The 72,089-nt window shown below is 41.6% G+C and overlaps 1 long non-coding RNA gene across 1 annotated transcript; it reads right to left on the bottom strand.

The window, feature by feature from the left end:
• Nucleotides 1-19,630: 19,630 nt before the first annotated feature.
• LOC133550585 (uncharacterized) lies at nucleotides 19,631-59,122 on the bottom strand. The gene is made up of 3 exons (XR_009806325.1): nucleotides 59,001-59,122; nucleotides 51,856-52,012; nucleotides 19,631-19,963 (listed from the first exon to the last, which is right to left on the bottom strand). It is a non-coding gene; the product is annotated as an uncharacterized LOC133550585 (long non-coding RNA).
• Between the last annotated feature and the right edge of the window lie 12,967 nt (nucleotides 59,123-72,089).

Raw genomic sequence — 72,089 nt, 5'->3', positions numbered from 1 at the left:
GAGTTGGGAAGCTTTAGCCTTTAGCCACACAAACACACGGTGATTCCTTGTTTGCAATTCCCAGAGGTGAAGCTTTACTATGGATCAGAGCGGTCAAGCGAACATGGTTCCCGACCACTTGTCAATCGGCAGGTTTCGGTGAGAAAATTGTGGTAAAAACTCGCCTCTTACCGGAGATCAGCTGAACTTGCGCCGTCCATAGCTGCCGTCGACATCCCACAGAGACTGGCCTCAAGACACCCATGGACACACCCCTCCGACTATCAGGTACTATTTAATCTCACTAAAACGTTTTCAAGATTTTCTCTCTTAATCACCCACCTCCAGCAGAAGACTCTAGCACCATAACCATGATCAATTACTACACGAACATGATATTGAACATCAGATCTAACTATTCACAGTTAACTAAATTTCATGCCACGCCCCTCCAGGACTCAAGCCCCGCCCACATCACACAAAAAAAAAAATCTTCACCCTCTCAAATTAAGACCGAAGAAAAAAGACGTTTTGGACAAGTTAAAGGGGAGGATTCTGCCCCTCTCCTCACCACCCTCCGCCCACCCCAAGAGACTGTTCCGGAGAGCGGTGAGCGCTTCTGGTATCTTCCCCTTGAGGGGGGTGCTAGGGCTAGGGCTGGGGGCTGTTCAGATGGTGCTGCCCAGTCGCCAGGTCGCCCGCCACCACCTGTTTTTCGGCCTGCCAAGCCACAGCCGCCAGCTCGCCCGCCACCACCAGTTCTTCAGCCTGCCAAGCCACAGCCTGCAACTAAGCCACCTTCACCTGCTCCACGGCTAGCACCAAGTCCAAGGCTAGCACCAAGTCCAAGTCCAAGGCTAGCACTAAGTCAAAGTCCAAGGCTGGCCCCAAGTCCAAGGCTGGCACCAAGTCTAAGTCCATGGCTAGCACCAAGACCAAGTCCAAGGCTAGCACCAAGTCCACACCAAGCACCAGTGCCTGCACCACGCCGGGTCCCAGTGCCTGCACCACAACAGGTACCAGTGCCTGCACCACGCCGGGTCCAAGTGCCTGCACCACGCCGGGCCCCAGCGCCTGCACCAAAAGAGGTACCAGTTCCTGCACCACAACAGGTACCAGTGCCTGCACCACGCCAAGAACTCCAGTGCCTGCACCACGCCCCACGCCTGCACCACAAGAGGTACCAGTGCCTGCACCACGTCGGGCCCCAGTGCCTGCACCACAAGAGGTACCAGTGCCTGCACCACAACAGGTACCAGTGCCTGCATCACACCAAGCTCCAGTGCCTGCACCACGCCGGGTCCCAGTGCCTGCACCACGCCAAGCACCAGTGCCTGCACCACGCCAAGCTCTAGTGCCTGCACCACGCCGGGCCCCAGCGCCTGCACCACAAGAGGTACCAGTGCCTACACCACGCCGGGCCCCAGCGCCTGCACCACAAGAGGTACCAGTCCCTACACCACGCCGGGCCCCAGCGCCTGCACCACAAGAGGTACCAGTGCCTGCACCACAACAGGTACCAGTGCCTGCATCACACCAAGCTCCAGTGCCTGCACCACGTCGGGCCCCAGTGCCTGCACCACATCGTGCCCCAGTGGCTGCACCACGTCGGGCCCCAGTGCCTGCACCACGTCGGGCTCCAGTGCCTGCATCACAACAGGTACCAGTGCATGCTCCACGCCAAGCATCAGTGCCGGCACCATGCCAAGCTCCAGCGCCGCCAGTAGCAGCACCACGCCAAGCTTCGCCGCCTGCTGCGATGACGACGCGTCTGCCCCCTTGTCGGCCACGGATGTGGCTACTACGTGGTCGTCCGCCACGCCAAGGGCGCCGACCTCCTCGTCAGCCACGGATGTGGCTACTACGTGGTCGTTCGCCACGCCAAGGGTGTCGACCTTCTCGTCGGCCACGGATATGGCCCTTCCCGGGTTGCCCACTTCGTCAGGTACAGCGATCCTCTACGCGTCGCCGCCACCTGACGCTGCCCTGGTGGATACCGGGACACGTGGTCTGGCGACCCACCGCCATCTCCCCCTCTCGCCCTCCCATGACTCTTGATCATTGTTTTTTTTATGGACATCTGGAATCTGTCCTTAATGGGAGGGCTCTGTCACGCCTATGGATTACGTTTTGTTTTTGTCATATTTGGTCATGTTATGTTTTTTTTTTGGACACTTCTGTTTTTGCGCTTCCTGGTTTGTTTTCGTGTCCATGCCAACTCATTTATTTTCACCTTGCCCTCAACTCACGCCCCGGTCGTCAGTTCTCACACCTGCTAATCATTATCACAGTCATTATTAAAGCCAGTCTGTTTCTGTCTTCGTCCTGGCAACTTTACCTACCTACCTTACCTACATTTCCATGTACTTACCTTCATGCCTTGCTGTTTGTTTTTGTTTCACGTTTTCAGTTTACAGCCTTTGTTGTAGTCGTTTGTTTTTTCAGCCAAGTATTTGTCCTCCGCCACTGTGCGCGCCCTTTGTTTGCCTTTTTGTGTAGTTTTGTTGGAATATCAATAAATATGTACTCACGTTCACGCCTGGCTCGTCCCAAATTCCCTCTGCGTCGAGGAAACAATCCGAGTCCAAGTCCATGTTTGACATGTCTTCCTTTTTTACTCTTTTTATCCCCTCCTGCTCCGGTCCGGCTGCGCCAAACATTAATATACATCCATTAAAGTCTGATACAAATAAGGCAACAAGAGAAGTAACTCACGCTTCTCTGTTGTAAAGTAAATCTGTTAAGCAAATATGGGCATCTACTTTAACAGAATGATTTGCCTGAGTAGCTAGCAGAGGTGGGTAGTAACGCGCTACATTTACTCCCTTACATCTACTTGAGTAACTTTTGGGATGAATTGTACTTCTAAGAGTAGTTTTCATGCAACATACTTTTCTTTTACTTGAGTATTTTTATAGAGAAGAAACGCTACTTTTACTCCACTCCATTTATCTACATTCAGCTCGTTACTCGCTACTTTTTTTTTTTATCGATCTGTTAATGTTTGTTTTGGTTTGTCAGACAGACCTTCAATGTAGGATACGCATGCCTGCGTTTCACCAATCACATGCAGTCACTGGTGACGTTGGATATATCAAACAGAGCCAGGCGGTCACATGACCATCACACGTAAAACCCGACTTAAACAAGTTGAAAAACTTATTGGGGTGTTACCATTTAGTGGTCAATTGTACGGAATATGTACTGTACTGTGCAATCTACTAATAAAAGTTTCAATCAATCAATCAAAAGTGTAAAGGAAAAAAGACACTTTTTATTTCAACCGTACTTCCCGTCAAAAGCCTAAGGATTGATCGCACAGTTCCTGTCTTCACATTAAAAGTGCTGCTCCATCGCGCCTGCGCTAACAAAATAAGAGTCTCCGAAAGCCAGCGCAAACAAGCTAGCAAGCTACGGAGTTTGCCGCCAATGTATTTATTGTAAAGTGTATACAAACGAATATGGAAGCAGGACAAATAAGATGCCAAAAACCAACGACTTTCATGTGGTATTAGACAGAAAAGAGGAACTTTTTTTATCCTCCATTTGAAAACGTGGACGTTATCAGCAATACTGTCTGATTCCAATCAATGCAAGTCATCAGAATCAGGTAATACACCAACTTATATTCTTGTCTTCATGAAAGATAGGAATCTATGTGTTAAACATGCATGTATATTCATTAAAACACCTTTAACATGTCAACAAAATCGGCAAAATGAATAAATATAAATTATATACTGTGTTTATATATATATGTATATATATATATATATATATATATATATATATATATATATATATATATATATATGTGTGTGTATTTATATGTATATATATATACATATATATATATATATATATACATACACTGTGTATGTATATATATATATATATATGAGGTAGATCACCTCGACTTGGTCATTAATTAAGTAATTGATTAACGTTGAAAAACTTATTGGGGTGTTACCATTTAGTGGTCAATTGTACGGAATATGTACTGTACTGTGCAATCTACTAATACAAGTTTCAATCAATCAATCAATCAATCAATCAATGTCTACTGAGCCTATGGTGCTATTAAGTTATTGTGGCTCAATGTGCCGTAATTTTTTTTATTTTAATGAATTATTATTTAATATATATTATTGTTTTAGTTGCTTAAGAGATATTCCTGGCTCTGAATTTGCTCATTGCTATTTTTATGTTTTTGTGCATTATTTGTTGCTGTAATCATTAAACAAGCAGGTTACTCATCAGTTACTCAGTACTTGAGTAGTTTTTTCACAACATACTTTTTACTTTTACTCAAGTAAATATTTGGGTGAGTACTCCTTACTTTTACTTGAGTAATAAATCTCTAAAGTAACAGTACTCTTACTTGAGTACAATTTCTGGCTACTCTACCCACTTCTGGTAGCTAGACAGGAAAAAAAAAAATAATAATAATTAAAAAAGTGGAACTGAACTTTTACATTTGCCTCCCCATGGCTGGCTGCACTCGGAGCACTTTGCAGACTTAGGCAGCACAGAAAGTTAACCTTTACTTCTTTTTATGGCTGCCTTTAATATTGCTTCTATTGCAACACAATATTAATCTATTCTTTTATACAGTTTGAATGACAAACTCAGGTAATTTACCCACACAGAAGATTGCAACGTTGACATCTCTTCTGGCTGAATGCGCTTTTATTTTGTCATGTGACGCGTCAAACCGTAACCTGTACGGTCGGTAAACTGCATTTGATCACATTGCAGTATAAAAAACAGCACTCAACACAACAGCCTCAAAAGTTGGGGTGTCAAAAGTTCTCTTCGAAAAAGGTCCATTTTGTCCCCCTATTCCTCCACAAAAAATCAACACACGCCAGAAATAAGAACGTTTTTACAGGCAGCGTGAAAGGTTTCCTTCCCTTGAAGCTGGAAGTGGCGATAATAGCGATCCGTAGAAGGACCAGCGCTACTTTGTGACCTATTACCACGAAACCTCTGAGGCTCCCAATTCAAAGGAAACACTGACTTCACAGGTAGAAAGAGGCTTGCATGTGTCGAATGCGACCTCTGGATAAGCAGACGGTCCCTTGCAAGCCTCCAGGAAGGCCCCACAAAGTACAAACAAGCTCCCGTAAAGCCAAACGATGCGGGCGACATCCAGCGGATGCTGATCATTCCTCATCATAGACAACGACCGGTAATAAAAGGGAGGGGACAGACACGCTGTTACACCACATCAGCTGAAAAGCGAGCTGTTATTTACCACGGGCGGCTGGTCGCTGACAGAACTGCATGCTTGTGTGTTTGTGAGGTAAGTCCGCCACCGTGTTGTGCACAGGCGCAAAAAATTGAGTACGTATTTCTAACTCACTTTTTTGAGAGGTTGCGGCAAAAACAAGCACGACTGCAGGGCGGCAGATCATCTCGCATAACACAGAAAAAAAGACTTAATGACGGCATCAAAAACACAAGAGTGTCCTCACAACTCATCGCTAGTGCAGCAATGTTTTTTAATTTGTCTTTCAATGTAAAATGCTTAGCTACTGTAAACAACACAAAGCTAAATCAAAGTCATATTATATCTTTCCACTTATAATGTATATTTTCTGCTGGATCTATTCTTTATTTGATGCTGCCTATTATTTCTTTTGCTGTGGCTGTTACATATATCATACAAGTAATTGGGATTTGTTATATACTGTATATTAGGGGGGTGGGAAAAAGTCGATTCGAATACGAATCAAATCGTTTACGTTGTGCGATTCAGTATCGATTCTTATTTTTTAAAAATCGATTTTTTTTTCTTTCTTATTTTTATTTTTTATTTTTATTTATTATTTTTTGATTTTTTTATCAATCCAACAAACCACTACACAGCAATACCATAACAATGCAATCCAATTCCAAAACCAAACCTGACCCAGCCACACTCAGAACTGCAATAAACAAAGCAATTGAGAGGAGACAAACACGACACAGAACAAACCAAAAGTAATGAAACAAAAATTAATTTTATCAACAAGAGTATCAATATTAATTATAATTTCAGCATAACAGTGATTAAAAATCCCTCACTGACATTATCATTAGACATTGACAAAAATGAAAGAACAATAGTGTCACAGTGGCTTACACTTGCATTGCATCTCATAAGCTTGACAACACACTGTGGCCAATGTTTTCACAAAGATAAAATAAGTAATATTTTTGGTTCGTTTAATAGTTAAAACAAATTTACATGGTTGCAATCAGTTGATAAAACATTGTCCTTTACAATTATAAAAGCTTTTTTTGAAAAAAAATCTACTACTCTGCTAGCATGTCAGCAGACTGGGGTAGATCCTGCTGAAATCCTATGTATTAAAAGAATACAGAATCGTTTTGAATCGGAAAAATATCGTTTTTGAATCAAGAATCGAATCGAATCGAATCGAAAAAAATCGATGTATTATCGAATCGTGACCCCAAGAATCGATATTGAATCGAATCGTGGGACACCCAAAGATTCACACCCCTACAGTGGGGCAAAAAAGTATTTAGTCAGCCACCGATTGTGCAAGTTCTCCCACTTTAAATGATGACAGAGGTCTGTAATTTTCATCATAGGTACACTTCAACTTTGAGAGACAACTCAGTATTCTTCTTCCTCCAAACACGACGAGTTGAGTTTATACCAAAAAGTTCTATTTTGGTTTCATCTGACCACATGACATTCTCCCAATCCTCTGCTGTATCATCCATGTATCCATTTTGGTATAAACTCAACTCGTCGTGTTTGGAGGAAGAAGAATACTGAGTTGCGTCCCAAGAACACCATACCTACTGTGAAGCAGGGAGGTGGAAACATCATGCTTTGGGGCTGTTTTTCTGCTAAGGGGACAGGACGATTGATCCGTGTTAAGGAAAGAATGAATGGGGCCATGTATCGTGAGATTTTGAGCCAAAACCTCCTTCCATCAGTGAGAGCTTTGAATGGTTGACCTAATACTTATTTTCCATCATAATTTACAAATAAATTCTTCAAAATTCCTACAGTGTGAATTCCTGGATTTTTTTTTCACATTCTGTCTATCACAGTTGAAGTGTACCTATGATGAAAATTACAGACCTTTGTCATCATTTTAAGTGGGAGAACTTGCACAATCGGTGGCTGACTAAAAACTTTTTGCCCCACTGTATATCATATAATAATACAATATAATAATCAGTAAGGGAATAAGCGGTAGAAAATGCATGGAGTAAGGGCAGCACGGTGGAAGCGGGGTTAGTGCATCTCCCTCACAATACCAAGAACCTGAGCAGTCCTGGGTTCAATCCCAGGCTGGGGTTCTTTCTGTGTGGAGTTTGCATGTCCTCCCTGTGACTGCGTGGGTTCCCTCCGGGTACTCCTGTTTCCTCCCACCTCCAAAGACATGCACCTGGGGATAGGTTGATTGGCAACACTAAATTGGCCCTAGTGTGTGAATGTGAGTGTGAATGTTGTCTGTCTATCTGTGTTGGCCCTATGATGAGATGGGGACTTGTCCAGGGTGTATACCGCCTTCCGCCCAAATGCAGCTGAGATAGGCTTCAGCGAACCCCCGTAACCCCAAAAGGGACAAGTGGTAGAAAATGGATGGATGGAATATATCAGTATATCTTATATACTGTATGTATATTATGTAAATATTACATACATGTGATATTTTATATTGCTACTATGGTACATTTCTAGTCTACTTTATACGTTTTGTGTTCGCCCTCTTGTGTGCACGATCCTTTCCATCCTTATCCTTTCCATCTTTGTAGCTGAGCAACTGTGTGTAACAATTTCCCTTGTGGATCAATAAAGTTTGTCTAAGTCAGCAAAGGGATGATTATTTAAAGTCACTAAAGATTATCCTGACTGATTATAGTGTGGGTTCGGGTGTTTGTTTTTTGTTTTTTTCCACATCGGCTTAAAAGATGGTTGTCCATAATAGTAATCGACATGGTGAACACGTTCAATACAAAGCTGCCGCAAATTAGTCGATATGTAAAAGAGTAACAATTGACTACTTCATTCAGACAGACTTTATTTAGGCTTAGACAAACTTTAATGATCCACAAGGGAAATTGTTCTACACAGTAGCTCAGTTACAATGACGGAAAGTGTAAGGATGGAAAGGACAATGCAGGTATAAATACACTAAATATAGCAATGTAAAATATAACATATGTACGTAATATTTACATAATATATCTACAGTATATTATATATACAGATATATAATAATATATTATGTTTATATCATATATACTTTATATAACAATTATCATGTACAATATTATAGTATATGTGACAGTTGTATAGACCGGTGTCAGGTAATAGACAGATATTATCTATTGCTGTATGGCGAGTGATTACACATTATTATTATTTGTTCATACTTTCACTGTTCTGCTCATTAGGTTTGTATACATTAACAACATACAGTACAGGCCAAAAGTTTAGACACATCTCCTCATTCAATGCGTTTTCTTAATTTTCATGATTATTTACATAGTAGATTGTCACTGAAGGCATCAAAACTATGAATGAACACATGTGGACTTGTGTACTTAACAAAAAAAGGTGAAATAACGAAAAACGTGTTTTACTTTTCGACTTTCTTCAAAATAGCCACCCTTTGCTTTGATTACTGCTTTGCAGACTCTTGGCATTCTCTCGATGAGCTTCAAGCACACCTGTGAAGTGAAAACCATTTCAGGTGACTACCTCTGTTGTACTGAGAAAAACAACTGTTGAGATGCAAACAAGCAATCCTTTTGTCAATGCTAACGGCAGTCGTTGGAAGTGTAATTCCCCTTGTTAGCTCAGAGGTACTTTCTGGCAGAACATGGATCGACCTATGACTGCTCAAAATGGTCGGAATCTCCAATAAGCATTTCCTTCAGTTGTAAACAAAAAACCTAAATGAGCATCTGTGACCACAATGTTTAAAACTCCTGTTATTTGTTGCAGGCTAATTTGCAGAGTCTTTTGGGAATGGTTGAAATGACAGTGTTGTATGTGGAGGATAGGTGAAGTTTAAGTGAAGTGAATTATATTTATATAGTGCTTTTCTCAAATGACTCAAACCGCTTTTACATACTGAAACCCAATATCTATCCATCTTCTTCCGCTTATCCGAGGTCGGGTCGCGGGGGCAGCAGCCTAAGCAGGGAAGCCCAGACTTCCCTCTCCCTAGCCACTTCATCCAGCTCTTCCCGGGGGATCACGATGTGTTCCCTAGCCAGCCGGGAGACATAGTCTTCCCAACGTGTCCTGGGTCTTCCCCGTGGCCTCCTACTAGTTGGACGTGCCCTAAACACCTCCCTAGGGAGGCGTTCGGGTGGCATCCTGACCAGATGCCTGAACCACCTCATCTGGCTCCTCTCGATGTAGAGAAGCAGGGGCTTTACTTTGAGTTCCTCCCGGATGACAGAGCTTCTCACCCTATCTCTAAGGGAGAGCCTCGCCACCCGGCGGAGGAAACTCATTTCGGCCGCTTGTACCCGTGATCTTATCCTTTCGGTCATGACTCAAAGCTCATGACCATAGGTGAGGATGGGAACATAGATCGACCGGTAAATTGAGAGCTTTGCCTTCCGGCTCAGCTCCTTCTTCACCACAACAGATCGATACAACGTCCGCATTACTGAAGACGCCGCACCAATCCACCTGTCGATCTCACCATCCACTCTTCCCCCACGTGTGAAAAAAGACTCCTTCGTACTTGAACTCCTCCACTCTGGGCATGGTCTCCTCCCCAACCCGGAGGTGGCACTCCACCCTTTTCTGGGCGAGAACCTTGGACTCGGACTTGGAGGTGCTGATTTTCATTCCAGTCGCTTCACACTCGGCTGCAAACCGATCCAGTGAGAGCTGAAGATCCCGGCCAGATGAAGCCATCAGGACCACATCATCAGCAAAAAGCAGAGACCTGATCCCGCGGCCACCAAACCGGAACCCCTCAATGCCTTGACTGCACCTAGAAATTCTGTCCATAAAAATTATGTCGGAGAGGCTAAACAAAGTTTTGGAATTGATGCACAAATCGAGGAAACACTTTGCCTCGTTTTGCAATCCCCCCCACCCATCCCTGTCCTATGTTGGCTTCTCAAGGGACGTCTTGGATCCGTCCCTTGAGGGGGGGCTATCAGTAGCTGTGCAGATGGGGAGGCACAGATACTTCACATCCCAGTTGGTCTGCAACAAATGGCGCCATCATCTCTGGTGGGCCGGCAGACGCCACCATCACCTCCGGTGGGTCTGCAACCTACGGCGCCACCATGCACTCCGGTGGGCCAGCAGGGGCACCCACCATCCTCTTTGGTGGGCCAGCAACAGGGGGCGCCACCATCCTCTCCGGTGGGCCAGCAGCAGTGTGCGCCACCACCATCCTGTCCGGTGGGCCAGCAGCAGAGGGCGCCACCATCCTCTCCGGTGGGCCAGCAGCAAGGGGGACCACCACCATCCTGTCCGGTGGGCCAGCTGAGGGCGCCACCATACTCTTGTCGGCCACTGAGGTGGTTGTTTCACGGGCGACCGCCTCGCAAATTGCAGCGGCGTTCTATTCGCCGTCGCCACTTGACTCTTCCCCGCTGGGTGCGGGGTCACTTGGCCTGGCCGCCCACCGCCTTGTCCTCCCTCCATTCTCCCTTGACTTTGGATTGTTTTTTTTTTCTGGGGGGTGGGGGGGGGTTCGTAAAACGTCTGGTATCCGTTATGGGAGGGGGGGGCTACTGTCAGGCTTGCCACTGACAGTTTGTTTGTGTTTTAGTTTTTCTTCTGTGTGTGTTTAGTATTTCCTGTTTACTTTTTGTCAGCGCTCTTATTTTGTCTGTTTCTTGTTTTTTTCCCCCGTGTGCGCTGTTTTCCCTCAGCTGCGGCTGATTGGCACCTGGCCGCACTTGGTGTCAATCAGCCCGCCTCTATTTGATCCAATTTTGTCTTACAGTCCAGTGCTGGATTATTGTCATGTCGATGTCTCTCTTGTCGTTGCTACCTGTCGTGTCGTGTTTTGTCAATGCAGCGTTGCGGTAAGCTTTAATTATTTGCGGTTTTTAGCTTAATGCTTCCAAGATTGTTTTCATATTTCATGTACGACTTCTGTTTCCTGCTCGAGACCTGCTAGCTTCCATACTACATCTTTTTGTTTTTGCTCGCTTCCATGCTAAGCTCTGTTTATTTTCTACTTCCCATGCTGGCTCTTTTTGTTTGTTATCGCCCACATGCGCACATTTTGTTGTACCCTTTGTTTGTTTTTGTCTTAGTGTTTTAAATTAAATCATGTTTTCCTGCAAAATGCCCCGTTCCTTCTCTGCATCTTGGGGTTCGTCAACAATTAACTCTGACAATTCCATAATCATAGTGAATGTTTGTATTACATACATACAGCCTATTGTTTGTGCACTACTGACAAGTGATTTGAAAATGTGGTCATATTAAATAAAAACTGAAACCAGATGTCATGACTTAGTATCAATTTCCGCTGGCTACTACGTCTTTACCCGCGTACACGAGTGACATAGCTTGCCCAAAACTGACAAAAAAAAAAAAATCACATTAAGGTTGCTTTGCGTTTAGACTGAGGTCACCTTTGGAAAAATCAGATCCTAATCGTATCCAGGACTACCTCCTTATGTGGACTGAATCTGATGCCAAAAGATAAGATTTGAAACACTTTGGAGCATTAAGGCTGGCAAAAAAAATCTGATCAGTGTCACTTGAGGACAAAAAAAATCTGATTTGGTGGCCTTGAATACAGTATGAAATTATATTGTTACACAAGTTGTACAAAGCCATAGTATGCATTATCTGACAATTATAATACTGCAAGTTTACATTGAAATATGCCAATAAGAGGATTCAAAGCAATCATTTTGGCACGGAAATTCATTGTTTTGTGTCAGAAAGACCTAGATATAATTACATTTCAATAACCTATTGTTCTTGGCAGCATATAAATCCTACAAACAAATGTTTTGCTCCCTTGCCTCTATATTGCATGGTCCCTTGACAGTCAGCTGTATAAAACTCCCTCGGCTGCAAAGAGCAGAAGGAAGGGCAAGCAATCATTTCCTGCAAAGTGAGAGGTGCAATAAACTAAACACATATTGGATGACAATTCTACAATACCTCAGCGCGCATGGCTGAATTAGTCCCCGTTTGAGGGCAGAATGAAAATGAGGAGGATCACGTTGCCCCTGTGGGCTGAAGGTAGGACTGAACCTCTGAAGTCCCGTAACTGTGGCTCTATAAATCTTCTCATGCAAAACATTTTGGGAAAGGAAGACATCATATTGTCTGTTGTCCTTTGGGGTTTTGTTTGTTTTCTCAGATGACGAGTAAAATTAACAGCACCGAGTCACAACTGTGTTTCCATTATCGTGAGAATGAGATACTATACCAGAGTGAAGATAAACACAGGCGATCACACGGGAGTAACATTTGCAGTAAACCCATATCTGGCGTACATATTTTTGATTTGTTATCACAAATTGGACGAGGGTGAGCTTCATACACTCACTTCCCACTTCCAATTTGTGACTTTATCAGGGCTATTCCATCCATTATTTGAGCCCCACTCCAATCTTGACATTGAGTGATGTCAGCCACACTTCCACTTTGGCAGCGTTCCCTGGTTTCTCATATATTTTACAAACCAACAAATTTCAAGATGAAAACAGTATCACTTGTTTTTCTTCCTGAGAGCGCATACATTATATGACTGTTGTGACTGAATGTCCTCTATGCCGCAACGACTTTTTATGCAAATCGGCGTGAACAAGACTTCATCAAATTGTATCCTTCGCCGTCGGTATTTAATTGCATGACCTTTGAAACTAAGTGTTTCATTCATGTGATTAATAATACATGTTGTGCCTCCTTGCATTTGGTGATTTGCCTCACTGTGACACTGGAGTCTGTTAGTACTGGAATCGTCTTTAAAGCAAGATTATAGCATTTTATCTACGTTTGTACATTAACTGGAGCCCCAGAGTTATTATTTGCTAAATTCATGAACACATTAATAGGAAATAATGGACATACACATAATCTGTTACAGTAGTGTTTCTTGGATGGGGGCTATTGTTGAGACATGAGCACCCCCCAAAAATTCCTCAGCTGTTGTATGTATGGGCCACAGCGGAACTCAGTTGTAATACACTTTTTCGCCACTTGTGGCAAAAAAGACAATTTTGAACAAACAGGAGAAGTATGGCTTTGAAGTCATAGAGAAGAAGCGCAAAAATTATGACGAATTTGGTAGAACTATTTCCATTCGCACTTAAATTTTATTTTAGTTTATTCAAGAAACATATATATTATCATTATTTATTCCATCCATTTTCTACCGCTTCACCCTGTATTATAAAGTTAAAATGTCTTGTTTTGGAACTGCCTAATTGTATGTACATTTATTATTCATCAGTTTTTATTACGGCTGTCAACATAAATGCGTTAATGCATGTGATTAATACAAACAAATTGATATTGCTATAATCTGACCGCTTCTATGTTAGCTACCTCTCTTTGTTTATAATGTATATTTTCTGCTGGATCTACTCTCTATTTCATTTTTATTTTGGCTGCAGCTGTTACATATACTGCAGTATTGTACGTGGTAATTGGGATTTGTTATATACTGTATATGATGAGGTGGCGACTTGTCCAGGGTGTACCCCGCCTTCCGCCCGATTGTAGCTGAGATAGGCGCCAGCGCCCCCCGTGACCCCGAAAGGGAATAAGCGGTAGAAAATGGATGGATGGATGGATGTATATAATATATAATAATACAATATAATATATCACTGTATATTATAAACTGTATAAATAATATGTAAATATTACATATTTTATATTTTATATTGCTACTATGGTACATATTTAGTCTACTTTAAACCTTTTGTTTTCGCCCTCTTTTTGTGCCCTTGTGTCCATTATCCTTTCAATCCTTATTCTTTCCATCCTTTGTAACTTGATTAACCTCGTGGATCATTAAAGTTTGTCCAAGTCTATGTCTAAGTCTAAATAAATGAAGATTGATCACCGTATTTGTTTTGAGCACCGGAAGGTGGCGCACAGTGCACAAAACAAACTACTACTGAACCTTAGATAAAACTGAGGTAATTAGTTGGAATTGCAATGGCAAACTTTCTTATCATTGGCGCAAATCAAGTTTAAAATAGAATCCTAAAACAAAACATGAACGTGAGGATAGCACCGACAGCAAACATAGGACTTACAATATTATTACATTATTCATAATAAACCAGTGGGTCGGGAACCTCTAGGGGGGGGTTGCTGTGAAGTGTCAAGAGGGTCGTGAATGGCAGGAGATATTTGTATTATTTGAGTATATTCTAGAATCCATGTTAGAACAATACACAACCCTGCAGCTGAGGGGAGTCAATCAATCAATCAATGTTTATTTATATAGCCCCAAATCACAAATGTCTCAAAGGACTGCACAAATCATTACGACTACGACATCCTCGGAAGAACCCACAAAAGGGCAAGGAAAACTCACACCCAGTGGGCAGGGAGAATTCACATCCAGTGGGACGCCAGTGACAATGCTGACTATGAGAAACCTTGGAGAGGACCTCAGATGTGTGCAACCCCCCACCTCTAGGGGACCGAAAGCAATGGATGTCGAGCGGGTCTAACATGATACTGTGAAAGTTCAATCCATAGTGGCTCCAACACAGCCGCGAGAGTTCAGTTCAAAGCGGATCCAAGACAGCAGCGACAGTCCCGTCCACAGGAAACTATCCCAAGCAGAGGCGGATCAGCAACGTAGAGATGTCCCCAACCGATACACAGGCGAGCGGTCCATCCTGGGTCCCGACGAGTGGTCCATCCTGGGTCTCGACTCTAGACAGCCAGTACTTCATCCATGGTCATCGGACCGGACCCCCTCCACAAGGGAGGGGGGGACATAGAGGAAAAAGAAAAGAAGCGGCAGATCAACTGGTCTAAAACGGATGTCTATTTAAAGGCTAGAGTATACAGATGAGTTTTAAGGTGAGACTTAAATGCTTCTACTGAGGTAGCATCTCGAACTGTTACCGGGAGGGCATTCCAGAGTACTGGAGCCCAAACGGAAAACGCTCTATAGCCCGCAGACTTTTTTGGGGCTCTAGGAATCACTAATAAGCCGGAGTCTTTTGAACGCAGATTTCTTGCCGGGACATATGGTACAATACAATCGGCAAGATAGGATGGAGCTAGACCAGGGGTGGGCAAACTTTTTGACTCGCGGGCCACAATGGGTTTTAAAATTTGACAGAGGGGCCGGGCCAGGTGCATTTGGAGGGAGTGTTTGGGCCGGATATACTAAAGCATTAAATGTAGTGTGTGCAAACCTCATAGCACAGTAAGAACACTACAACCCAATTTATTAACTGTCTTTCAAATGTGAAAAATAGCCCTTATCAGTTAATAAATTTGTCTCAAGGAATATGCAAGATATGGCATTTACATACCATTTTGCAGATACTGTGAGGAGGAAATGTAAATAGATTAAAATAACATACGCACTGGGATTTATTAAGATTGCGTCTGTTTTTGATAAGTTTCAATCGAAGGTGCAAAATTAAAGAAATCAACATTTATTGAAAAATGGAATCACTTTCAACATTCAAAACATATTATTACACAACGAAATACTCAAGCTCAATAATATCTACTTGTGTTAAACTCCGCAAAATCATGGATGGATTGTCCTGAGCGCGCGCTCTACAAACTCGCCACGGACGCCCTCGCCTTCACGCGCAAACAGTACACGTGTATCGTTGCCAGGCACACAGACATAGGCTGTATTAAATATCCTACCTGCAGCTGAAAATTTAAATTTAAATTAAGAGCGATGTGCGGCGTGTTAAGCTACTGCACCGCTGCTGTGCGTAAATGCGCATTGCTCTTAATTAAAAGACGCACTTTTAAACTTTCCATATGCATTTTTTCATAACAAAGCAGAAAAACTCACCATTTCAGTGGGAACAGTGGTGTTGGTCTCCCTTTTTTGCCAGTGCATCAAAGTCTGGAGTTAGTTTTGTTGTGGCAATTCTCAGGACAGATCTGAGGTGTTGGTCAGTTAACTTGGATCTGTGATGGGCTTTGTTGATTTTCATGATACTAAACGTCTGCTCACACACGTAGGTCGAGCCAAACAACACCAGCATCTTCTGCGCCGTCCTCCGGAGGTTTGGAAACGCGGTCTCGCTAAGTGAAGCGTAAAAGTCATTCAGTTTAAGAGACTTGCACTTGAAGAAGTATTTTGTTGTCCACTCCTTATTAAACACTCGGCATTCGCTGTCCACTTTCCTTCTCTTTGGTCTTCTCATTTTTACAGAAGGGCTTAATGGTGACGTGAAACGAAGTGAAAATTAAAGTGAAATAAAGAGAAATTCGCGCCACTCCAACAACGGTCAATGTGTTTTGAGTGCGCCATCTATTGGGGAAATGTGGGCATTGCAGGGAAAGGGGAAAAAAAGGAGGTTTTTACTATAATTTGGACAAGTTCGGCGGGCCGGATTAAAAAGCCTACGGGCCGTATGTGGCCCGCGGGCCGTAGTTTGCCCATGTCTGAGCTAGACCGTGTAGTATTTTATACGTAAGTAGTAAAACCTTAAAGTCACATCTTAAGTGAACAGGAAGCCAGTGCAGGTGAGCCAGTACAGGCGTAATATGATCAAACTTTCTTGTTCTTGTCAAAAGTCTAGCAGCCGCATTTTGTACCAACTGTAATCTTTTAATGCTAGACATGGGGAGACCCGAAAATAATACGTTACAGTAATCGAGACGAGACGTAACAAACGTATGGATAATGATCTCAGCGTCTTTCGTGGACAAAATGGAGCGAATTTTTGCGATATTACGGAGATGAAAGAAGGCCGTTTTAGTAACGCTTTTAATATGTGACTCAAAGGAGAGAGTTGGGTCGAAGATAATACCCAGATTTTTTACCGAGTCACCTTGTTTTATTATTTGGTTGTCAAATGTTAAAGTTGTATTATTAAATAGAGGTCGGTGTCTAGCAGGACCGATAATCAGCATTTCCGTTTTTTTGGCGTTAAGTTGCAAAAAATTAGCGGACATCCATTGTTTAATTTCATTAAGACACGCTTCCAACTGACTACAGTCCGGCGTGTTGGTCAACTTTAGGGGCATGTAGAGTTGGGTGTCATCAGCATAGCAGTGAAAGCTAATACCGTATTTGCGTATGACGTCACCCAGCGGCAGCATGTAGATGCTGAAGAGTGCAGGGACAAGGACCGAACCTTGGGGAACTCCACACGTTACCTTAACATAGTCCGAGGTCATACTGTTATGGGAGACGCACTGCACCCTGTCAGTAAGATAAGAGTTAAACCAAGACAGGGCTGAGTCCGACATACCAATTCGTGTTTTGATACGCTCTAATAAAATATTATGATCGACGGTATCGAAAGCAGCGCTAAGATCGAGGAGCAGCAACATAGATGACGCATCAGAATCCATCGTTAGCAATAAATCATTAGTCAATTTTGCGAAGGCTGTCTCAGTAGAGTGATTTGCCCTGAAACCGGATTGAAAAGTTTCACATAGATTGTTAAACGCTAAGTGTTCATTTAGCTGCTCTGCAACAATTTTTTCGAGGATTTTCGAAATAAAGGGAAGGTGAGACACCGGTCGGTAGTTTACCATGAGGTCAGGATCAGTGCTCAGCCTTATCAACAGGCTCCCTGTTCTACCCAGTATAAGTAGTAAGTGCACAGGGACACGTGTACAGAGTTAACAGATGGGAAAAGATGGAGAAAATGTGTAGGAGGAGGAGGAGTCATATCTCAAGTGACAATAACCCGAATAAAAAGACCCCTAACTATTTTATTATTTATGATGATTTTTTGTTATTGGCAGCACGGTGGAACATGGGTTAGTGCTGGTGCCTCATAACAATAAAGTCCTGGGTTCAACCCCTCGGGCTCTAGGTCTTTCTGTGTGAAGTATTCATGTTCTCCCCATGACTGCGTGGGTTCCCTGCGGAACCTGGGGATAGCTTGATTGCAACCCTAGTGTGTTAATGTTGTCTGTCTGTGTTATCACTGCGATGAGGTGGCAACTTGTCCAGAGTGTACCCCGCCTGCCGCACAAAATGCAGCTGGGATATGCTCCAGCCACCCCCGGACCTCAAAAGGGACACGCGGTAGAAAATGGATGAATGAATGGATAATGATTTTATGCCATTCTACTGCCCATTACAATTTCCTATTTCATTGAGACGGGTTTTCCAACTGTTGCTACGGCAAAAAAAAATAAAGATCCAAGCTTAACATAGAGCAAGACTTAAAGGTAGCAGTATGTCACGGCGTACGTGCAATCCCTCATGCCTTCTGCTGCATGGTCGGCTGGCACCTCCGCTGAAAGCGCGCCAAGACACGCCCCTGCTTGTTCTGGCCGCATCATGGCCACGCGCCGGCAAAGCTGCGGGTAATCCGTAATCAGCGAACCTGCCACTAAAGAAGACAGACTGCATAAAGACCAGCGAGCCCGAACATCCAGTGCCGGAACGTAGTTCACCATTCATAGTAAGCATCCCGTCTCTGGCTTCCCTTCCGCGTACTTGCTTTCTCTCGGTGTCTTCCCTGTTTCCCATGCCTTTTGTCCTTTGTGTCGCCCGCAGGGCCTTTCCTGTTGACCCTGATCAAGATGTGTGCCTCGACTTCCCTCTGGATTCTGAACTGCCTCCCTCGATCCTCGACCCCTGCATGGACACGGACCACGTTGCTTCTCTCCAGCCCTCGACCGCTTGCTTGCCCACAGATTGCTTTCTCGCCTTGACCCTCTGGTCTGATTAATGATTCATCCAACACGCACATTTAACAAACTCTGGTATCATTTATATTGTTAATTCTACACATCAATTTGCACCACACACTTAGTGTAGCACATACATCCCACATATTCATTATCAGCTTTAATGAAGCTATTGAACTGATTCCTGCTGTGGTGTCGTCGCCTTCCCCCACCGTACGTAACACAGTATCAAGTTTGAAGCCCATATTTGAAAACAGGAGCAGTGCAAAATGTGCAGTGAGACATCTTTTTTTGTTGTTGTATATTGTTTGTGTATCTGGTGATGTGGTGAGTGATGGCAAATTGCAATCGAGGTGTATGTGTTTACATATAAGAAATACTGTGTAATGAGTTTGAAAGAATTACTAAAGGTTAATTGCGTGTCATATTTTTTAAATGATGTAGAGAAGTTGACAGTTTGTAACTTTTGAAAATGTGAAGTGTCAGTTTAAAGGGTTCAATGATTTTTAAAATGGTTTTCTGGATAGACTACATATTCAGGCAGAGTAAATGCAATATGGACCTTTGTCCCTTTTGATAGGCTAGAATACAAGCAATATTGCTGTTTTGCACAAAACAAAAACAAACACAATCTTTGCTATTTTGTACAGGTATAAAGTGACCAATGTTGGCAGTTTGCAGTTTTTAAAACATTTTCAATGTTGGCGTTGTTGAAATGCACAACCCAGTGAACCTTTTGCACTTTTTTTCCTTTTATTAATCACACAGTCTTATTTAAATGTTACAAATTCACTTAATAAAAGACATGGAAATTGAACAGAATAGAATAGAACACTTTATTGTCATCCAACATGAGAGCATGACACAATTACAGGTGGCTACTCTGTTAAGTGCAGTTAAAATACAAGACAAACAATAAATAACATGTCAAAAATAAATACCGGTATGAACAGCAGTGCAGCAGTGAAAAACATTGTAAGCTATTGGGACCGATTAAGTATCCTAATGGCCCACGAGTAAAAATACTTTTTAACTCTCTTTATCCTGCTGGTGTGACCGAAATCTCTTCCCTGATGGCAGCAGGTGCTGACCAGGGTAAGCGAGCAATGTCTTCTAGGGAGGGCGGCGGGCGGCCAGTCATCTTCTCCGCTGTCCTGGTCACCCTCTGCAGGGCCTTCCTGTCTGCAAGAGAGCAGGCAACACACCACACAGTTACGTGGTACATCAGTACTAGCTCAATGGAGGCCCAATAAAAAACATACATACATTTTTACTCAAGTTGGTTCCTCACTAGCACACCCAGGAAGTGGAGTCTCTGCTGTGCCTTTTTGACAAATACTGAAGAGTTGACTGTCCATGTGAGGTCTTTATAAAGGAAGCCACTGTTTCTACACAAGCTCCAAAGCGGAGCCAGATCCGCTCTTGGTCTCTCCGTAGGCTCTTTCATCACTCCCTGTGATCAGGCCCGCCACTGTGGTATCGATAGCGAATTTGACGACAGCGTTCGAGGGTTTGATGACTGGGGACACACTCATTCGTACATAGGGCGTACAAGAGGGGGCTCAACACACAGCCCTGGAGGAAGTGAGTGCTGAGCGACATGGTGGGTTGTCCAGGGTTATTTCCTTAGTTCGTTCCTCCCTTTGTTTGTTCCTTCCTTCATACGTTCGTTCCATCGTTCGTTTTTTCATTCATTATTTCCTTTGATTGTTCGCTCGTTCCTTTGCCAGTTCCATCATCCGTTCTATTATCCATTCAATCGTTTCTTCCATCGTCTGTTTTATCGTGTGTTCTATTGTTTGTAGGTTCTTACATGCATTCATTCGTTTGTTACTTTCTACCCTCCTTAGTTCCTTCCTTCGTTCTGTGTTTGTTTCATCATTGGTTTTTTCGTTTGATCCATTATAACCTAACCTACATCTCTACGGGAAGAGGTTGATGAAACTTTTAGTAAATGTTAGATATGGGATAAGGAACAAATGATTAGATTTTGGGATGACCATCAGGATTCAGGATTTTTCTTTAAAAATTCTTTACCATTCTGAAAAAGGGGCTGGCAGAGGTCTGTACTCTCTGAATGATTTTCTAGTGATGTATTGTATTGATCCGAATACAAGTGCCGGAGGAAGACAGGTCTTGTATTCATGGACACATGCAACAACTTGTCTCTAAACAAGTCAGAGCCTTTTTACTGTCACTCACACACACTAATGACCATCAGAGAGGAAGCTCTTGATTTACAAAGCATGCTCTATGGCGTGTGTCTGTCACAGTGTCTCCTCCACATGAATATTTTGACAGGGGAAATGTGAGCGGCGTAGCGTGTACTTAAACAAAGCTACTAAAGAAACTGTCGGGGCGGTACAATTAGAGTCAGAGTCCCATATTTCCCATGCTTCCTGTCAGACACCAACTCGTCACACTATTCTGACACGTACAAGCACGGTGAATAAATAATGGGCCTATATTGGATGTTCTATTTTGTAGTCGATGTTACAGAGCTTGGATGAAAATAACCGGGTAAAATATTTATCCGGTTTTGTGAATGGTGGCTGCATTGGTGCGCATGAAAAAAAGGTTGTGGATTTTCATTGAGAAACAAAATTCTTCAGAATTGCCCACTTTTGCTTCCTCTTTCGGATGACCGTTGAAGCACAACACAGTTCTCCTCCGGCAGACAGTGTGATGCAGAATTTAGTTTCACCACTCTGTGACTCCCCAGAGGCTCTTTCATAATGTACAGATTACTTTAAGGTCGCTAGGTTGCTGGGTTGAAGCTGATGTGAAGTGATGGTTTTATTTTTAAAGCCCTTTTTTTTTTAGCGTATGAGTCATGCATGCATGGAGGGAAGGAAATACTATATTTGTTTGAAAAACTTGCAACTTTAAGCATTCATTTAGGGGTATTTAAACACACATCTGCACTATCTCCTTTGTTTATGAAATAAATTACCCTTACCTTTTAATAGATATCTTAAATGAAATTATTTATTATAATACTGTGATTAATTAATTAACAGCTAAACTTATTAGTATGTATATATATATATATATATATATATATATATATATATATATATATATATATATATATATATATATATATATATATATATATATATATATTAAAAGTATATATATCCATCTATCCATCCATTTTCTACCGTTTATTCCCTTTGGGGTCGTGGAGGGTGATGGTGCCTATCTCAGGTACAATCGTGAGTAAGGCAGTGTACACCCTGGACAAGTCGCTACGTCGAAGTATATATATATATGATATATTAAAAGTATAATATATATGATACATTAAAAGTATGTACATATGTATATATATACACATATATACACACACACATATACATATATACAAACATACATACATACTAGAAATATATATATATATATATATATATATATATATATATATATATGTATATATATATATATATATATATATATATATATATATATATGTATATATGTATACATATATATATACGAGGTGTTTAGGGCATGTCCAACTGGTAGGAAGCCACGGGGAGGACCCAGGACACGTTGGGAAGACTATGTCTCCCAGCTGGCCTGGGAACACCTCGGGTTCCCCCGGGAAGAGCTGGACGAAGTGGCTAGGGAGAGAGAAGTCTGGGCTTCCCTGCTGAGGCTGCTGCCCCCGCGACCCGACCTCGGATAAGCGGAAAAAGTTGGATATATATATATATATATATATATATATATATATATATATATATATATATATATATATCGCCCGATTGTAGCTGAGATAGGCGCCAGCGTCCCCCGCGACCCCAAAAGGGAATGAACGGTAGAAAATGGATGGATGGAGATATATATATATATATATATATATATATATATATATATATATATATATACACACACACATACATATACACATACACACATATATATATATTGGGACAGCGTGGCGCAGTTGGGAGAGTGGCCTTGCGCAAACCGAGGGTCCCTGGTTCAATCCCCACCTAGTACCAACCTCGTCATGTCCGTTGTGTCCTGAGCAAGACACTTCACCCTTGCTCCTGATGGGTGCTGGTTAGTGCCTTGCATGGCAGCTCCTTTCATCAGTGTGTGAATGTGTGTGTGAATGGGTAAATGTGGAAGTAGTGTCAAAGCGCTTCGAGTACCTTGAAGGTAGAAAAGCGCTATACAAGTACAACCCATTTACCATTCATATATATATATATATAGTATGTATTTAATGTACAGCCATTACCTCTGGGCCGATACTAAGGGCGACTGTGTTGACTATTTTGACGCATGTAAATGATAATATCCAGTACTGTAGTTTTGTGTTTGGATGTGACAATCCGTTTATTTTGAAGCTATCAAATTAAATCAAATGTATGCTATATAACAAAAGTATGCTGACCTTGGCTGGCATATTGATACAGCATTGTCACAAAAACTCACGTCAGTCACGTCACGGCACGGCACATTCGATGACACGCTTTGACACGACACGTTCGAAAACTGTTTGTCTTCCAATCGCCCTGCCCGTGCTCACACCTGGACCCAATTTAAAAGGAGGCTACCATGGTAACCACCCTATATCAACAGTCCCCTCCCTGTCAACACTTCCTGATACTTAACAGGAAGGGGAAGGAGCAATCCAACAAAAAATTAAATTCCCTCTGGGCTGAGGCCAACAATCATTTAAAGAAAATAAAATAAACAATATAAACAAATAAGGACATTTGGCTCCAAAACTCCGGCCTCCAATTGAGAAGGGCAGGATGCCATGAACAATTCAAAATAACAATAACAATGGAGCCACAAATATAAACAAATAATCATCTTTAAGTTTCCTCTTGACTCATCTTCAGTAAAGTACTTATTTCAGGATCCAGGCAACTGACCTCTCAGGGTCCTCCGCTGCGATCCCATACTCCAAGATGTCAGCTGGCCACTCTTCCTCTGTTTCTTCCGAAACTCAGGACCTTCTGTCCATCTTTAGTGAGTCAGTAACTCATCCAATTCAACTTCTGTTGAGGCTTTGTCTGCAGGATTTTGAGTGGTTTTTATGTATCGCCATTGTGTGACATCAGATGTTTGAAATCTTTCCTTTTTCCCCAAACCTCTTTTTCCGACCAAGTATGCGTTGCCTAGCAACGCACTGGTTGTTGGGCAGAGACACATCATGCTTAGTTTTGAAGGGAAGTTCCAAAGTGTAGTGTCCCTTGAAGCTGTCATGTATCTGTCATGACCTTCATGAACTTCAAATCATCTCCAAAAATGTCTTCTGTGTTTTCTGATGACAAGTCGTTAAAATCATGGTTGTATTGATTGTGCGGCAACTCTTCCAGCTTTGATATGGAGATCCTGTTAACAGTAGTAGTGGAGCAGCCAATCTTACTCCTCTTCTTACTGTAATCAGGAAGGCCATTAAATGACCCACCCCAATAGGGTCTTAATGGCATACGGTCCACTTCCATGACTGTTGACCACTTCCCAGGGTTGAAGCAGTTTAGAGGCATTGGTTCCAATCAATAGCTCTACATCGGCTTCAATACAAGGAAGAGTGATGCCATCCAAGAACGCCCATTTAGCCAATTCCTCTTCATTGATGAAGTTGCTTGTCGTTACGGGCATCCTTTTTTGGGTGTAGACCTTGGGAAGGTCGTAGAACTGTTGTTCAGTGAGGCTTGAAATCTCTAAGTCCGTCAGCATGTAACTGGAAACTGATGTTTTTGGGCCCATGGTTAGGAGATTGATTTTAGTTTTTCTTCCTCTCAAACTGAGCTTTGTCATCAAGCTTTCAAAACAAAATGTATCTGTGCTGCCCGGATCCAGGAATGCATAAGTTTGTATGACTGTGTCCTTTGCTGGACTTTATCTGTACAGGCAGAATTGACAGAGTTCCATTTCTGTTACCAGCCCCCTTTAGTCCACATGTTTGTACAAATATTTGTGCATTAATCACAGATTGTTCCCTTGCCTTACTTTGGGTTGGAATGATGGTGCTTGCTCTTTCCTTCTGACCAATATGAGGCAGACTTGGATGGTTTAGCTTGCATACCTTGCAGGTCAAGCCCTTGTCACAATGCCTGCTAAAATGACCAACATGAAGACACCCAAAACAGATTCCTTTCTGTCTTATGAAAGTTATTTTCTCCTTGTGGGTCTTCTCCTCCAACTGAGGACACTGGTCAAGAGGATGATTTTTAGAGCAGCAAATACAGGCGTTTGTGGTACGAGCAGGTGCACTTTTCTTTGGAGCAGGTTTGAATCTGGTTTGATTTTCTGGTTCAGGGGTTTTGATAATAGTTGTGACAAAACTGCTACCTTGGAATTTGGGTTTACCTTGTGATTTTATTCCTATTACAGGGTTGCTTCCTGTACTTTGCGGTGCATTCTGGATTTCTCCAAAGACTGGGTCTGAGACAATTTTCACCTGTCGCTCGAAGAATGCAACGATGTCTGAAAACTGAGGTCTGCGATGGTGGTTTTCCATTATGTTGCATGCAGAGACTCTCCAGCTTTCTTGCAGCTTGTACAGCAGCTTGAAGATCAAAGTTTTCATGTTAGCTGGCATATTAAGTTCTTGCATGTACTCCACAATTTCCACGGCAGTGCAACATTCTCGAGGGTACAGTGAGTAGGCTTGCAACGCTCGTACATCTTCGGACTTTACCACAGGCCAGTTAAACACTTTTTCATGTAGGCTGCTGTAATCTGGTACTGGTCACCAGAGTGTTTTTCCAATAAATACTTTGCCATCTCGTATCCTCTTTCTGGGGGCATGTGTTGACAGCTACGCACCAGTTCTTTAGGTTGAACCCTAGTGTACATTTCCAGATAGTACAAACAGTCTCCTTTGTTGCTTGCGTTTTTCTCAATGCATTGCACAAATGCTCTGACAAAGGTTCTGTACAGTATGGATCACCGTCAAAATAGGGAATCTGCCTTGGTGGCAGTAGATAAGATCTTTTCAACGACATTTGCAATGTTGCGATCTCATTTTGCCTGTGCAATAAATTATGTAAAGTGGGGGTGCCATTGTTTGGAGGGGAAATGTTAGTTTGCCCTTCTTGCTGTACAAGGGGTTCCAAGTGGGTTGTAAGGCTATGGTCCTGCATGGTATTCTAAAAGACCTGCTGCTGGTTTGGTATTGAAAGTGGTGGTTGTGGTTGTACCTGTATGGGTTTAGGGTGCGAAAGCAATGACTGTTGCTCTTGCCAAAATGCGGGTGGTTGGATGGGAGGTGATGTCCTATATTGTAGTTGCCGTGCTGTTAATTGTTGTTGCTCAGATGGATGGTGTAAAAACTGTGGTGGAGGTGGTGGTGAAGCTTAGCTTGGCTGCTGCTGTGTGAGGGGTTGATAGTCTGTAGCCAGGGGGTTGAGAGCGACTGGTGGTTCCTTGGTTCTCTTCAAGTAGGATTGCATGCCATCAGATGCTGTATGGGAGGAAGAATGAAGGCTGGAAGCTTTTAAAACTGCTAATTTTTTATCAGCAACTGCCAATTGAGCAACCAGGTCCATCATTTATTTTTTTCTTTCTGATTCTTTCCCTCTCCTCTTCCAATTTCCTTTTGATCTGTGACTCCTCTTCCAATTTATTTTTGATATTTTCTTCCTCCTCTTCCAATTTCCTTTTGATCCTTTCTTCCTCCTCTTCCAAGGCATGTTTTTCTTTTAGAGCTGTAGAACGGACAGTGAGGGCAGCCCTTTTGGCCTCTGCCAGTCTGCGAGCTGAGGAGGTGCTTGATCTACTAGAACCAGAGTGTGTGTGACTCCCATGTAATATGTGACTTGTAACATTACTAATGCTATCATTTGGATTAATTTTGTTTTCCAAATCTTCAATATTTTCCAGGGTTGGTGTTTTTATCCAGGTGTTAACATGCTCAATAATCAATCAATCAATCAATCAATCAATGTTTACTTATATAGCCCTAAATCACTAGTTTCTCAAAGGGCTGCACAAACCACAACATGAACCACCACGACATCCTCGGTAGGCCCACATAAGGGCAAGGAAAACTCACACCCAGTGGGACATGTACATTGATTAATTTGTCTTTGTACCATTTTTTGTGTTTGATTTGGTCCTCTGTAGGTAGAATAGGTAGGAGGGATTGGTGTGCACTTGCAGCTTCCTTTATAACATTGAGATATTTTGGGAAAGCAGATTGCACTTCCATTTTGTCCTCTCCATTTTCTATCATTTCCATTATATGTTTCTGCATGGTGCTTGCCTTGTTTAATTTGGATCTTCTCTTCTTCTGAAGTGTTTTAATTCTGTGCATTTGGGCTTTTGGTGTCATTTTCACTGTGCATTTTTTTACATCAGATGTTTGATCTGTGTCCACCTGTTTTTCCATCTCTCCAGGCTGTGACTGATTTTCAGTCAATTCTGACAATTCAGCCTGTGAGGGTTCCATTTGACCTTTAATTGTGTCACCAATTGAATGCGTTACATTTGACTCCATGAACGCATGATCCAGGGGCGTCACTAGACCTAATACTGTACTGGGGCACACTTGGGGCACAAATAATTCATGTGAGCGTGCAAAGCGCGCAAGCAAAAACATTTTTAGCACTTATTTATCATAAAAAATACATACATAGTGCTTTAAACTATGAAATCATATCAGATTATGTTGTAAGGATCTTTGATTAACCACCTGAAATTAACTAATGCATTTGACCTACTTGTGCACTTTTTTACTCCAGACTTCTAAACTGCTACTGGTAAAAGCAAAAAGGAACAGCAATGAATCTTTTTGAAATATATATTGCAGTAATCATTTGCAAATTTAACATCTACGAAAGTAAAACAAAAAATAAAGCACCCCTACATCTCTGGGTTCTTTTATATTATTTATTTTCCTTTTATGGCAATGTGGCTAATCCTATTTCAGATACACAAAACTATAAAATATACACAAAACAATAGAGCCACAGTAGTAGAATAAATGAACAACTGTTGTGTGTCTGTTCAGGGAATCATTTTCTGAGAAGTAAACTGTAACGTCTCGTTTTCATTTTTGCAAAGTGGTCAATCACTCTGGACAGACATGGAAATATTACAGTAACTGTTATACAGTTGACCAGTGATTCCCAACTGGTGGGTCGTGACATAAAAGTGGATTGTGTGTCATTTTCAGTGAGTTGCAGTCAGATGTGTGCATGAACGAAAAATGTTTAGGGAGAAAAAAATCACATTTTGGCAACAAAACCAGATATTTTTAGCCATTTTTCTAGTGACTATTAGTGAGTATTTTAGCAAAAGGCAAATCGACTAACAAGTTGGAGGAGGACTCAGGACAGACATGGAAATATATATATTTTTTAAATCTAAATGGGGCAACAAAACCCGATATTTTCAGCCATCTTTCTGAAAACAAATACAGAAATGTTACTATTTTTTCTGGAAACAAAACCAGATGCTTTAGCTGTAGCCATTTTTCTGGTGACAAAACAAGATTATTTTAGTCAAAAGTCACACCGATTAACAAGACAAGTCTACTGTGCTATTTTTCTGTGAAATAAACTTGAATGATTTAAACATTTGGCTCACGACTTGATGATATGGAAAAATGTTTTTCTTCCTGAAGATAAACCATTTGAGAAGCACTCAACTCACACATGCTGACTCCAAATCATCACTGATGCAGAACCAGCAGAAAATAACCAACATTATGTTTCATGTTCATTGGAAATTCCCCCCGACAGCTCGTACAGCAAATGAATATGTTTGTCTTGATACAAGGAATAACGTTAGCTAACTTAGCATCAACTTAAGACAATGATGTTGCCTAGCTAGCTAGGACTTCACTTACATCTCTCATTCCTCGGTGCTTCTTCCCTGCTGCCGGCGAATAACTTTCTGATATCCATCTAGGAGTTACAGTTTGAGTCAAATCAAAATCTAAATAATGTAATTTACAAATTGTTGTTGGCTAAAGTTACCTACCTCACGCAGTTTGTCATCCTCGCTCTCTCTCTCTCTCTCTCTCTCTCTCTCTCAACCGAAGTCTCGATCCACACGTGAATAAATTACCATATTAATTATCCATGTGCTCATTGTTACGTGGAGTGAATACAGTAGCAATCAATTACCATACTAAGTAGTATGTGCGCTGTTGTCTATGTTATGTAGACTTAAAACTCTGAAGCGTTTTTTTTATTGGTGACATTTTTACTGGGGCACTGCAGATCAACAGTGGGGCACGTGCCCCAGTGAAATCTGTCTGGCGACGCCCTTGGCATGATCATGCATTTTCAAACCATCATGTTTGCCTTTTCCAGGATTCATGATTACACACAACCCACAATTCAAAATCAGATCAAATATATGGAAACCTTAATAATGTCACTCAAAACACCAAACATCAAAACCACAATTATTCATTTGCTTTCAATTACAATAAATATTAACCACCAATGCATTGGATTTTTTTTGTTGTTGTTGCTTGTCTTTGTGTGCACACACTGTTATACGGCCATATATTAAAGGCCTACTGGGATGAGATTTTCTTATTTAAACGGGGATAGCAGGTCCATTCTATGTGTCAAACTTGATCATTTAGCGATATTGCCATATTTTTGCTGAAAGGATTTTGGAGAAAACATCGACGAGAAAGTTCACAACTTTTGGTGCTGATAAAAAAGCCCTGCCTTTACCGGAAGTCGCAGACAATGACGTCACAAGGGTGAGGGCTCCTCACATCCTCGCATTGTTTATAATGGGAGCCTCCAGCAGCAAGACGTTTTCGGACCGAGAAAAGTGAAGTGAAGTGAATTATATTTATACAGCGCTTTTCTCTAGTGACTCAAAGCGCTTTACATAGTGAAACCCAATATCTAATTTACATTTAAACCAGTGTGGGTGGCACTGGGAGCAGGTGGGTAAGTGTCTTGCCCAAGGACACAACAGCAGTGACTAGGATGGCGGAAGCGGGAATCGAACCTGCAACCCTCAAGTTGCCGGCACGGCCGCTCTACCAACCGAGCTACCGGTTGGTACCGGTTGGTAATTTGAGCGAGGATGAAAGATTTGTGGATGATGATATTGATAGCGAAGGACTAGAAAAAAAAAAAAAGGCGATTGCATTGGGACGGATTCAAATGTTTTTAGACACATTTACTAGGATAATTCTGGGAAATTCCTTATCTTTCTATTGTGTTGCTAGTGTTTTAGTGAGATTATATAGTACCTGATAGTTGGAGGGGTGTGTCCACAGGTGTCTTGAGGTTGAAGTTGACGGCAGCTGCATGGACAGCGCAAGCTCAGCTGATCTCCGGTAAGAGGCGACTTTTTACTACAGTTTTCTCACCGAAACCTGCCGGTTGACAATTGGTCGGGATCCATGTTCGCTTGACCGCTCTGATCCATAGTAAAGCTTCACCTCCGGGAATTTTAAACAAGGAATCACCGTGTGTTTGTGTGGCTAAAGGCTAAAGCTTCCCAACACCATCTTTCTACTTTGACTTCTCCATTATTAATTGAACAAATTGCAAAAGATTCAGCAACACAGATGTCCAGAATACTGTTTAATTGCGCGATGAAAAGAGACGACTTTTAGCCGCAAATGGTGCCGCGCTAATATGTCCGCTACAGTCCGTGACGTCACGCGTACACGTCATCATTCCGCGACGTTTTCAACAAGAAACTCCGCGGGAAATTTAAAATTGCAATTTAGTAAACTAAACCGGCCGTATTGGCATGTGCTGCAATGTTAATATTTCATTATTGATATATAAACTATCAGACTGCGTGGTCGGCAGTAGTGGGTTTCAGTAGACCTTTAACCAGTGTAGCGCGCTACATACCTTTACTTGATGCTGGCCCGTGACTTTGTTCTTGTCTTCAAAAGATTTTCTTCGGAAAGAGTTCAATATCTTCCAAAAGAGTACAAACTTCAAACAGCGCTGCGCGTCCCAGCGCTGTTCAGCTGCTCCAAACGCCGAGGGCTGTGGCCGCCGTGGCTGTTGTTCGATCAGCGCGTCGTCCTCCGTCTGCCGCTGCGTTGCTCCTGGCTTGAAACGACAATCCCGTCTGCTGTCCTCCCGTCTCCTGGTCCAAACAAGGTGAAACAGGCCGGCCTGTGGCTGAACATCGTCCCCGCGTGCTCTCAGCTGCTGCGCGTTGATGCAGTCTATTTACTTCCTTTTTCTAATGAAGTGTCCAAATCCCTTTTCAAAATGAATGAAGACCAGTTTTCGACTTAATGTACAGCCCGTACCTCTGGGCCGATACTGAGGGCGACTGTGATGACCAGTTTGACGCGTGTAAATGATAATGTCAAGTACTGTAGTTTTGTGTTTGGATATGACAATCCGTTTATTTTGAAGCTATTACATTAAATCAAATGTATGCTATATAACAAAAGTATGCTGACCTTGGCTGGCATATTGATACAGCATTGTCACAAAAACTCACATCAGTCACGTCACGGCACGGCCCATTCGATGACACGCTTTGACACGACACGTTCGAAAACTGTTTGTCTTCCAATCGCCCTGCCCGTGCTCACACCTGGACCCATTTTAAAAGGAGGCTACCATGGTAACCACCCCGTATGAACAGTCCCCACCCTGTCAACACTTCCTGATACTTAACAGGAAGTGGATGGAGCAATCCAACAAAAAAGGAAATTCCCTCTGGGCTGAGGCCAGCAATCAATTAAAGAAAAGAAAATAAACAATATAAACAAATAAGGACCTTTGGCTCCAACATATACTTTTAAAGGCCTACTGAAACCCACTACTACCCACCACGCAGTCTGATAGTTTATATTTCAATGATGATATATTAACATTGCAACACATGCCAATACGGCCTTTTTAGTTTACTAAATTGCAATTTTAAATTTCCCGGGAGTTTCATCTTGAAAACGTCGCGTAATGGTGACGTCACGGGCTGTTGGGAAATATGAGCGCTGCACACACACACACACAGCTAAAAGTCGTCTGCTTTAACCGCATAATTACACAGTATTTTGGAGATCTGTGTTGCTGAATCTTTTGCAATTTGTTCAATTAATATTGGAGAAGTCAAAGTAGAAAGATGGAGTTGAGTAGCTTTAGCCTTTAGCCACACAAACACACGGTGATTCCATGTTTAAAATTCCCGGAGGTGAAACTTTACTATGGATCACAGCGAACATGGATCCCGACCGAATGCCAACCAGCAAGTTTCGATGAGAATATTGTGGTAAAAAGTCGCTTCTTACCGGAGATCAGCTGAGCTTGCCCCGTCCATAAAGCTGCCGTCGACTTCTGTTGAGACGCATTTTTAGTGCCGTCTCACCCGGGCCGGGAGCAGGAAAACAATTCGAGGAGGCAGGAGTTGAGTCAAGTAGAAGTATTTTATTGAACGCAGTCTGCAGAGAGCGGAGATCGTATAGTACACTTGAACAGTAGTACCAGGAAAACCCAAAGCGATCTGTCTGAGAGTTTGTTGTACAGCAGCTTATATACACTGTGCCAGTAGTTATCTGATTGGTCAGTCTACTGACTGACGTCAGTTGCTATGTGTCTCGTGTCTAGGAACCACTCTTGGTTTCCTGTTAAGTTGGTTGTTGCTCAAGCATCTGTTTCCTGTATGTGCAGTGTTTGCTTGGTTTCCTGTTATGTTCGTTATTGTTCAAACATCTGTTTCCTGTAGGTACAGTGTTTGGCACACTGAGCCAAATTGAGGTCAGGACGTTTCCTGTATGTTTGGTCACTCTGAACTCTCAGACAACTCTCATTACTTCCCTGAGACATTGGCGTCAAGACACCCGTGGACGTACACCTCCGACTATCAGGTACTGTTAAACTCATTAAAACACTAGCAACACAATAGAAAGATAAGAGATTTCCCAGAATTATCCTAGTAAATGTGGCTAAAACATCTGAATCCGTCCCAATGCAATCGCGTTTTTTTTGGTTTTTTTCTAGTTCGTCGCTATCATTATCCTCAAACACGAAGCTTTCATCCTCGCTCAAATTAATGGGGAAATTGTCGTTTTCTCGGTCTGAATAGCTCTTTTTGTTGGAGGTTCCCATTATAAATAATGTGAGGATGTGAGGAGCCCTCACACGGGTGACATCATCGTCTGCGACTTCCAGTAAGGGCAGGGCTTTTCTGTTAGCGACCGAAAGTCCCGAACTTTATCGTGGATGTTCTCTACTAAATCCTTTCAGCAAAAATATGGCAATACCACGAAATGATCAAGTATGACACATAGAATGGACCTGCTATCTCTGTTTAAATAATAAAATCTCATTTCAGTAGGACTTTAATTTATATAAATACAAATAAATTGCGTCATGCATTTTTATTTTGTATTTATTTATTTATTAGATTTTTTTTTTTTAATCCTCCAATTCAGTGGTCCCGGTATCGTGCCGCAGAAGAATTTTTTATTCATTCTTATTAAAAAAAAAATTAATTCGACATAAAAAACACAATATACACTTACAATTAGTGCACCAACCACAAAAACCTCCCTTTTTCATGACAAAAAAGTCCCTTTTTCATGACAAAGAAAAAAAAAAAAGATTCTCGCTTTGCTTGACATTTTTAAATCTAGGAGAGACAAAACTCAAATAGAATTTGAAAATCCAAGACAATATTTTAAAGACTTGCTCTTCATTTGTTTAAATACATTAATTTTTTTTATTTACTTTGCTTCTTATAACTTTCAGAAGGACAATTTTAAAGAAAAAATACAACCTTAAAAATGATTAGGATTTTTAAACATATATGCCTTTTTAACTTTTAAATTCCTTCCTCTTCTTTCCTAACAATTTAAATCAATATTCAAGTAATTTTTTTTTATTGTAAAGAATAATAAATACATTTTAATTGAATTTTTCATTTTAGCTTCTGTTTTTTCGACGAATAATAGTTGTGAAATATTTCTTCAAACTTATTATGATTAAAATTAAAAAATAAATGTTGTGGCAAATCTAGAAAATCTGTAGAATCAAATTTAAATCTTATTTCAAAGTCTTTTGAATTTCTTTCAAAATGTTTGTTCTGGAAAATCTAAAAGAAATAATGATTTGTCTCTGTTAGAAATATAACTTGGTCCAATTTTTTATATATTCTAACAGATTGGATTTTAACCTATTTAAAACATATCATCAAAATTCTAAAAAATAATCTTAATCAGGAAAAAATAATAATAATGCTCCATAATTGTTTTATTTATTTTTTTCTAAATTATTTTGAATTAGCTAGTTTTTCTCTTAATTTTTTTCGGTTGAATTTTGAATGTTAAAGAGTTGAAATTGAAGATAAACTATGTTTCAAAATTTAATTTTCATTTTTTTGTGTGTGTGTGTTTTCTCCTCTTTTAAACTGTTCAATTAAGTGTTTTTTTTTCATCATTTATTCTCTGAAAAAAACCTTCCGTAAAAATAAAAAAATGTACGACGGAATGACGGACAGAAATACCTATTTTTTTTATATACTTAGATTTATTTATTAAAGGTAAATTGAGCAAATTGGCTATTTCTGGCAATTTATTTAAGTGTGTATCAAACTGGTAGCCCTTCGCATTAATCAGTACCCAAGAAGTAGCTCTTGGTTTCAAAAAGGTTGGTGACCCCTGCTCTAGAGGAAGTATCATCTCCCAGACGTTTTTACGAGAACATTATTAATAATTGCAACAGTTTAGAAGGCCTGTCAAATACATTTGAGAGACTACCAGGTCTGCCCTTTCTTCTGCTGTCCCGGCGGGAAGGACATTTTAAAATAATATTTTGTTCTTTGCCCGGCAGAATAGCTTTCTGTCGCTCTCAGAAATAACAGAGCTTAATTTGACATCAGTTTGACATATTAATCTTTATTTTTTAAATCCAGGGCTTCAAAAGAAATAGTACCTATGTCTGGACTGTTGATTTTTGGCTTAACAGCATTACTAAACTATGCAGACCTAAAAACCAGTGAAGTTGGCACATATTTTTGGCAAACATTAGCTCATTTGGAATTTGATGCCTGCAACAAGTGGCAAAAAGGACTGAGAAAGTTAAGGAATGCTCACCAAACACTTATTTGGAACATTCCACGGGTGAACAGGCTAATTGGGAACAGGTGGGTAATTCACAAACAAGGAAGGGGCGAGGGTCACCACTCTGTGAACAAATGCGTGAGCAAATTGTGGAGCAGTTTAAGAACAACATTTGTCAACGAGGTATTGCAAGGAATTTAGGGATTTTACCATCTACGGTCCGTAATATCCTCAAATTCAGAGAATCGGGAGAAAGCCCGGCCCGTGACCTTCGATCCTTCAGGCGTGACTGCATCAAAAACCGACATCAGTGTGTAAATGATATCACCACATGGGCTCAGGAACACTTAAAAAGCCACTGTCAGTAACTACAGTTCATCGCTGCATCTTTAAGTGCAAGTTAAAACTCTACTATGCAAAGCAAAAGCCATTTATCAACAACACCCAAAAATGCCGTGGCTTCTCTGGGCCTAAGCTCATATAACATGGACTGATGTAAAGTGTAAAAGTGTTCTGACGAGTCCACATTTCAAATTGTTATTTGAAACTGTGGGCGTCGTATCTTCTGGACCAGAGAGTAAAAGAACCATCTGGATTGTTATAGGCGCAAAGTTCAAAAGCCAGCATCTGTGATGGTATGGGGATGTATTAGCATCTGTGAAGGCACCATTAATGCTGAAAGGTACATACAGGTTTTGGAGCGCCATTTGTTGCCATCCAAGCAACATTATCATGGACGCCCCTGCTTAATTCAGCAAGACAATGCCTAGCCATTTGTTACAACTGGCTTCATAGTAAAATTGTGCTGGTACTAGACTGGCCTGCCTGTAGTCCAGACCTGTCTCCCATTGAAAATGTGTGGCGCATTAGGAAGTGTAAAATACCACAACGTAGACCCCGGACTGTTGAACAACTTAAGCTGTACAGCATGTTATGGATTTGCAAGAGGAGTGACGGCAAACGGACACTACGAAGCTCTATGTTCAATAATGTATTATATCTAGTAAATACATATATATATAATAAGAAATAAACAATACTAAACTAATAAGATAACCCAAGTAAATGGAGTGTGTCAAACCCAAGTGCGAATGTGTGTTACTATGTTTGTAGATTAACTGAAGTGTGTGTTACGTAAATGTTGAATGAGAAAGCAGACGAAACCAAAGACGGCAAGGCAGAAGGAGTCCAAATTCTGCGAGGGGTTTGTGGGGCAGAGAGAGCGATGTCAGAGTCCGGGGGCGAGCGAGGAGTCGGGAAACGAGGGAGGCAGTCCAAATCCAGGGGCAACGGAAGGGAAACACTACGGAAAACACGGGAGAACAAACAAGGATGTCAGAACACGAGGGAAAAGCGCAGCCTGGGAGCTGGTGGAGGGGCAAAGGTTAGGGCCAGCCTGGGAGCTGGTGCTAGCTCGGAGGCTAGCCTGGGGACAGGTACTAGCTCGGAGACTAGCATGGGGACAGGTGCTAGCTTGGAGACTAGCCTGGGGACAGGTGCTAGCTCGAAGGATAGTCTTGGGACTGGTGGCTGCGGCTGGGAAAAGCGGAAGGCAGGTGGGATTTGTCTGGCAGGGGGTAGCCCGCCACCACACCAGCACAACCACCAGTACTATCCCCCCCTCCTCCAAAAGCGGATGCCAAATGCTTCCTGCTGACTGAGGAACAGTCTCTAAGGGTGAGAGGAGGGTGTCCAGGCGACGAGAAAATTCCTCCTTGCTCATATTGCTACTAAACATCCCCTTCCAAGACATTTCGACAGGATAAGACAAATCCTCTAGTTTGGTGCGGAAAAAAGAAAAAGACATGGTGAATGGGGCAAAAAGAGGAAGGAAAAAAATTAAAATAAAATAGAATTCACAGGGGGCGAAACTAAAGTCACTGGGGGCGGGACTAAGAAACTGTACCGTCGGGTCCTTAATAATTCTTGGCGGGAACTTACTGTTATGGATTTGCAAGAGGAGTGACGGCAAACGGACACCAGGAAGCTGTATGTTCAATAATTTATTATATATAGTAAATATATATAATAAGAAATAAACGATACTAAACTAAAAAGATAACCCAAGGAAATAAGAGTGTGTCAAACCCAGTGCGAATGTGTGTTACTATGTGTGTTGATTAACTGAAGTGTGTGTTACTTTAAATGTTGAATGAGGAAGCAGACAAAACCAAAGAGGGCAAGGCAGAAGGAGTCCAAATTTTGAGAGTGGTCCTTTGGGGCAGAGAGAGAGAGACGTCAGAGTCTGGGGGCGAGCGAGGAGTGGGGAAACAAGTTAGGCAGTCCAAATCCAGGGGCAACGGAAGGGAAACACTGCGGAAAACACGGGAGAACAAGCAAGGATGTCAGAACACGAGGGAAAAGCGCAGAGAGAGAGAGCATAAGCCTCACGGTATCCGATTAGAGAAACTAAGTTCCCGCGCCGATCCTTGGGTCCACTGGTCCTTTATTGAGCTTGCCTTCAACAGTACCAGGTGAGCAGATTGGTAAATGAGTGCTGGCTTTTCGCTGCGTGGGCGTGCTGCGCTCAGCGTGAGCGGGGGCGTGTCCGGGTGCGCTGTAAGCGGGTCCTCTGGGTAGTCCCGCAGCGGAGGGAGAAGTAGACTGCGTGTGTGCCGCAACACATCAAGCAAGAATGGGAAATATTTCCGCCTGAAAGGTCAAAAAATTGGTCTCCTCATTTCCCAAATGTTTACTGAGTGTTGTTAAAAGGAAAGGCCATGCAACACAGTGGTAAAAATTACTCTGTGCCAACTTTTTTTGCAATGTGTTGCCATTAATTTCTGAACATTAAATAGTCTGTCTTTGCAGTTTGTTCATTTGATTATAAATTGAAAAGGATTTGCAAATCATTGTATTGTGTTGATTTACCATTTACACAATGTGCCAACTTCACTGGATTTGGGTTTTGTATTTGCCAGTCATTCCCAGCAAAATGGACCCACTAATAATTCTAAAACGTCCTCATGTTTCTGTTTTACTTTTATCCCCATCTCGCTCATTAGTTATTCCCCCCCCCATCCCAAATGCTGCCTGCGAGCACAATCCCAGAACAAATTAGGATAGTCCCCTGCGATGGAAACTGCTAATGTCATTTCCAGGAGACCAACATCGGCTACAATCCCAATGAGGTTATGTATGATATCTTCCCGGTAGGCACACCCAGGAGCACAACTCCAGGATGTAAATCAAAAGATTTGTTGTTAGATGATGAAGCTAAAGTATTATATTATTTCTATTAAATCAGAAGCATGCAAAACAAAAATAGAAATATGCACCTACGAGAAAGATCAAAAACACATGCATGAAGGAGGATCAGATTGCACCAGCTCCCAAGATCAATTCCACGCTTACACCCCATCAGTCACAGCAATTATGAATTCCATTACCAGAGATGCCTTGTCGACAGAGAAGGCACCTCTGGATGTTGTTCATTACAAAATGCGTCTGCACAGCTATGCACCTATAGTCTTCTCTAATAATGTAACCTCTCCATTACATATAAGAGAGAGGAGAGTGGAAGGAAGGGATAGGAGAATGTGAAATAAAAAGGAAGCAAGGAAGGAGTGTAATGAGGACTTTCTGATTGTCAGCAAGCTAATAGATTTTTTTTTTTTTTTTTTAAACATCACCCCTTTACCTAACAATGGCTTTAGTTTAGCCTAGGAGGAAATACACCACAGGTGAGATGGGAAAAGAAAAAACAGGATAAATGAAGTGCAACACTCAGGGCTAATGTCTTCTTGAAAAATCTACAATTTTACACACCGGCAGTTCTAAGTAGCAGCGGGCGGCAAAATGAAACAAACTGAACTTTAAAGTTAGGACGGCTCCACAATAAAGCCGCAGAAAGAGAGAGAGAGAGAGAAAGACAGTCAGGAAAGTTCCTAATGCCCAATCATCCCCTATACACTATTTATGTGTATCTTTTTTTGGGAGGGGGGTTCTGTTTAGCCTCATTTGGTCCAATTACAGATGCCTGGCAGAGGCTATAGAGGGACAATTTATACTTGAGGGGCTGTTCTTGTGAACACTATGTATACGGATCACTGCTGAACTTGTGTATTTAGCAAGAGTTCCTTGTCCGCTAAATGGACACCACCTTTAGCGGGTGGCATCCACTAGCAGAGTAATTATTGCTGCTCAAACAGGCTTCAGAGTCACCTCAGTGTAATGAGGAAGCTCATTTTAGTCAGCCTCTGCTTCACTTGATACACCAATTTACAAGTACTGCTGTTGTTATTGTTATCAGTTGCTGGTGCATGTAAATAGGAGCATAGGACCAGGAAAATAGGTGAATGGATGCACAGGCAGACACTAAGATACATGGCGAGATGGGTGTGAATATGAACCAGTGGAGAGATCTCCCGTCCAAAGGCAACGCAGTAACTCAATTTTGGTCAAAACTGAGCTAATAATAATTTTGGAGTTCCTAGGTGATATGCTTTACATTAGTGTATGCGATATTGTAATTTGTTCCGTAAGTAAGCTGTTACGCGCATGGCAGGACTTAGCAACTACCACATAACCGCGTAGATACAACAGAAAAACCTAGTATCTCAAGGGACCAATCGGAGCTCCTTTGTCAGTCGCCTTATTGTCTTTAATGAGACATTTGCACGAATTTGGGGCCGACGGTCAACCTGATTATGTGATATTATGGCACGAGGGGATATTTGGAAGATTGGCCCAGGACGTTGCAAGCACCTTCATTAAATGTATTGTTCTTGATTCTTCCCCTTGCATACTCTTTTTGGCAGATAACTGTAGAGGTCAAAATAAAAATTGGACGCTGTACACGGCTCTTGCCCAATGTGCAAACGAAGAATGGGTCCCACCCGAGATTGTAATAAAATATCTGGAGAAAGGGCACACGTTCATGAGAGCAGATTAAATTCATGGCTCAATTGGCAAGAAAATGAAAGCTCAAGAAAACATCTATACATTTGATGACTTTGTAAATCTTAGGAAGACAGCATCAAGATAGATTGGTTTTCCTTTGTTTTCTCAAAATCACCTAGAAGTGAGTTACTAGGTTTTGCCTTTGGACGGGAGAGATGTACGGATAAATAGACTACAAGCAGATGAATGGATGGACAAGCAGATATTTGGATGGACTGTAGGCAAAAAAAAAAAGTCTGGCTGGATATGTGAACTAGTAGATGTACAAGCAGATAGGTGAATGGCCAAACAAATGAATAGATGTAAAGACTGTACACCACAGCAGCCACTCTCTCCCCAAGCATTGACATGTTGATCCAGAGTACAGAGTGACAGACAAACAGTACGTTGATGGTTGCATGTATGTATTTATGTAAACAGATTGAGACATGAATGTACAAATGGATTAATGTATCAACAGGCAGATTAACAGATGGTTAGATGGGTAAATGGACAGACATATATGTGAACGGATTAACAGAGACAGATACATGAATGGAACAATAATTGGATGAATGGAGACACTGTCAAGCAGACATGCAAGAAGATGGCTTAATGAGAAGATTAATGGATGAATGGTTGGCAGGACTGATAGACAGATGAATCTGTGAACTGGCGAATAGATGTAGACAGACACATGAATGGACAAACGGATGAATGGGCAAAAGGACGTCTGGATGAATGACGAATGAAGAACTTCTGGGAAAAGGAATAATCACCTGCTGCACAATATTCTCCCTGGGAATAAAAGTTATGGTGAAGTCAGCTGGTGCGACTTGTAGGCTTTCTGTATAACAAGCTTGTACACAAAAGCTTGTTATAAGAGCATTTATAGCCAACCTTAGAGTGGTGGCAACTTTGTCCCTAGGGTACAGATGGCAAGGATGTATTTCAAGCCTGGCAAGCCAAAGTGGATGATCAATTATGCTTTTCCAGAGGAGGAACACCAGTTACAACAGGGACTGAAAAGCCTATCGAGAGCCTGGGCTATATCTTTGATGGATAATTAAGGGATTCAACCACACTCCAACAAACCAAGAGCACCCTTACACCCAGACTTACAGATGGATGAACTGTAGCAGCATGGAGTCTTGCCGCAGCTTCTTTGGTCCCGTTTTCTCTTGAGGTCCCTATAACAAATGTGGAAGTGCTAAAGAGAACCATCAGCCAGTCCCTTCTGCAGCTGTGCTCAAACAAACCGAGGCTTATTTCCATAAGGTTTTTGTCAGAAGGGTTGAATTTTGCTGACGCCAGTATAACCCGACTGGTTCAGTTCTTGCGTTTTCCGGTCCGCACGGTACATAAAACCTCGGTCGTCAGCATGAGAGATGAACGTGCTAACTATCGAGCTGGAAGCCCGGGTTATCAACTAGAAAGCCAGCGCTATTCTCGAGGTCGTCAGGGAGTGAACTTTACCAATAAAAACTTGGCCGAGCCACACTCTCTGGCCTCTGTTACACCAGAGAGATCAGGGTGATTACTCCTGACTGGGCCGGTCAGCAAGAGTGTCTGATGATCAAAGACTTGAAACACCTTGTCATGTTCAATCATGAGCCACGTGTACATGGAAACCATTTATTTAATTTGATTATCATTTGGATTAGAATGTTTCTGTGCACATGGACCCTGAAAAAAAATGGTCGGATTATGACGTGCATTTTCCTGCGTTATACAAAGTTTATCACGGTATTCATTTATATTTTTTTTCTGGAGCATGGAGAATGGAGCTGTTCTGTGCTTTTTATGTTGTGATCATGTACGGGTTGCGGTGCATCTTCATGTTGTTTGAGGCGAGCAGTAAGCACTTGGAGTAGCTGTAATGTCGTGAATAAAACAGCTCGACACATGACACTCCATACCATAGTTTTGTTTTTGCTAGTCTCCTTTTAAAGTCAGAAATTAATCAGTATTTAACGCGACTTCTGTACATGTTGAATGTGGGGAGCAAGAAAAACGCTTCATTCCGAGACTATTAAACTCAGGCCCCGCTCCACCACAAAAGTATATCTGACATCAAAGACATGCCCAGTAAGGATAATTCTAATGCGCTACAATCTGATTGACTTTTGGCATAAACCACCCGTCTTGATCAGAATATTCCAAATGGCGTGTTTACATGAAGCATTTTTATTCTGTTAGGCTTTAGATTTCTGATTAAAATATGTCCATTTGCACAAACTGTAGGTGTTAAATATATGTAGCAGGGCAGCCTCATAATACGAAGGTCCGGGGTTCTATCCTGCGCTCAGGATCTTTCTGTGTGGAGTTTGCATTTTCTCCCCGTGAATGCGTGGGTTCCCTCCGGGTACTCCGGCTTCCTCCCACCTCCAAAGACATGCACCTGGGGATAGGTTGATTGGCAACACTAAATTGGCCCTAGTGTGTGAATGTGAGTGTGAATTGTGTCTGTCTATCTGTGTTGGCCCTGTGATGAGGTGGCAACTCGTTCAGGGTACACCCGCCTACCGCCCGAATGCAGCTGAGATGGCTCCAGAAGGGACAAGCAGTACAAAATGGATGGATGGATGGATGGACGGGCCAGCCAGACAGACCTGGGATAAGTGGAAGAAGATGGATGGCTGGATGGATGGATGGATGGATGGGTGGCAGCGAAGATATCGGCATTGTGGACTGCTAAACGGATCTCCGGCGAGACTTCCAAGCCTATGAGATGTGCCACATCAATGTGTTCCAGGAGTGCCTGGAAGAGGAGCCAAAGTAGGAGAACAGCTGGCTGAGGCAGTCTGAGCGTGCAGGGCTCCCTGAAAAAGCTATAGGAAAGCGTAAAAGGGATATAGGCCATGTCTACACTAAGTTGTTTAACCTCTTAAACGAATAATTATTTAGCTTATGCACTGTTTCAGCCACACTAAACCAGCATTAAAGGTCTCCTTCTTAGGACAATTTTTTACACGGCTATGTGCGCAGTGTATTTCTTGAATGCACGGCACTTAGCTTTGTATGGACTAATTGATCGTTTACAAACTGAGTTCGGAGAGGAAGTGACGTCAGAAAGAACGCGTCACATAATAACTCGTAACTCGGAGCTTACCAATGGAAATATGGAGGCTAGTCATCCAGACATGACCGTGTTTATGAATACCTTAAGAGAAAGCGATTGCAGTTGTTTCGGATACAACACTTCTCAGACGGCAAGAGAACCTCTCAAAGGAGAGACAAACGACAATGCGAGCTCCCGTCGATGTGATAAAAAAGTTAGCGTGTGCTTTGTATTACCTGGCCGTCGAGGGAAGGCGAGGGAAATCTACGGAAAACAACGAATGCATTTGGTCTGGCAAATAAGCAGACTGTATCAGTTATTGACCGCCATGTATGTCACAAACTCAACGTCTAGGTCCAGAGTCTATAAAGTCACCAAAAATGAATGGACAATGAAGGTGAAGGCAAAAGAGTGAAGAGGGTCCCTAGACTGACTGATTCAAAATGTTCTTTATCACATTGTTTAGATGTGTAATAAACATTTGATTAATTTATGATGGCTCAGGTGTGATTCACTACAACAGGGCCCCACAGCACACTGGATTACAGTTCAGATCAGTTAAATTTAAAGGCCTCCTGAAATGAGATTTTCTTATTTAAACGGGGATTGCAGGTCCATTCTATGTGTCATACTTGATCATTTCGCGATATTGCCATATTTTTGCTGAAAGGATTTAGTAGAGAACATCAACGATAAAGTTCGCAACTGTTGGTCGCTAACAGAAAAGCCCTGCCTTTACCGGCAGTCGCAGACTATGACGTCACCCGCTGATGGCTCCTCACATCCTCACATGGGAGCCTCCAACAAAAAGAGCTATTTGGACCGAGAAAACGACAATTTCCCCATTAATTTGAGCGAGGATGAAATATTTTTGTTTAAGGATATTGATAGCGACGGACTAGAAAAAATCAAAAATCAAATAAAAATCAAGTTAAAAAAAAAACGCGATTGCATTGGGATGGATTCAAATGTTTTTAGACACATTTTCTAGGATCATTCTGGGAAATCCCTTATCTTTCTATTGTGTTGCTAGTGTTTTAGTGACTTTAATAGTACCTGATAGTCGGAAGGGTGTATCCACAGGTGTCTTGAGGCCAGTGTCTGATGGAAGTCGACGGCACAAGCTCAGCTGTTCTCCGGTAAGTGGCGACTTTTTACCACAATCTTCTCACCGAAAACTGCTGGTTGACAGTTGGTCAGGATCCATGTTTGCTTGACAATTCTAATCCATAGCACAGCTTCACCTTCGGGGATTTTAAACAAGGAATCACCGTGTGTTTGTGTGGCTAAAGGCTAAAGCTTCCCAACTCCATCTTTCTACTTTGACTTCTCCATTATTAAGTGAACAAATTGCAAAAGATTCCGCAACACAGATGTCCAAAATACTGTGTAATAATGCGGTTAAAGCAGACGACTTTTCGCTGTGTGTGTGCGCAGGGCTAATATTTCCTAATAGTCCGTGACGTCACGCGTACACGTCATCATTCCGCGACGTTTTCAACAAGAAACTCCCGGGAAATTTAAAATTGCAATTTAGTAAACTAAAAAGGCCGTATTGGCATGTGTTGCAATGTTAATATTTCATCATTGATATATAAACTATCAGACTGCGTGGTGGGTATTAGTGGCTTTCAGTAGGCCTTTAAGAACTTGCACACAAAGCAACACTGGAGGTGACTATGATGTGTGCATTTTCCGCGTATGCGTACTAGGACGCATTGCGCCGGCGGACGGAGGGAGGAGGGGGTCTTGTGTGTGGACACAGATACGGTTAGGTGTACTTTACCCTGGATAACCTTATTCGGCTTAAACGTGGCCTTAGGGACCAAAAAATGGACCAGCCAGAGAATCGGGGACATGTCACCAGTAAATGCGGACTCTTGTCGGTCTGATGGACTTAACATATGTACAAATGCAGTCAGTGCCGTTTCTTCCCGTTTGGACTTGGATTGTTTTGCGGGGAAGTTGCGTGTGTTATTGTTTTGTGCAGACAACTTGGTGTCTCTTTCTGATCTCTTTGATGTGTCATTTTTCCTTTGCTGTTTTTTTAAATGGCAGACATGGACACAGCAGTCACTCTCTCCCCGAGCTTGAGAAAGTTGTCCACAGCGTAGGCGAGAGAGAAACAGTGTCTCGATTCTTCCTTATGTCTTGCATATATGGAGAAATTGACACAAAAGCATCTTTCAAGGCCTTGACATGTACAACGGAATGCACGAATGGACAGGCAAAAAACACAGATGCTGATCGAAAGGCGAAAAGGTGCAGAAAATGACACACTCCCCACACCCATACTACATATTTTCTGTCTCATCTTGCATTTGACTAAATGCCAGTTGCTGCTCAAAGTTACTGTCTCCATCCAAGTGTAAAATGATTACTACACAGCCCCAATCCCTTTGTCATTGATATTTATGACATGTTTCATGTATCCTGTTGTAATTCCGACACCGTGAGCGGGTACAGACAAACAAATAGAATTAGCTCGAGCGAGAGCGCAACGTCGCTGGCATTAATCACCCAAGCGAGTTAAACGTCAGTGCAAAGATATTACTTCTAAACTATATTTGTCGGAATGAAAGTGTGGCTAGGACGCAGGAATTCAAGGTTGTCCATCGACTGCATGGACAAGCTAATTAATTACACACTCAAGCTCTACGGTGTGAGTCATCTCTGCAGTGAGTTACAGTATGTCCTTTTTAGATGAGACATCACAAGTTGAGCTGAGCAGCACCAAACATCAGTAAATGCATAAGTTGTATGCTGACATCTTTCTGTAAATGATTCAGACTAGTTATGTCACGCTTCTTAGTTTTCTGCCTTTCTCTTTCTGTTTTCCCATCAAAATCTTTGTACTTCCAAGGCTTCTGTCGCTGGACTATATCTCCTGTCTTTTCTTGGTATGTTGACCTAGCTCGGGGGTCGGGAAACCACCCTAGTTTTTTGGTAGGAGTGTTACCTAAACCATGGGTGTCAAACTAATATTAAGTCGGGGGCCACATGGAGAAAAATCTACTCCCGAGTGGGCTGGACTGGTAAAATCACGGCATGATAACTTTAAAATAAAGACAACTTCAGATTGTTTTTTTTTTGTTTTTTTAAATAAGAACAAGCGCATTCTGAAATGTTACAAATCAAGACATGCACTTGGGGATAGGTTGATTGGCAACACTAAATTGGCCCTAGTGTGTGAATGTGAGCGTGAATGTTGTCTGTCGATCTGTGTTGGCCCTGCGATGAGGTAGCGACTTGTCCAGGGTGTAAAATGCCTTCTGCCGATTGTAGCTGAGATAGGCGCCAGCGCCCCCCGCGAGCCCAAAAAAGTGATTAAGCGGTAGAAAATTGATGGAAATTTTCATTATTTGTATTTTCTGAATTCATTATGTGTCAATGTTCATCAGTCAACTCATTGGTGTTAATTTTCAATCTGTCAAGATAAAAAATTTGTATCAAAATCAAATTGTAAGCCTCTTTTACTCACAAGTACCACGGATGCACGCTGGAAGCCAGTTGGTCAGGTTTGACAGGTTTTAATAGCACCTTTGTTGTCCCAAAACTCACTCTTTTTCTGTTATCGACTTTTCAGTCTCTCCAACAACAGCACTCCTCCTCCGCTGGCCGTTCACTGTTAAAGATTAGATTAGATTAACGCGTACCACCTGCGAAATCTAATCACCTGCCAGCTGCATCTCGCCGTCCTGCCCATGCCATGCCCCCGTCTGAGGGTGCACCGTCTCCAGCCAACCAGACGGGGTCGCTGATCTTTATACCTGCAGTGTGCTAATCACAACCTCCCCCCACACAAATTACAGGATGTTATTTATGTAGTTTGATCATATTCCCTGACTGATGTACTAACATCGTGTGGTTTATTTTGTACATAAGTAGCATCATCTACAAAGATACAAAGAATCGCTGCTGCGGCATCCAGTGGACACATTTGGAACAGCCGTTTCTTTCAATCAAAAATTTCAGGTTAATATAGCCCTAAATCATTAGTGTCTCAAAGGGCTGCACAAACCACAACACAAACCACTACAACATCCTCGGTAGGCCCACATAAGGGCAAGGAAAACTCACACCCAGTGGGACGTCAGTGACAATGATGACTATGAGAACCTTGGAGAGGACGAAAACAATGGATGTTGAGCGGGTCTAACATGATACTGTGAAAGTTCAATCCGTATGGATCCAACACAGCCGCGAGAGTCCAGTCCAAAGTGGATCCAACACAGCATCGAGATTTTTATACTTGGCAAACTCATCCCGCGGGCCAGATAAAACCTGTTCGTGGGCCTGATACGGCCCTCGGGCCGTACGTTTGACACCTCTGTCCTAAACTATCCAGGTTTATTTTGAAGTGACATTTGCCAGAGCAGCATGGTGGGACAGGGTTTAGTGCCTGTGCCTCACAATAAGAAGGTCCTGAGTCCTTTCTGTGTGGCGTTTGCATGTTCTCCTTGTGAATGGGTGGGTTCCCTCCAGGTACTCCGGCTTCCTCCCACCTCCAAAGACGTGCACCTGGGGATAGGTTGATTGGCAACACTAAATTGGCTCTAGTGTGTGAATGTGAGTGTGAATGTTGTCTGTCTGTGTTGGAAAGCGATGAGGCGGCGACTTGTCCAGGGTTTACGCCGCCTTCAACCCGAGAGTATATGGGATAGGTAACAGCCACGCCCACGACCCCAAGCGATAGAAAATGGATGGATGGATGGGCATTTGCCATCGAGCACAACAATGTACTATATGCATTGACCTGACCATTGACCCGACAAAAATCCACACCATCTGTCAAGTACCAAGTTATACGACTCGCAGATGTACGGCTGAAAATGTTTGGCTTAAAAAGTGAGCATGCATATGTTAGTATGCTATCATGTTAACATTAGCATGGCAACAGATAGCATGTGTCACGGATAAAGTTCAATGTTTATTTATATAGCCCTAAATCACAAATGTCTCAAAGGACTGTACAAACCACTACGACTACGACATCCTCGGAAGAACCCACATAAGGGCAAGGAAAACTCACAACCAGTGGGTTCGCCAGTGACAATGATGACTATGAGAAACCTTGGAGAGGACCCTCAAATGTGGGCAACCCCCCACCTCTAGGGGACCGAAAGCAATGGATGTCGAGCGGGTCTAACATGATATTGTGAAAGTTCAATCCATAGTGGCTCCAACACAGCCGCGAGAGTTCAGTTCAAAGCGGATCCAAAACAGCAGCGAGAGTCCCGTCCACAGGAAACCATCACAAGCGGGGTCGGATCAGCAGCGTAGAGATGTCCCCAACCGATACACAGGCGAGCGGTCCATCCTGGGTCCCAACGAACGGTCCATCCTGGGTCTCGACTCTGGACAGCCAGTACTTCATCCATGGTCATCGGACCGGACCCCCTCCACAAGGGAGGGGGATACATTGGAGAAAAAGAAAAGAAGCGGCAGATCAACTGGTCTAAAAAGGAGGTCTATTTAAAGGCTAGAGTATACAAATGAGTTTTAAGGTGAGACTTAAATGCTTCTACTGAGGGAGCATCTCGAAGTTATATGACTGAAATGTACAGCGGCAAACCTGGCTGTAAAAGTTAGCACGCTAATGATAGCATACTAGCATACTAATGTTAGCATGCTAATAGTTGAATGATAGTCGTTGATGAATTCGCCCACTGCAGGTCCTGCAAGTTAAAAATGTATTTCCTGTTTGGTGCCGGAAGTATACTCTACCATAGCGTTTTTGCTCATCACTCCAGGCAACATTTTTAATTTTACACTTCATATTTACCAAACCGTCCCATGTGTGATCTCTATTCATGCATTTGTGCTATCGTAAGGTAATCAAGCTAGCTCTGTTGGCATTAGCAAAAATGCTAACACGTTTACAAGTGTCTGTGTTAGTAATACTAACTTACAATGGCATTCTTTTCATATTGTTTCGGTTGTGTAAATTTACCAAAATGTCACTGTGTACTTATTACATCTGTTTAACTGATTGGGGAGCAAGCTTCCACAGGTAGTAGGTCCATGTCGATGATGACATGTGACAGGCACACACATCAGCAGGTACCAATAGGTAAGAAAAGTCTGTTTTGCATAATATTGCAAAACAAAATGCTTGATAATATATCTCCTAATCGGTGCCATTTTTGGGTCATTATGCACCTACCATAATAATACCCGCATGTTGAAGCACAGTACGCCTGACTATGGTAGCTGTAATGCCCCACGTTCCATCAAGCCCTGCAGCTTCTCAGCCAACCAATGTCGTACTAAGACATTTTGACAGATTTTTAAGCGCTGTGAGTAATGTTCTGTATTCTCGACAATGAAACATTAAAGGTTTGGTGTTGTTTGGTTACGGGTACTTCTTTGTGTCATTTATTGAATGGGCATCAACTTGCAGTACACATGTTTCTCTTATGTGTGACTGCCATCTACTGGTCACACTTATCATTACACTTTGTACCAAATAAAATTGCTTCGAGGTTGGTAAGCAATTTTTGTTAGTAATACTAACTTAAAATGGCATTCTTTTCATATTGTTTCGGTTCTCTAAATTCACCAAAACGTCACCGTGGAGTTATTAAATCTGTTTAGCTGATTGGGGAGCTAGCTTCCACAGGTAGTAAGTCCATGTCGATGTATTCGGTTTTGTTTTATCAGCCGTTTCACTGCCGTGTGACAGGCACCGTTTGAAAAAAATTTACGTATGTAATTAAACATTTACAAAATCTTTTGTACCAGTATACATCTGTAGCTTAGGGTCCGGTGCAGCTAATGTATGAAGACATATTTTTTTTCCAAAAATTAGGTGTGTGCGGCTCTACAGCCCAAAAAATATGTTGAATAATCGATTAATTTGAGCAAATTATTCAATAAATCACACAATTCCTAAAATAATGGATAACTGCAATCAAAGGGGTCCATATTTCTAGATTTAAAACACCTCCTTGTGTTCTGCATAACATGTAATGGTGGTTCTTTGGTGAAAAATGCTCATAGATTTTGTTTCAAAGACCTATTTTCAAGACATTTTTTTTGCTGGTTAAAATAACCAACAACCAAACGTATTGGGTCTCCGTGTCGTACCGTGGGCATTGTGTCGTTGGTACTACAAAAATGCTCAAACATTAAATAAAATGGCGGAATGACGCTAAGACCTTGGGTAAGCATTTACCACAAATAGAGATAACCGCCGACGTCACAGGTCTGAAAAACGTCACAGGACTGACAAAGTTTTGGAAGTAAATGGGAAGGCAAGATTGTTTTGTAAATATCTCTGCAGTTCCTCCACAGTTTGATTCCACAATTTTAGAACTAATGCAAATCCCAAACACACATAGGCAGGTATACCATCACGCAAGAAAAGTTGGGCCCCTTAAATTCTAACAGCATGGCACAAATATACAAACACCTCATCTAATTGTGTTTATTCTGTATAAAATACTGTAAAATAAAACAAAATGAAATTAGATAATAATGTATCACCAAAATGATTCCCGAGTGCGGCCATCGCTGCTGCTCACTGCTCCCCTCACCTCCCAGTGTGTGGAACAAGGGGATGGGTCAAATGCAGAGGGTAATTTCACCACACCTAGTGTGTGTGACTATCAGGGGAACTTTAATTTTAAAGGCCTACTGAAAAGAGATTTTCTTATTTAAACGGGGATAGCAGGTCCATTCTATGTGTCATACTTGATCATTTCGCGATATTGCCATATTTTTGCTGAAAGGATTTAGTAGAGAACATCCACGATAAAGTTCGCAACTTTTGGTCGCTAATAGAAAAGCCCTGCCGTTACTGGATGTCCCAGACGATGACGTCACCCGTTGAGGGCTCCTCACATCCTCACATTGTTTTTAATGGGAGCCTCCAACAAAAAGTGCTATTCGGACCGAGAAAACGACAATTTCCCCATTAATTTGAGCGAGGATGAAAGATTTGTGTTTGAGGATATTGATAGCAACGGACTACAAAAAAAATAATAAAAAATCAATCTTGCATTGGGACGTATTCAGATGTTTTTAGACACATTTACTAGGATAATTCTGGGAAATCCGTTATCTTTCTATTGTGTTGCTAGTGTTTTAGTGAGTTTAATAGTACCTGATAGTCGGAAGGGTGTGTCTACGGGTGACTTGAAGCCAGTGTCTGATGGAAGTCGACGGCAGCTGTATGGATGGACGGCACAAGCTCAGCTGATCTCCGGTAAGAGGCGACTTTTTACTACAATTGACTCACCGAAAACTGCCGGTTGACATTTGGTCGGGATCCATGTTTGCTTGACCGCTCTGATCCATAGGAAAGCTTCACCTCCGGGAATTTTAAACAAGGAATCACCGTGTGTTTGTGTGGCTAAAGACTAAAGCTTCCCAACTCCATCTTTCTACTTTGACTTCTCCATTATTAAGTGAACAAATTGCAAAAGATTCAGCAACACAGATGTCCAAAATACTGTGTAATTATGCGGTTAAAGCAGACGACTTTTAGCTGTGTGTGTGCGCAGGGCTAATATTTCCTAATAGTCCGTGACGTCACGCGTACACGTCATCATTCCGCGACGTTTTCAACAAGAAACTCCCGGGAAATTTAAAATTGCAATTTAGTAAACTAAAAAGGCCGTATCGGCATGTGTTGCAATGTTAATATTTCCTCATTGATATATAAACTATCAGACTGCGTGGTCGGTAGTAGTGGGTTTCAGTAGGCGTTTAAACAGCTGAATACAAATGTCCATCCCCAAGAACACTGTTTTATTAATTATAAGGACACATTTGCTCTACAGTGTATAGTAAAGCAGTGAAAGCAGGGAGACAGAAATAGAAATGTCTTAAATATTTGTATATACATTTTTCCCCTTTCGTGTTGATGCCAGATGTGTACAGACAGTGGCGCACACCACCACACACTCCTCCCACTCATGGCTGTCACTGTCAGTGAGATTGTGGCATGTAGCGCCTGTGGACACACATCCCTGCACCAAAAGGTCATGCGCACAAGATGTTTCTGATATTTCCTTCCCATTTCTAATGCTGACCTATATCTAAATGCAGGACACAGCCGATGGTGGTCATCAGAACTCTGCTAATTCCTGATAACAAAAATGAGTCGCAAGCATGCCTCACTATTTGTGGCACACTGACCTCAATGTTTTTCTGCCGTCCTACCTGACGGATAGAGACCGCCTGAGCAGGAATCATATCAGCCCACAGCTCCTTGCCTGCGTAGTCAGGCCACTGGAGGCCGGGCACACTGTGATGTCACACACTCTCAGCATGCATGGCAGCGCGATGACATCACCTGTCACAGAGTGTAACACGACATGTCGTTAGCAAAGCATGTCAACTGTATTGCTCAATCAAGCTTTTTCATTCTGCAGACTACATCTCCACACAAGTAAAATAATATCATGCATTGTTTTAGGTAGACTTGAGACATATTGTACTTTTTGGACCATAGGGCGCAGGATGAGCAGGTCTATTCAGGTCTATTTTCATACAAAAAGGTGCATTGGATTATAAAGTGCATGAAAAGGGGTCATACTAGGATTTTTTTTTCGATATTTCAAACACTTCCTTTTGGTCTACATAACATGTAATGATGGTTATATGAATGAATGAAAGAATGAATGAATGAATGATCTTTATGAATGAATGAGCTTTATTGTCATTGTGCATGTACAGGTACAGGTCCAACGAAATTTAGGTTGCTTCCCTGAGGTGCTTTGCATTTAAAAAAAAGAAGAAACCACACAATATACAGAAACAACACGATATACACAATATGCAATATACAATATGGCCTAAGACCACTCTAAGAGGCAATGTAAAAAAACGAGACAATAAAAAGTATAAAGTGACTAGTAAAACTGACTAGAGAGGAGTAATGCTGATTCCCAGTCAAAGTGTTGCATGGATTGTTTTACAGACTATGTTGAAGTCGCTTTTTGACATCTCTTTAGGATGCTGTCGTGATCACAATAGTACAATGTAGAGATATTCCCCAAGAGGGGGGTATTTCCGATTCCAGGTTAAAGGGGTCAAGGAAGTCAAAGGATGAGCTGTTCCTGTTGTAAACTGTCTAAGTGGAAAGTAGAGGATTGATGCACTTTATATTCGACTCCTGCCGCCTGAAATCGTACACCTCCACAATGCGCCGTTTTGTAGTGAGGTACGTTACTAAAAATGTTCTTTCCGATGCGATACCGAGTAAAATTCAGGCTTGTATCGGCGATATCGATTTGATACTGATACTTTGTGCAAAATAGGACAGCTAAAAATGGTAAAAGTTGCATATTTAAAAATGACAAATAATACAGTACAGAGTAGTGTAACAATACCAATATTTTGGTACCGGTACTAAAATTATTTCGATACTTTTCGGTACTTTTCTAAATAAAAGGGACTACAAAAAAATTGTGTTTATTTTAACCCAAAACATTTTTGGGTACTCTAAACATATGTTTCTTATTGCAGTTAAGTCCTTAAATAAAATAGTGAACATATAAGACAACTTGTCTTTTAGAAGTACAGTAAGTAAACAAACAAAGGCCCCTAAGTATTCTGCTGACGTATGCAGTAACATATTTTATCATTTATCATTCTATTATTTTGTCAACATTAAGGACTAATGGTAGAAAATTATTTGTTGATCTACTTGTTCATTTACTATTACTATCTGCTTACTTTCTCTTTTAACATGTTCCGTCTACACTTATTTTAAAATGTAATAATCAGTTAGTCTTCTGTTGTTTGGATGCTTTACATTAGTTTTGGATGATACCAAAAATTTGGGTATCAATCCGATACCATATATTGGTCATATTCAAAGTCCTCATGTTTCCAGGGACATATTTACTGAGTTTTTTAAACATAATATCAATTAAAAAAAAACAAAAGGAGATGTTGTGATGCCAGAAAATATCAACAAAATCAAAGTAGTACCCAGTGGCGTCGCCAGACTGATTTCACTGGGGCACATGCCCCAGTGTTGATCTGCAGTGTCCCAGTAAAAATTTCACCAATAAAAAAAAACACTTCAGAGTTTTAAGTCTACATAACATAGACAACAGAGCACATACTACTTAGTATGGTAATTGATTGCTACTGTATTCACTCCACGTAACAATGAGCACATGGCTAATTAATATGGTAAATTATTCACTTGTGGATCGAAACTTCAGTTGAGAGAGGAAGAGAGAGAGAGAGAGAGAGAGAGAGAGAGAGAGAGAGAGAGAGAGAGAGAGAGGGGATGCGAATCACTGCTGAGGAAGGTAACGTTAGTCAACAACAATTTGTTAATTATATTATTTTGATTTTGATTTGACTCAAACTGTAACTCCTAGATGGATATCAGAAAGTCATTGGCCCGAAGCAGGGAAGAAGCAGCGAGGAATGAGAGCTGTAAGTGAAGTCCTAGCTAGCTAGGCAACATCATTGTCTTAAGTTGATGCCAAGTTAGCTAACATTATTCCTTGTATCAAGAAAAACATGTTCATTTGCTGTACGAGCTGTCGGGGGAATTTCCAATGAACATGAAACATCATGTTGGTTATTGTCTGCTGGTTCTGCTCAGAATCTCTGCATCAATGATGATTTGGAGTAAGCATGTGTGAGTTGAGTGCTTCTCAAATGGTTTATCTTCAGGAAGAAATACATTTTTCCATATCATCAAGTCGTGAGCCAAATTTTTAAATCATTCAAGTTCATTTCACAGAAAAATAGCACAGTAGACTTGTCTTTTTAATCGGTGTGACTTTGACTAAAATAATCTTGTTTTGTCACCAGAAAAATGGCTACAGCTAAATCATCTGATTTTGTTTCCAGAAAATATAGTAACATTTTTGTATTTGTTTTCCGAAAGATGGCTGAAAATATCGGGTTTTGTTGCCCCATTTAGATTTAAAAAAAATATATTTCCATGTCTGTCCTGAGTCCTCCTCCAACTTGTTAGTCGGTTTGCCTTTTGCTAAAATACTCACTAATAGTCACTAGAAAAATGGCTAAAAATATCTGGTTTTGTTGCCACCATTTGATTTTTTTCTCCCTAAACTTTTTTTTTTTTTTCATGCACACATCTGACTGCGACTCACTGAAAATGACACACAATCCACTTTTATGTCAGGACCCACCAGTTGGGAACCACTGGTCAACTGTATAACAGTTACTGTAATATTTCCATGCATGGCCGGCTCTACGCAGAGCCCCCTTAAATAAATGCCTTGCCCCCTCAAATCAAAATTTGAGAAAGCAAATTTTAATAAACTCACAAAATTACCACATTACAAGTTGACAAAATTATCCGCCGAAAAAGGGACACACACGATATAGTAGTGTCGGCTTCCCTCTCATCTCTCCCTCCGCTGTGCGTGTATTCACCATTCCACAGGCTGCGCGGCAGACACACACCCGCACACACCCCTACGCCCTCAGTAAACATACAATCACTGTTGCAGTATGAAAGTAAAAGAAAAGGAAAAGTTGTCTACATTTATCATATACTTGTTAGGATGGGTGTAATTGTGTAGTCTTATCTGTCATAAACACGTTTATCGTCGCGGACTTTCGGTGCTACGGAGTTCCTTTTTTTTTTTTTTTTTTTTTTTTTTTTTTACAACTTGACGAGGGCAGTGACAGCGGAGGCTCTGAGCAGCAGTGGTTTGGAAGGCAGAGAGCCTCCACTGTCCCTGTAACAAGCTACAAGTCATTTATGATGCTGTTAATGAGGGTAAAAATGAAACATAAGGTATATATCCTGCTTAGCAGTCCTCCTATGCTGTCCTCTGTCCAGAGCGGAGTCCCCAGCAACGGCCCATTTTACTTAGCAACGGTCTGGCAATCGACTGCTGGAATTCTTTTTCTGTTGTTTTTTTTGTAATTTTACATAGTCAACCTTTAATGTTTCAATCTACATTTTGTATTAAACAAATTATAAGTTTCATTTGATATGACCAAGACACCTAAAAACAAAAACACTGCCGTTTTCATCACTTTACAAGCAAGTGGGCAACACACATACATTGGAGTGAATGAATTTTGTGCCCAGATGAGTGCCCACGTTGTGTTTTATAAATTAGTTTGAGATTCTTTTTTTATCATTATTCATCAGACAACCTCTCAGTTTTGTAAATATTGATTGTAGTGTGTGAAGTCATACTTTGGGTCAAAATTTATTTGAGAGTTAGGCCATCCATTTAGGATAAATGTTATGTTGTTGGTTGATAAAATCTGGACGAAGGATGTTTTATTTTATTTTATTCATTTATTTCTATTTTTATTTTTCAGTTTCCCCTCCTGAGGGATTGCCACCTTATTGTGGTCAGGGGTTTTGCGTGCCTCAGTGACCGTAAGAGCTATACCAGCAGGAGCTTAGTTTTCAGGTGGGACACCCAAGTTGGACAGGTCTGAAGGTAGAGGCCTGACAAAGTGCAATCCACTACTCCAGGTTAGAGTTGGACACATAGCCAAAGACCCATTTCAATGAAGAAAGCATCGTTACTATAAGCACAGAAAAAAAAAGTGCTGGAGCATGATGTGTACACATGATGCCCCCTTCACATTTCTGACTGCCCCCTCATAAAAGCATGCCTAGAACCGCCCGTTTCCATGTCTGTTCAGAGTGATTGACCACTTTGCAAAAATGAAAACGAGACGTTACAGTTTAATTCTCAGAAAATGATTCCCTGAACAGACACACAACAGTTGTTCATTTATTCTACTACTGTGGCTTTATTGTTTTGTGTATATTTTATAGTTTTGTGTATCTGAAATAGGATTAGCCACATTGCCATAAATGGAAATTAAATAATATAAAAGAACCCAAAGATGTAGGGGTGATTTTTTTCTTGTATTACTTTTGTAGATATTAAATTTGAAAATGATTACTGCAATATATATTTCAAAAAGATTCATTGCTGTTCCCTTTTGCTTTTACCAGTAGCAGTTTAGAAGTCTGGAGTAAAAAAGTGCACAAGTAGGTCAAATGCATTAGTTAATTTCAGGTGGTTAATCAAAGATCCATACAACATAATCTGATATGATTTCATAGTTTAAAGCACTATTTATGTATTTTTTATGATAAATAAGTGCTAAAAATGTTTTTGCTTGCGCGCTTTGCACGATCACATGAATTATTTGTGCCCCAGGTTTGCCCCAGTACAGTATTAGGTCTAGTGACGCCCCTGGTAGTACCGACAAGATACGCTACTGTACTTGGTATCATTACAGTGATGAGAGGTGTAGATCCACCCATGCCGTTTGTTTACATTTTGACACCGGTGAGCTACGGTGTGTAGTGAAGCATGTTTAGCTATTCCTCGTCCTGCAGGGATAATACTTTGTCGCCAGGGAGGTGAGGATTACTCATTTAGAAGTAGCTACAACACTGCAGACGGCGAATGGACGTCAGCCGCTAGTTAAATAACCATGTCTTAAAGCATCTCTTCCTGAGGGCGTTTCAGTGTTATAGCTTCACTTTTATCTTTAGTTTTTAAGCCAAAATGCTTTCAATTCTCCCTTTTCTGTCTATACACTGTGTCTGTTTGTAAGTACTCCGTGATTGTGTGCTACCGAACATGCTTGTCTCCTCGTAAAACCAGTAATGCCATGACGTGACGACGACGCGGGAGCGGGGTGGTGGGGTGGGAGGGGGAAGGTTTGCGGGTGCGGGACCTGACGTTTCAGAGGCGAAATAGTACAAAAAATGATTCATTTGTATCGCTGTACTATACTAATACCGGTATACCGTACAGCCCCAGTACAGAGTTATTTATTTATTTCAAACTCCGAGGTATATTGAGGCCGTGGCTTGAATAACAATATGGTCAATCTTGTCGCAAACTCGCATGGCTGCAGTGATTGTGACCCCAAGATGCAGGAAACAGGAGATCGATGCGCAGGGAAGAGGATTTTATTAAATTTAAACAAAGTGGAAGCAGTCATGCATATAAAGGTTCTCAAACAATAATCAATCTTCGAACAAGGAAGAGGCGAGGCAGGCATAATTAAAAGTTAACGTTAAAGTACCCATGATTGTCACATGCGAAATTATTCTCTGCATTTGACCCTTCACCCTTGATCACCCCCTGGGAGGCGAGGGGAGCAGTGAGCAGCAGCGATGGCCGCGCCCGGGAATCATTTTTGGTGATGTAATGTTATGTTTTAACTAAGAGAGATGACGGCAGACTAACACCAGGTTGCAGTAGTGTACAGAGAGATTTATTATATATATGGTAAATATATATATATATATATATATATATATATGTTGTAAATATATAAAAAAGGTAAATTTATATATATATATATATATATATATATATATATGTTGTAAATATATAAAAAAGGTAAATTTATATATATATATATTAATATATATATATATATATATGTTGCTTTTTATTTTTTATTCTTATTGTAATATTTCTCTATTTTGTTTCCATTTAAACCCCCATTATGTACTTTTTTTTTTTTTTTTTTTTAATTGATCTCAACTCTGTACACTGCTGCTGGAATTTTAATTTTCCTGAAGGAACTCTCCTGAAGGAATCAATAAAGTACTATATGTATATATATATGTATATATATACAGTATATATATATATATATATATATATATATATATATATATATATATATATATATATATATATATATATATATATATATATATAGTGTGTGTGAATGTTGTCTGTCTATCTGTGTTGGCCCTGTGATGAGGTGGCGACTTGTCCAGGGTGTACCCCGCCTTCCGCCCGATTGTAGCTGAGATAGGCGCCAGCGCCCCCCACGACCCCAAAAGGGAATAAGCGGTAAAAAATGGATGGATGGATATATATATATATATATATATATATATATATATATATATATATATATATATATATATATATATATATATATATATATATATATAAAATAAGAACCAAAACAATAATAACAATAAACCAAGGACATGAAGTGTGACAAAAAACTCAAGTGTGTATTGTGTAAGACTATGTGAAGTATTTATTTGGAGTGTGTGTTACCAACGTGTTGGAGGTGCGTGTTGAGAGACGCGAGGCAGTCCGACAAGGGCAAGACAGGCAGGGTAGTCCATGGACGGAAGCGAGGAGTCAAGGGACGAAGGAGGCAACCAGAGGAAGAAAGAGATCCGGAGAAGAGTGAGACGCACAGCTCACTTTGCAAGCGACGGAGGTTTCTCCGGGGACATGGGAGAAGACAATGAAAACACGGAGAGGCAACTAGAACACAGGGAGAGCAGGATTGCATAAAGCAGGGTGATCGCTTACTGTGCGTAAATGAGAACTAAGTTCCCGCGATCCCTGGGTCCACTGGTCTTTAAAGCAGCTCACGTCCTCAGTCACAGATGTGGACTGCGGCCAGCAGCGGCGGAGAGTGGGCGCGGTCCGCTTGATGAGCGCGGGGGAGTGTCCGGGTGAGCTTTCAGCGGGCCCTCTGGGTGGAACCGCAGTGGAGGAAGATGCAGACCGCATGTGCCACAACAGTATCCCCCCCTATGGACAGATTCCAGATGTCCTGGAAGTCGAACCCCCCCAAAAACAGGAACAAAAGTCAAGGGACGGTGGAGGGGCGAACTGGTGGTGGGTCGCCGGCCCAGGTGTCCCCGAATCCACCAGGGTCGAGTCTGGTGGCGGCGGCGAGTAAAACGCCGCTGAGGCCGGCGAGGCGAAGCGCCTCCCCATCTTGGCAGTCGGGGAGGCGGACGCTAGTGGCGCCATGGTGCGTCTCGCCAGAAACGAGGAGGTGACGTAGAGGAATAGGCGGACGTCATCGGCGGCGTGGAAGGGTGCGCTGTCAGCGGGCCCTCTGGGTGGAACCGCAGTGGAGGAAGATGCAGACCGCAGGTGCCACAACATTTAACCCCCAATTCTAACCCTTGATGCTGAGTGCCAAGCAGGGAGGTAATGGGTCCCATTTTTATAGGCTGTGGTATGACTCAGCCGGGGTTTGAACTCATGACCTACCAGTCTCAGGGCGGACTCTCTAACCACTAGGTCACTGAAGAGTATATTAGTACATAGCCGCCTGACTCGCAACTGCCACCAGGTGTGCCCGGTTGCCAATCAGTGGCGGGTGAGGAAAACGAGCGCTCAGGAAGACGTGCAGGAAATGGAACAAAAATAAGAGCGCTGACAGGAAATGAATATCCAACACGGAAACAAAAACAGAAATGAAGTGACAGATCATCACAAATCTAATAAAACAGAAAAAAACAGAGGACAAAAATTATACAAAAGTACACACAAATGCTGTTTCAAACCATAAAAAAAGGAAATAGGCAAAATAATAAAAGCATTAAAATGTGTAAATTAATAACTACTATAATAATAAAAAGTAATTTCACAACTTTAAAAAGGCTGAACATGTAAACAACACTAAACAAAAGCATTCAACATCGATACATTGCCTTTTTTGACCACGTCGCGGACTACAATGGCAGACGCGTGCAAATTTTTGCCACTCACGCAGATTCCAAATGCACATCAACAGGTAAGAAAAGTCGGTTTTGCATAATACCCCGAAACAAAATGCCTGATGATATGCCTCCTAATCGGCGCCATTTTCGGGTCCTTATACACCTGCCATAATAATACCCGCATATTGAAGCACAGTACGTCTGAATATGGTAGCTGTAATGCGCCGCATTCCATCAAGCCCTGCAGCTTCTCAGCCAACCAATGTCGTATTAAGACATTTTGACAGATTTTTAAGCGCTGTGTGTAATGTTCTGTATTCTCGACAATGAAACATCAAAGTTTTGGTGTTGCTTGGTTATGGGTACTTGTTCGTGTCATTTATTGAACAGTATCAACTAGAGATGCGCAGATAGGCAATCATATCATCCGCAACCGCATCACCAAAGTCGTCATCCACCCACCGTACACCCGAACCAACATTTTATCAGAACCGCAACCGCCCGCCACCCGCCCGTTAAAAAATATCAGTGGTCGGCCACCTTTACCACTCAAAGCGGTAAAGGTGGTGTATAAAATAGTCTGGTTGTGTCATGGATGCAAAGGATTCTGGGTATTTGTTGAGTTGCGTTTATGTTGTGTTACTGGGAGGATGTTTTCCCGAAATATGTTTGTCATTCTTGTTTGGTGTGGCTTCACAGCGTGGCGCATATTACTAAGAGTGTTAAAATTGTTTATATCACAACCATTAGTGTACTCTGTGTCACCCAGTATGCCTTGCAGTCGTGTGCGTGTGTCTGCGGAAGCCACACACAACATGTTGCTGGACTGACAAGCAGATCGTACATGCTGTAGACGGTGATAAAGCCAATGACTTTATAGCACGCCCTAATACTTATTAACTGGGTGACTACCGGCAGTCATTCTAGAGAATGTTTGCATCTTTTATTGTCTTCTTCGCTTTGTGACACGGGTCCTAAATGGCTCTTTGAATGGTAAAGGATACCGATCCCTGAACCATGTATATCAAATATTTCCAAATGGTTCAACCGCCACCCGCCCGAATCTAATTAAAATCTATTTTTTCGTCATGTCACCCGCCCGACCCGCGGTTTATCCGCGGACTCCTCGGATGAGACCGCAAACCGCCCATCTCTAGTATCAACCAACAGTCCACGTGTATCTCTTATGTGTGACTGCCATCTACTGGTCACACTTATCTTTACACCTTGTACCAAATAAAATTGCTTCAACATTGGTAAACACAACCAAAATTATAACATAGATTAGGTTTAAGGCGTACTGTGATTTTTGAAAAAAATTAAAGGCTTTTAAGTGCGCCCTATAGTCCGAACACTATGGTAATTCATACTTCTTCACATTACTAATAAAGCTTTTATGAAGCGGATAGTCACATTAAATCCACTGTAATACCCTTGTTAAGACGTCACACTAAACAACTCTCACAGCCTTTTTTTATGTGTGTCTCTGTCACCAGAAAATGAGTTGGCTCATGCTTACATGGCGAGCAGAGTGACCAGTGAAACCGAGCTCTAACATGTGCTGACAGGAAATCAATAGTTGATAGTGTTTCTTAGCTTTTAGGGGAGCGCTATTTATATCCAACCGTACCGCCATGCTGCAAAGCGAATCAGATATTTCCACGGGACAAAACAGTCGTGCTTCACCTTCACACACAAATAGTGCGAGAAATACCACACTGACATCATGGTAGGTTGCAACTCGGGATGGGTACTGAATTTGGTACATCCATAGGTAGCGACGAAAATCCGTGGATACTACGTCCGTAAAAGCAAACTAGACACAGTCTCACATTCTTGGCGGGCAAGGAAGCGTATTCATAGCGGACTGCCTTTTGGTAATTTGGCAATTTTCCATGCCAACAAAGCAAGGAAGCCTGCAAAGAATCACTCAAAAGAATCCTAACTTGATTTTAAGCTTGGATACAACATACACATTCAGCAATTTTACATGGCAAGTTCAACACCTGTAAAACTGATAAGCAACACTACAACTAAGATGCATGTTACAGTCAAACAGCAAGAGTATAATAAATACAATACTTACAGTATAAACACTCTGTAGAGCTCAACAAAAGACAAGAGTGACCCATTCAACTTAGTGCCAAAAGACTACTTCCTGACTACGGCAACCCACGTAGGACTAACTGAAATGAATACATACTTGCAAGTGGGATTTAGAAGTGTAGGAAAACATGATACAACTGGACAGCACGGTTATCGTTATAAGATATGTTGAATAAACACACAAAGTATCGAAAAGTGTTACTGTTTCAAGGTAATTGGTAATTGATCTCGTCTGATATCACGTTTAAGTTCACATCTTTGAGAGGAGCCTTCACAAAGAGCGACACGGCTATTAATACAAAGTTTGGACCATTTATCTAAACGTAACACCAAACCCAAAGAAATCTAAGGCTTCATATTTGAAGTCATGCTCTACAAAGTCAAACGCTTAATAGAAATGAAGAATGAGCGCTCCTTCATCAATGAGATGTGAGTCATTCATTAACCATATGCAGCATGAAAACTGACTATGTACATGAAATGATCTCGTCCAAACAAGGTTTAAATCTTATAACCTGAAAAAAAGGTAACTTTTTGTAATCTGAGTTTAGCAAAATGATAGGCCTCCAGTTTTCAATACACATAATATCTTTGTTAGGTTTCGGTAAAAGAGTGATGATGCATTGTTTCTGGCAGTTGGCCTAAATTTAAAGCTTTGTAGAAGAGACACCAAAGTCACTCTTATATTATCCCAGAAGGTTTTGAAACATTCAAATGGTAAACGGTCAGGGCCAGGACTATTACGCCAGTTTGGCATCGTAATGCCATTCCCTCGTGGATGCGTCAACAAGTGAACACAGCAAAGGTAAGATATAAACAATGTATTTAACGAAAAGGATCTATGAAACAAAACACTGGTGCTAATAAAAGGCAAACTAAAGACGCTGGCATAAAAGCTAAGATATACAACTATGAGAACTAAATTGGCACGTAGGCACATAAAAGAGTAAAACTAAACATACAGCATGAGAGCTGGAATGAACAAATGGCTTAGCGTGAAAAGCTAGCGAGAATATACATACGTGACAGAGTGCAGGCGTAACTCGGTGTGCAGGGACCGTGATTAGCAGGTGGGATCAATGAGCAACCATGGTGACTGACTAAACAGGAAGTAAGAGGGTAGAACGACGGAGTGATACAACAACTGGAAGTATAAACAATAATATGTGGTGATCCAGGTAGCGGATCGCAACAAGGACTTTTATTAAGAAGTGCTTTGTTTAGAATGTATTGGTCATTTTTGACCCCATCCATCCATCCATTTTCTACCGATGGTCCCTTTTTTTGGGGTCGCGGGGGGTGCTGGAGCCTATCTCAGCTGCATTCGGGCAGAAAGTGGGGTACACCCTGGGCAAGTCTCCACCTCATCGCAGGGCCAACACAGATAGACAGACAACATTCACACTCACATTCACACACTCGGGCCAATTTAGTGTTGCCAATCAACCTATCCCCAGGTGTTTGACAACACTTGTGGAAAAGTTGGGTAGTGATACAAAAACTGCAATTTTTTCAAATTTAAGAAAACATTTAAAAAAATGGCCTCATGTAAGAAACATGTTTTATTTATTAGGAATACCTGGAATATAAATATATTACAACTTTTAATTTTCAAGATTTTGAAGAGTAACAAACGGTGAGGTAAATTTTGACCCAACGTGTGCATCTCAGAGTTAAAGCGTCTAGACCAGATCTGGGCAAATTATGGCCTGGGGGCCACTTGCAGCCCGTTAATCGTTTTAATCTGGCCCGTCAGACATTTCCAAATATTTTTTTTAGATCTTAAAGATGGAAAGTGTAGCTGCCATTATGATGTGCAGTGATGTTTTCTAATGACTGTAAGTCTTCAACTACACTAAGTCTTTCAATGGTTGGAATCCACGCTCGCTTCCTGTTGAGTGGGGTCCGTGCCCGTGTGGCCCGACCTTGCGCTGTGGAGTCTGTGTTGGTGACTTGATGCAGTGAAAGCGCGGCCCCTTTGTCTGGTCTGGATGCTGTGTCTCAGGTGGTGTGTTTGTGCGGGTTTGGGTTGGAGTGGTGGGGTCTATTGGTGGGGGAGGTGTTGATGTCTCTTGTTTGCATGTTGGCGTTTGGGCTGAATGGTGGGCCAGGGCGGGCTGGTCTCCATGATCCTGTTGGCGTGTGGTTGCCGGTTGCAGTTGTTCATTTTTTTCGATAACTTTGATTTGCTAGGGTGGTGCTGGCGGTCTGTGGCTATTGCAGCTGCTGTTTCTGCTGCCGTTTGTTTGTGGTGTGGGCGCCTGTGGCTGCTGGGTCCGGTGCATGGGGGTGGCTGATGTTGTGTTTGGTGGTAGCGCGCACTCGTGGTGGTTGTCGGGGCTGATGGACTTGCCGGCTTCATACTTGTTTATTGTCGTGTTGGTTGGCTTGTTGGGTGTGGGCCTGGGGTGCCCTTGCGCACTGCCGCGCCGCCATTACGCGCCCGGTTTCGCACCATTGTCTGGGGAAGGCTTGTCGGGGGTTGTCCCTATGTGTTACATTTTGGGAGTCTGAGCCTTCCACTGAACATGCTCATTCTCTCCGCAAGGTCCAAGTGTAGTGGGTGGGAGGTGTTGTCCATAATGGCTAGGAGTTTTGCTAGACTTCTCCTCTCTGACACCACCGCCAAAGAGTCTAGCTCCACTCCCACCACGTTACTGGCCTTCTCTACCAACTTGTCCAGTCTGTATATGTCCCTCACTCTCAGCCCGCTGCCCCAGCAAACCACGGCATACAAGAAGGTGCCCGCCACCACCGACTCGTAGAACATCTTCAACATCTTTGTACAGATGTTGAAGTATCCTAGCCTCCTGAGGAAGTAGAGGCGGCTGTGTCCCTTCTTGTAGAAGGCCTCAGCGTGTTTTGACCCATTCAGCTTGTTGTCGATGTGTACTATGTGTATGTATATTTCTGGGGATACGCTCTGGGCCTGATGGTCAATCGGGGATCGGCGCCTCAGGCTACTGCATCAGGGCTGCATGTCTGGAGCTCCAGGGTCCCACCGTCCATCCCTTATGGGTGCCTGTCTTGGTTGGGGCCTGCTGGGTCTAGGCCCCTCATCCATTGTAGTAGCTTGGGGCTGCAGGGTATTCTGAGCTGCTGCAAGTCGGCCAGCTGCTGGGGAAGTGATCTTGTGTGTCAGCATGTCTGTGATCTTCTTTTAATTTTTTTTTTGTGTGAGTGTATATGTATGTGGAGGTATGTGTGTATGTATGTATATATGTATGTGTATGTGTGCATGTATATATATATATATATGTGAGTATGTATGTATATATGTATGTATTTGTATGTGTATGCATATATGTATGTATATATATATATATATATATATATATATATATATGTATGTGTGTGTATATAAATGTATATATGGGTATGTATGTGTATATATACATTTGTGTTTATGTATGTGTATATATATATATAATATATATATATATATATTACATATATATATATATATATATATATCATATTTATAATTTTTTTTATATATATAAATTATAATGATTTTATTTAGTTTTTTATATATTTAGTATTTTTTATTTTTTTTTCTCCCCCCTCCCTCAGGGGGAATTATCGACAGGGCGGTTGCTGGTTGTTTCATCTCCATCGTTGGGGTCCCTGCAAGTGGGGTGGGTGGTTCCCGCGGCCCTGCGCTAGTTGGTTCTGTGGCGGCCGACTTGGGTGGGGTGGCCTGGCGTGGACCGCGCCGTGCTCTTCGGGGGTGTGGGTGGGCTTGTGGGGGCCCGGGTGCTGGTGGGGCGGGGGCAGTCTTCCCGTCCGGTTGCGGGGAGTCTCTGGGGGGGCCCTCGTGCTGGGCGTCCCGCCTTTTCGCCCGTGTGGGGGGTGGTCTCTCGGTGGCTTGAAGTCTGCCTTTTCTTTGCTTCTCTCGTGCCCTGTCGTCTGCCAGGCACGTCTGTTTGCGGCCTGCTGCTGGCTCTTCCGGGCCGTACCATGGGCCGGGCTCCGGGGTTCCCGTCGCTGGGCAGCCTGGCTGCGTGGGACCGGTGGTCATTGGCTTCCTAGGCACCACACCTGCTGTTTGGGTTTGGCTCTCTGGGCGGATTGGGCCGTACTCTGGCTCCCACGCACACTGGGAGTCAAATATATTGTACATACAAACACACATATACTCACACACACACACCATTATTCATACATACAAACGTACATACATTGGTACCTACGCTCCCACATACATACACAAATACATTACATACTCCAAGTTCGTCCATCTACACGCACATTCACGGTACAAACATACACATACTGTATATATACATTCACTGTACAAACAAACATACATATACGGTACCTATACATTTACTGTACAAACATTCATATAAACATTCTGTACATATACAAGTACATATACATACATACACTCATGCACATAATCATGCTTCATCAAACATATATCAACATTGTTGCCCTAGGGTGAACTGGCTAACACATGGCTCACTGACAAAGCTTAACGCATTGTTACTATAACAATCTACAAGCTTAATATAGGGCTTCTCTCTCTTCCCCTCCAATATTAGGTATTCCTTTTTTTTTTTTTTTATTTATTTATTTATTTTTAATCTCTAGTTATCATTATGTATATCTATTGTTGCATTTGAACAACTGTATTGTTGATAATAGAGGTAAACTATTGGTATTGCTCATGATCAATAGCGCTTTTTCTATTGGTATTTGTTTTGCTCCAGTTGTAGTGTAAAAATGCTTATTGTCATTTCTATATTATTTATTTCGCTAACTGCTTCTTTGCTATCACTTTTACGATCATATTTGTACATACTGTATGTGCTGGTGATGTTCTATTGTTGTTGTTTTTGTTGTTATTGTTGTGTTTGCTGTTGTTTTTGTCTCTCTGTGTAATCCCCCTCTTAACCCCACAATTCCCCCCTCTGTCTTCCTTTTTTTTCTATTTCTATCCCCTCCTGCACCAAATGATAATATAAACACATTTAATAAAGTCAAATTCAAATAAGGCAACAAGAGAAGTATCCTACACTTTTCTTTTGTAAAGAAATCTGAACAGCCGATACGGGCATCTACATCAACTATATGATTTGCCTGAGAAGCTGGACAGGACAAAAAAAAAAAGGAATCTGCGCTTTTGCATGATATATTAGTTACTATGGTACTCTAATTAGTTATTATGGTCATCTAATTATTTACTTGGGTAAATAATTAGTTACTATGGTAATCTAAGTCACAGCAGCTCAGACGAGGCACCAAGGAGTGTGGAGATTTTCACAACAAAGTTTTAAAGCTTAGTAATATCCCAGATATATCAGATTGTAGGTATTTTTTTTGTAATGTTTATGTTTGTTTCACTGTGTTTGTTGCATTTTCTGTTGTGTTTCGCTTGATTGTAAAATATATCGATCGAGATCATATATTGTCAATGTTCAGAGTTTTATTGTTCGTTGTTAATATTGTAAAACTCACATTATTTATTTTCATGTACATTCTCAGTGTGTTAATCAGTAAAAAAAAAAAAGTTAAATTCCATTCCGTTTTTTAAGGTGGTCTGTCATAATGTTTTTAGCTTTCAGTCAGACATTATTTTTAGGTTTTGTATTAGTGTTCCTAAAAAAAATCAGATACACCGGCCCCCAGACACAATTTTCTCTAAATGTGGACCCGAGTCAAAATAATTGCCCAGACCCGGTCTAGACAGACGTTACAATAATTGAACAGTGATGACGAACATTGTTTTATCTGTTGTGGCCGCTTATTTTTGCACTGAAAAATCTTACATAACAAATTGTCATATGTTTATTTTCTTTACAGTTCGGATTGGATTGGATTTTGTGCGCGGCGTAGATTTGCCAGGGCAGGGCGCGCACCTTAGAAGGAACGTTGACCGTGCATATGGTTTTACTGAAGAGCGGCTGTACATGTTCTTGTTTTAATGGCAGACCATTTTAAGTAAAATATCGCAGATTTTAATACATTTAATTTATGATAAGTAAATAGATCCCTATCAGAAATTTGGGCTACGATTAACAATTTGATGAGAAGAAAGCTTAGATTTATATTATGTTGCTTCGATTAATTGTATAATGAGTGTGATTAACAAAAATTGGATTGCATGGAGTGTCAGGAACTTTAAAATACGGGACTTGCATGCAATAGAGTGCACATGAGAGCAGTGGCGTGTGGGTGCCGTGATCTGTGTGGCGGTATAAAGAACATTATTTTTTTTATTAATGCTCACATGTTAAAAGTGCAATTTTCATGTTAATATTGTGCTTTTATTAGAAAAAACTATTATTGTCTTGGCAAGCACAAAAATATTTGTTTGGATCAACAATTTTTTCCTAGAACACACATTGAGGCCAATAAAGTGTGCTTTATCCAATTACTCGATTAATCGAACAAACTAATCGATCAATTGCTCACTTACTAACATAATTTCCCCATTAATTTGAGTGAGCATGAAAAGATTTGTGTTTGAGGGTCCCTGGTTCAATCCCCACCTAGTACCAATCTCGTCACGTTCGTTGTGTCCTGAGCAAGACACTTCACCCTTGCTCCTGATGGGTGCTTGTTAGCGCCTTGGATGGCAGCTCCCTCCATCAGTGTCTTAATGTGTGTGTGAATGGGTAAATGTGGAAGTAGTGTCAAAGCGCTTTGAGTACCTTGAAAGTAGAAAAGCGCTACGCAAGTTCAACCCATTTATTTATCATTTAATCAATAGCTGCAGCCAATTAGAAATTATTAAATTCCTTGGATTTCATTTTTTGCAGTTTAGAAGTTCCGATAGGGGCTAAAAAATATGACATGAAAATAAACGATATTTCGCAAGGCAGCGAAAATCATTTTGACCGATGCGGACTTATTTAAATTCCTAAAATGATGTGAGTGTGTGTCAAGCTTGCAGTTTGTCAGGAGCAGTATAAAAATGCTATTTCGATGCAGTAATACTGTGGATGCATTTGCTTCTTCTCTCTCTGTCTCTCTCTCAAAACACACACACGCACACACACACACACACACACACACACACACACACACACACACACACACACACACACACACACACACACACATCCTAACCTCTATTATTTGCCTCACCCATAGTGCTTCCTCCCCCGCTCGCAATTCAGTGTGTTGTGTCGTGGCAGCTAGCCGTCACCTCACCTGGTTTTCCACTAACAGGTGATTCAATGTTATTACCAAGTGGATTGAGCCGTACAGCTTGCACAATGACAGCATTTATGCGTAGGAACGGTGTTTATGCGCGACAAATCAGCCATGATGAAGCGAGGCGGTCTATTTGTCAGTGATACAGACGGAGAAAGCAATGTTGGGGAAATATCAGACAGCTGCCAAACTCCCAACGGACTATAGGAAGTCATTATTTAGTCATCTGGCCAGCATCTTAAATGGTAATCATCAAGGTATTGCTGACAAAACAAGCTTTCACCTTACAATTGTGTTAATATGGGACAAAAATACCAGCAGTATCTACTGGCAATGCGCCGCCAGTTCCAGTAGATGCTGCTGTTTTGTGTCCATTCCAATGTCGCCTGGAGAGCATTTATCTTGGTGAATATTTAAAGGCCTACTGAAACCCACTACTACCCACCACGCAGTCTGATAGTTTATATATCAATGATGAAATATTAACATTGCAACACATGCCAATACGGCCTTTTTAGTTTACTAAAATACAATTTTAAATTTCCCGGGAGTTTCGCCTTGAAAACGTTGTGTAATGATGACGTATACGCAAGACGTCACAGGTTTTTAGGAAGTATGAGCGCTACGCACACACACAGATAAATGTCGTCTGCTTTAACGGCATATTTACACAGTATTTTGGAGATATGTGTTGCTGAATCTTTTGCAATTTGTTCACTTAATAATGGAGAAGTCAAAGTAGAAAGATGGAGTTGGGAAGGTTTAGCCTTTAGCCACACCAACACACAGTGACTCCTTGTCTAAGATTCCCGGAGGTGAAAATTTCCTATGGATCAGAGCACGGTCAAGCCAACATGTCAACCAACAGGTTTTGGTGAGAAAATTGTGGTTAAAAAGTCGCTTCTTACCGGAGAAAAGCTGAGCTTGGGCCGTCCATGAAGCTGCCGTTGACTCCCCTGAGACACTGTGCGTCAAGACACCCGTGGAGACACCCTTCCGACTATCAGGTACTATTAAACTCACTAAAACACTAGCAACACAATAGAAAGATAAGGGATTTCCCAGAATTAACCTAGTAAATGTGTTTAAAAACATCGGAATCCGTCCCAATGCAATCGTGTTGGTTTTTTTTTTAACTCGTTTTTTTTTTATTTTCTAGTCCATCGCTATCAATATCCTGGAACACAAATCTTTCATCCTCGCTCAAATTAATGGGGAAATTGTCGTTTTCTCGGTCCGAATAGCACTTTTTGTTGGAGGCTCCCATTAAAAACAATGTGAATATGTGAGGAGCCATCAAACATGTGACGTCATCGTCTGCGACTTCCGGTAAAGGCAGAGCTTTTCTCTTAGCACCGAAAGTTGCGAACTTTATCGTGGATGTTCTCTACTAAATCCTTTCAGCAAAAATATGGCAATATCGCAAGGTGATCAAGTATGACACATATAATGGACCTGCTATCCCCGTTTGAATAAGAAAATCTCATTTCAGTAGGCCTTTAAGTACTCTTAGTACTCAAATACTGCAATGGGTTGACTTTTTTCTTGCCCTGATGTGCGATCTGAGCCGAGGATGTCGCTGTGGCTTGTGCAGCCCTTTGAGACACTTGTGATTAAGGGCTATATGAATAAACTTTGATTGATGGCTTTGATTGATATTACATTCATACAATGGATTAAAAGAAAACGGCATACAGCAAGAGTTTTATAATTCATAAAGAGCACTGAATATGTTTCAAAACAACTGTGTACAAATAGTAGGTATAGGAATCTTACAAAAAGTCACAATTCCATTAGATTCCGATTCTTGGGGTGACGATTCCATTCAGAATCTATTCTTGAATCAAACCGATTCTCGCAACATATTATGTGGCATAAAAATGATAAGAAAACAATTTCAAAAAAGGTTCCAAGTTACAAAAGGTCCTCCAGGCCGCTGGCGTATGACATACCGTATTTTACGGACTATAAGGCGCACTAAAAACCCGGTGCACCTAATGTAAAGAATGATTCTGGTTTTGTTTTGTCTTATTTGCTACATGGTGTAATGATAAGTTTGACCAGTAGACATAAACATAAGAGGTACGTGTAGACTGCAACATGATGGCTATATGACTCAAGTTAACAACATCAACATTTTATATGTTCAATTGAAAATATAGAACATTACACACGGCGCTCAAAAATCTATCAAAATGTTTTAGTAAGACTTTGGTAAGCTAGGAAGCCGCACTGCTTAGTGGATTCTCGGCGCATTAAACAAGACATTATCTGCCGCTTTGTTTCACAATAATATGCAAAAGCAACTTTTCTTACCTTCTGGTACCTGCTGATCTGTATTTAGGACCTGCATGTATCCTGAAAAATTGTGCTGACACTGTAGTCAATAAGCTTCTTCTTTTTCTCTATCTTCTTGTTATGGGACATTCATTCTCCACTGTTGCCATTTCTAATATAAAGTAGTGTAAAGTTCTTACTTATATCTGTCAGTAAACTCGGCCATGAAAGCGTTAAAAAATACCGGTGTAGTGAGTTTACATTATTCACCCAAGGAATTTTTGTTATTAGAGAGTTCCGGTCAGATGATTTTTCACGGGACATACATTTCCTGTGTTGTTGTTTCCGGATGAAAAGATGCTCCTCCGTTATTGATTTACTGTAAGTAAAGTCT

Source organism: Nerophis ophidion, linkage group LG04 (assembly GCF_033978795.1).
Source record: "Nerophis ophidion isolate RoL-2023_Sa linkage group LG04, RoL_Noph_v1.0, whole genome shotgun sequence".
Lineage (NCBI taxonomy): Eukaryota > Metazoa > Chordata > Actinopteri > Syngnathiformes > Syngnathidae > Nerophis > Nerophis ophidion.
The sequence above is the reverse complement of the archived record's forward strand: the minus strand, read 5'-3'. Positions and strand labels throughout refer to the sequence as shown.